Source organism: Ambystoma mexicanum, chromosome 8 (genome assembly GCF_040938575.1).
Source record: "Ambystoma mexicanum isolate Mex_15411 chromosome 8, UKY_AmexF1_1, whole genome shotgun sequence".
Classification (NCBI taxonomy): domain Eukaryota; kingdom Metazoa; phylum Chordata; class Amphibia; order Caudata; family Ambystomatidae; genus Ambystoma; species Ambystoma mexicanum.
In genome coordinates this window covers 683,278,489-683,350,577 of record NC_090929.1, presented here as the reverse complement: position 1 = coordinate 683,350,577, position 72,089 = coordinate 683,278,489, and positions in this window count along the sequence as shown.

The following is a 72,089-nucleotide window of genomic DNA, read 5'->3' as shown; positions in this document are numbered from 1 at the left end:
GAGGCAGATCCAATATACGCACAGATTCGATGTAAACATGGGGGAGCCGAGCAAGTCAAACAGAGCCTCTAAGACCCCTGGTGGCAAGAAGAAGGGCCCTATGGACACATTTACCAATACTGCTAGCCACGCTGTGACAATTGGCACGCAACCGGATGAGGGAGAACAGAGCGAACGGGATGTGTTAGACAGAGAGGATAAACTGGCCGCGCTAGTTCAGAACGGATTCCTGGCTGTGAATACCAAGCTGGATGAGATTGTTGCTACCATAGGCTCCTTGAAGGCCAGAATCGATAAGGAGAGTGCGCGTGTCACTGAGGCCGAAGGCAGGATAAGTGCTAACGAGGATATCATTGGACACCACAGTCGAGATATATCCTATATCAAAGACACGATGAGCAAGCTGCAGAGCAAGTGCAAGGACCTTGAATCCAGGTCCAGAAGAAATAATGTCCGCGTGGTTGGTGTGGCCGAATCTTTCGGTAAGGGTCAAATGGAGAAACATGTGGAAGAACTTTTTAAATCCTTATTTGGACCCGAGGCATTGTCCGAGCACTTCCTTGTTGAGAGAGCACACCGCACCCTAGCACCGGCGCCCAAGCCGGGGGTACCACCGCGAACAATAATTGCTCATCTCCTGAACTACAGGGACAGGGACACAATCCTTTGGTTAGCCAGAGAGACCGGTGCATTGCACTATGAAGGTAACCGTATACATATCTATCCTGACTTCTCCGCCTCTGTCCAGGCGAGCAGACGCTCTTATGAACCTGTCAAGAAGCTCCTCAGAGAACGGCAGATCACGTACGGCTTGATGTTTCCGGCCAAAATGAGAATCCAGCATGCTGGTAGGTTGCACTTTTTTGAGAACACATCCGAAGCCCTAGCATATATTGAGTCCTCTAAACACCTCCCTCCAAGAGGGGAGCAACCTGCCCCGAACAATAGACCTCGACCGGCGGACTAAGATTTACGTACTTTGATGATTTGGCACCCAGTGGTTGCAGGCCCTACCTCATGGGCCCTTTTGATCTGATATTACAGTCAGCCATCTTCTTTGAGTGGTGGCACTAGAGGCCGGGGATGGCGGTCATGTGAGGCAACATGGCTACCCCGGGAGTATTCCACAAGTTTGGGGTCAGACACTGTCAAGTTGGGGGAGACGGTGAGGGTGGTGGGCGGGTCGGGGGGGGGAGTAGAGGATTGTTTTTTTCAAACCCCATGGTTCGTAGTGGGAAGGTTCCCCCACTGCATGGGTCTCTGTTCTGAGAATGTTTGTGGGGGAAATGGTTGTAAGTTACGGTTGAAACAAGTGGTCTGGAATGCACTGACACGGTCCATAATGGCTGATACTACATCTGAGGTGGTTTTGTTACTATCCGTGCATGTTTTTGTAAAGCTCTGCTCACACTCTGAGGGTTAAACTTGTTTCATGGAATGTAAGGGGACTGAATAATCGTTTGAAAGCCAAGAAGGTGGGAAATTACATTGTCAGACACGGTGCCCAAATTGTTATGCTACAGGAAACTCATACTGTTGGAACCAATAACGAGTTCATGATGCCTGGTTGGGGCAAGTCCAGGTTCTGTACCAACTACTCATCCCAGTCCAGGGGGGTTGCTACGCTCATACACCCGAATCTTGGGCTCCAGCCCGATGGCCATAAACTAGACCCTCTGGGTAGGTACGTTCTTGTCTGGGGCTCGATTGCAGGCCAGCGGACATTGTTGGTCAACACTTATGGGCCGAACATTGATGACCCCGCCTTTTACACGGATGTGTACCAATTGATCGCTGCTATCGATATCCCTACTATAGTTTGGGGAGGAGATTTTAATATTGCTATGGACCCGGTACTTGATAGATCCAGTACGATTGTTAGAGCACCAAGCAGGGCTGTTCTCACTATGCAAAGTGTCCTCTCTCAGCTCCTCCTCGAGGATGCTTGGCGAGTTCTCCACCCGACTGCGAGGGGTTACACGTACTATTCATCAGTACATGATTCCGAGTCCAGAATCGATTACTGGTTTGTCTCCCCCTCTTTGATTGCTGGAACACAGTCAAGTGAAATACTGTCCCGCACATTGTCTGACTATGCCCCTATAACACTTGAGGTCACGTTTCACAATTGCCCTAGGAGGTGGAGAATGCCCGAGGGATTGCTGAGGGACCCTGGGGTGGTGGAGGGGTTGCACACTGAGATCGCTGAGTTCCTTGAAATCAACATAGACTCAGTCGATACATTTTCCACGGTGTGGGAATCCTTCAAGGTCTGGGTCAGAGGTACGCTACTGTCCAAATCTGTGGATCTTCTTAAAGGAGTCAGGACTGAACTGACCCTGACTGAAGGTAAACTGAAATTACTGGAGGACACTTATGCTCGCACCCATGACAAGGGCATATTAGCGGACATACAGCAACATCTTCAGGAATTCAGCAAACTAGCCTCTAGGGAAGTAAAGTTCATGGCTGCCCCGATCCGAGCCCGTAGGTATGGCAAGGGCAACAAGGCGGGTAGGACACTATCTAATCTACTCAAACAGGACAGGCACCCTAATCGAATTACCAGCATACAGACGCCCGGAGGCGCGGTTGTATTGAATGAGATTGAGATAAATGCTGAGTTTGCTGGGTTTTATGAACGATTGTATAGAAATAGAGATACTAAATCGGCCACGGAGATAGGGACATACCTTGCAGCACTGACGATGCCGAAACTTCCTGAGGAGACCCGCCTTTCGCTGGACCAACCTCTCACTGCAGATGAGATTGCTGAGGCGATTAAAGATTTAACGTCCAATAAAGCTCCGGGGTTAGACGGCCTGGGTGCAGAGTTCCACAAGGAATTCAGTGCGGAGCTTGTTCCATTGTTATTGCGGGTCTGGGAAGAATCCCTCCAATGTAACATATTACCTCCATCCATGAGAGAGGCGTTAATAACTGTTCTCCCTAAACCTTGTCGCCCTCCTCGGGATATGTCGTCTTAGAGGCCGCTATCTCTTATTAATACAGATGCCAAGATATTTGCCAAGGTACTGGCCAATAGGCTTTTACCGGTGGTCCCTGCACTTGTTCACCCTGACCAGAATGGGTTTATCCCCGCTTGATCTATAGCACTCAACCTGCGTAGGCTCTTTGGCATAATGGCACAAATTGACCCGGGCAGGAACACTGTGGCCGTATCATTAGATGCTGAGAAGGCCTTCGACTCTGTGTCCTGGGCTTACTTACTAGCAGTACTGGAGTCATTTGGGATAGGTCCGAACTTCATTAGGTACGTGAAATTGCTTTACATGAAACCCGGGGCATGGGTTCTGACCAATCAGTCAATCTCGGATATGTTTCTGTTGGGGTGAGGCACTAGGCAGGGCTGCCCATTTTCGCCTATACTATTTGCCTTAACAATAGAACCAATGGCAATAGCGGTCAGGCTTCGACATTCCAATAGAGGCATTAACCTGAAGGGGGCCACCCAGCTAATATCCCTGTACGTGGATGACACGCTCTTATATATCTGTGAACCGGAAAACAACCTAGCGCCCATAATGGCGGAGATACAAGAATTTACTGCGCACTCTGGCTACTCCATAAACAAGGATAAGTCAGAGGTTTTCCCTCTCACACCAGCAACTGGCTGCCCTGTCTCTCTGGACGGGCTGAAGTGGTCCAATGAGTCCATCAGATACTTGGGGATACTTGTTTCTGTTAAGACGGACTTCTGAACTCTGTTCTGGTGGCACAGAAGTTCAGAAGGCCAACCTAATTACTTGGAACAGGGTAACCTCTGGACGAGCCAAACCAATCAAGGTAGCGATTGCGGCGGTCAAGACTAGGTCTCAAGAGGGGTGAGGGTGACTGAAAGCCCGCAATGAGCACACAAAGCAAGATCACTTACAAACTACTCCAAACAGTTGTTATATTAAAAATATATACACATTTATTTCAAGGCCTTTAAAACAATGACCGTAGCGAGAAAATCACAATATAACGATAGTAAACCAACACATACCATATCAACACAATATATATACAAATACAACATGTCTCAAGCGTTATATGCACGAAATGTGTAGTCCACCTAAAAGGGAGGGAAAACAGGCAGTGCAAAATAATGCTTAGACCCAGTTCGCCTTCAGAGGCACCTAACTAGATGGAAGTCCGAGCCCTGCGAAGAGTGGAGCCTTGTGCTCAAAAGTACCTGCACGCGCTGGTGCCAACGGGCAAAAGGAGAAGCTCTTCGAGGGAAATCAGGCAGTTCAGTTTAGTGCACAAAAGAAGAAGAACAAGTTCCGCGACTCAAGCGCAACCTCCACAGTGGGCAGAAGCAGAGCGCGAGTACGGAAAAGGGTGCTGTTTGACACAGCGGGGAAAAGCAATGGGCTCCTGCAGGAGGGCGACCAGATCCTAGCTATGCTACTCACCGGTCCCCGATGCAAGCAGACCCAGGCTTCTCCGCGTCAGTTTCAGCAGCTGGCAGGTTCAGAAGAGCAGGGAACGCCTCGTCGTCGTGTTGAGTAAAAAGACGTCCCAATCGAAGAAACCCGCACAGTTTGTTACCACAGCAGGGCAACGGAGCGGCCGTGTGTATCTGAGCCAAATGTACACTACTCACTTCAGACCTGGGAACGCCAAGTGTACGAAGCGTGTGAGAGTGACAAGGACTCGAAATACTACACAAACTGGCGGCGGTTACAGAGCAAGACTCCTGTGTAAGCTGGTCAGTCAGCTGGATGGCCCAAAGACGCTTCCGAAGGCTTACTGGCAGGAGATGGTGAAGATGCCGAGAATAGCTGTTCCCGCTATTCCAAGGGTCGAAGTATCAGTACAGGCCTTCTGGTTCGATCAAAGGTGAAAAGGGTTTCACAAGGCGACAGCAGTGCAGAGGAGAAGTCCTTCAGCGGGTCACCAGCGATTCCTCGGTCCAGCCTCTTGGTTGTAGGATACTTGGCTCCTGTATTCCTTCGTTCGTGAGAACTCAGGAGATCGACATGGTAGTGGTGTTTCCAGCCCCCTCTTATCCACGGTTCCCTTCGCGCCAAAACGGAGGGGACCCAATGGGAGATCCGCTCGTCAACACTCACACCATTCGTGGACCAATCATGGACCACGGTGGTCCCAGGCATTCACACCACCCTAGACTCTCTGGCACCCAGGATGTGTATTGGGACCAGACATCCCAGCCCACATCCTGGAGGCACACACAAGACATGTAGAAGCCCGCGAAAGCATCCGTGTTTTGCGGGAAAGTACATGCCCAAATAAGGAAGGCCCCGGGTCGGCTCGACCTGGGGAAGGTGAAGGGAGCAAGACGGTCAGCGGACAGGACAAAGGAGCCTCGTGGTCTGGCCATTTTGGGAGCCAGGCCACCATTTTGGGTTAAGCGCGAGAAACGCGCTTAGAACGCCAAAAGGAGCTCAAAACACAAGAAACGATCACTGCCACCATTCCCGTCCCTGAATCACTTGCACCGATCAGATACAATCCTAAACGAGTATCTAGGGCCTGTAGAAGGCTAGAGACCCAAGAGAGCTGTAACTTAGCTTACAGTGCCCTCTTGTGTCATGTTGCACGAAAGCCGCAACATGATAAAAGAAACTACGGGAAACAGCGTTCCCCGGTACTGACTGTCTTAAGGATATGTCAGTTTCCCCGTAAGAAAGGAGTGAAAGCCCAGAGGAGTGCGGCAGAAGGCTGCACTTCTCTGGCAAAGTCAAGAACAAGGTGAAAAACAACAGCAAAAAGTTTAGGGGTTGCCACATGGAAGGAAAATTACCTACAATTACGAAATCTTTCCTAACACTCGCCCCTCCCAGACTATGGACAGGGGGAACTAATCCATCCCTGGATGAGTCTCTTGTTTAGGTCCGTTAAACATTCTGGACAACCCATCAGCATTGCTATGTTGGACACCTGGCCTATGCTGAATAGTGAAGTCGAAGCCTTGTAGACTTATGGACCACCTAAGCAACTTTGGATTCTCCCCCTTCATGTTCATTAGCCACTGTAAGGGCTTATGGTCAGTTTGCACAGTGAAGTGGGTCCCATAGAGGTAGGGCCTCAGCTTCCTTAGGGCCCACACAACAGAGAAACATTCTTTCTCTACCGTGGACCATCTGAGCTCTCTGTCCTTAAGCTGGCGGCTAATAAAACCAATAGGGTGTTCCTTACCCTTCTCATCTACTTGTGATAGTACAGCTCCTATCCCAGTGTCAGAGGCGTCCGCCTGCACGATAAAAGGTCTTTGATAATAAGGGGCCCTGAGGACAGGGGCCTGGCACAAGGAGTCTTTTAAGCCATTGAAGGCCTTCTCACACTCGTCGGTCCAAGTTACCTTCTTGGGTTTCTTCGGAGTTGTGAGGGCAGTCAGAGGGGCAGCTATGGTGCCATAGTCTGCCACAAAATTGCGGTAATACCCCGTGAGTCCTAAGAAGGCTCTCACTTGGGTTTGCGTAGTGGGGGTAGGCCAGTCTTGTACTGCTTTTACTTTACTGGGAAGAGGCTGTATCCTCCCTCCACCTACTTCATGTCCAAGGTAAACCACTGAGCCTTGTCCAATCTGGCATTTACTAGCCTTTATGGTCAGGTGTGCTTTCTGAAGAGCCTGGAGCACAATCCTGAGGTGTTTCACATGGTCTTCCCAGGTGGCACTGAAAACTGCGATATCGTCCAGATATGCAAGACAGAATTTGTCCAACCTATTCAAAACATGATTCACAAGCCTCTGGAAAGTGGCAGGTGCATTCTTCAACCCGAACGGCATTACCCGGAATTGGTAAAGGCCGTCTGGAGTAGAAAATGCTGTCTTCTCCATGGCATGCTCTGCTAACGCTATTTGCCAATAGCCAGCAGTGAGGTCAAACGTGCTGAGGTACTTGGAGGCACCCAAAGTATCCACCAGCTCATCTGTTCGAGGCAAGGGGTGTGCATCTGTCTTGGTGACAGCATTCAGAGCCCTGTAATCCACGCTGAACCTCAATTCAGAAGTGCCTGCCTTTGGAACCAAAACCACAGGGCTGGACCAAGGACTACTAGAGGGTTCAATCACCCCAAGGTCTAATATCTTGTTGACCTCGGTCTTAATATAAGACCATACTTTGTCTGACATCCTGTATCCCCTACTTTTGGTAGGTACACTGTCTCCTTTGTCAATGTTATGTTTGCACCAAGGTGTCAAACCAGGCGACTGTGAAAACAGGGGGGAAAACTGCCTAAGCAAACTTTTCACCTCAGCCTGCTGATCAGAAGTCAGGTGAGGGGCCACTCGGACACCCTCAAAGGAGCTATCTGAAGGACCGCTTTGGAACAGGTCGGGGAGAGGTTCAGACTCCTCTTCCTCAACGTCTGAAGCCAGTAGCAGTGCTGCGATTTCGACTCTTGGGACGAAAGCCTTCAGCCTATTCACGTGAAACACTTTTGGAGCCTGTCCAGGCCTTCCAAGGTCCACTAAATAGTTAACCTCACACATGGGCTCCACCACTGTGTAAGGGCCTGACCATTTGTCCTGTAAAGCTCGAGGCCTTATGGGATTCATGATCAGGACTTGCTGACCAGGTGTAAAGTTGATGAGGGAAGCTTTCTGGTCGTACCAATGTTTCACCAGCGCTTGTCCTGCCTTCAATTTATCACTAGTCAAGCCCATCAGAAGTACCATCCGTTTTCTGAGCCCTAGCACATAATCAACTACGTTGGTAGTAACAGGGGGAGTGGGCATCTCCCATCCCTCTTTGACGATGGCTAAGGGTCCCCGTACGGGATGACCGAACAGAAGTTCGAAGGGGCTGAAGCCAACACCCTCCTGTGGTACCTATCGGTAGGCAAACAGTAAGCATGGTAAAAGAAGATCCCATTTTCTTCTCTGAGGTTCCTCCAGAGCCCCAATCATGCTTTTTAACGTTCTGTTGAAACGTTCCACCAGACCATTGGTCTGGGGGTGGTATGCAGAAGAGAACTTGTAGGTGACCCCACATTCTTTCCACATAGCCTGCATATACTTCGACATAAAGTTGCTGCCACGATCCGACACAACTTCTTTAGGGAAGCCAACCCTAGTAAATATGCCAAGTAAAGCTTTTGCAACTGACTTGGCAGTTACAGTTTTCAATGGGATGGCCTCAGGATATCTGGTTGCATGGTCGACCAGCACCAGGATAAACCTATTGCCCGAGGATGTTTGCGGGTCAAGGGGACCAACGATGTCGATCCCTACCCTTTCAAATGGTACCCCCACAACTGGGAGCGGTACCAACGGAGCTTGGATTGTCGCGCCAACCTTACCAGACAACTGGCAGGAGGCACAACTCCTGCAGTGACTTTCTACTTGCACCCCCATCTTGGGCCAGTAGAAGTGCATGGATAACCTTTGCTTGGTCCTCTTCATACCAAGGTGACCAGCAAGGGGAACTTCATGCGCCAACTGCAGGAGGAAGGGCCTAACAGCAAGGGAAACCACCAACCTCCTATGGTCTCCTTCTGTAGACTCTGTGGGCTCACTATACAGGAGTCCACCTTCCCAATAAATCCTATGCGTCCCAGGAGGTTCACCCTCAAGCTGGGAGCAGGCCTGTCTCCTTAGGCCTTCCAGAGATGGGCACTCACGTTGGCCTTTACTGAATTTGTCCCTATCAGGACCTCCTTCAACTAACAAGTCTTTTAGTTCAGGATGATCGTTGGGGTCAAATACTTCAGGCATCGCCACCTCCTCGTCAGGCCCGGGCGATTGACCAACTTCCTCCACCGCAGTGGTAGGTGAGCTCGGGGGAATATTCTCTTTCCCTCGTCTTGACTTGTCGACTCCTTTCGCCTTGGTTTTCCCCTTCGGCTGGGGCGGCGTATTGGTCTTGGCCAATGCTGCCCGTGCTTGAGACCGTGTGTAGGGTCTTTCGGCAGTGTCTGCTACGAGCCCTAAAGCTCTGAGATCATTACCTAACAAGACCTTTCCCAGGACGTTTCTCTGAATGCTCACTGGAATCCTGACTGCTGTACCATTTAAAGTAAAATTTACAGGTATTACTGGGAACATACGGAGTGGGCCGTCAGCCAACTTAGTGGGCATCAGAGTAGCTCTGGCAACTTCCTCTGAGTCTACCAAGGTAGAATCCACTACAGTGCGACTGCACCCACTATCCCTAAGAGCTGGAGTATCTACTCCATTGATCAGCACACTGTCTTTAAAATAGTGCTTGGTATTATCCGGAATCCTAGCATAAGCCTCTGCGACTTTAGGCTCCCAGGAACCCTGGGAAACTAAAACTACCTCAGCCTCTATCCCGCTGGGAAATGAGTCTGAGGAGAAGGATGCTCCTGTAATCTCTTCTTCCTCGTAGGAGGAGAAGGCCAGATTAGCGGAGTGGACCCCCAAAGGTCTAACCTTACACCGGGGGTCCCCTTCACATGGTCAGTTGCTCCACAAGAAAAAAACAAGATCCATTGGGTCTGTTGACATAGGGAGGCTTATTGTAACCAGAGTTCTGTTTCGGAGGCTGACCTCCACTACCCTGTGAGTTCTCTTGTGTCTTACCCTTATTTTTCTTTTTGTGGCCCTTATGAGAAGAAGATTTATCAGATTCTCCACCCTCCTTATCTTTGGACTTTTTCCTTTCCTCCTGCTTACCAGGATGAGTTTTGTCCTTATGGGACACTCGATGTGACACCCATAAGTCTGCTGCAATGGCCAGCTTCTTAGGATCTATCTCCTTCGAATCGCCAAATGCTGCTTAAGCTCCGGGGAAGAAGATGCAAAAATGTGTTCCAGCATGACAAGATTTATCATGCCTTCGAAGGTAGAAACCTTATAACCTTCGACCCAGCCAGTTAAGTTTTTCAAGGACTCAGTGACATAAGATACCCAAGTACCACCTTCCTTTTTCTTATACTCTCTGAAACGTTTCAAATATTGGGCCGGAGTCTTCCCAAACTTTAAAATGAGAGTTTGCTTTAACATTGCGAAATCAGCTCGCTCAGCCTTCGACATTTCCATAATGGCACTACAGCCAGAATGCGGCAGTCTGCTGAGTAACCAGGCAATCTTATCAGCATTGTCAACTTGTTGAACTTCGCATGCATACTCAAACGCATTCAGTCAGTCCATAATGTCATTCCTTTCCTCATACACACTGAGCAGATCGTTCGGAAACCGTGGATGAGAGGAGGCCCCAGACCCATGTCCAGGACCCTTGGACCCATTTGCAAACTGAAGCTTGGCCAGTTCCAACTGGTAATCCCTGTCTTTTTGTTTTTCTGCCTGTTCGATTTTTAGTTTGGCTATGCTGAATTCAAGCTCCTGCTGCCTAAACCGCAGCTCTTGCTTCTTGAATTCAAGCATAGCCTCCCCATCAGCACTGGCAGAGGAAACATTAGACATCTCCTCCTCCCTGTCCTCGTGGTCGCGATGGATCAGTCCAGCGGCAGAACCGTCGGTTCTACCAGTGAGAGCAGCCCCACCTCCTTCCGCACTGTCCTCAGAAGTTATAGCGTCAAGCTGCGCTTCTTGCCACGCCACGATTCTTTGGATCATTTCCAATTTCGTGCCTTGAGAGGAAACACCTCTCTCCGCACCCATCTTTTTCAATGTTTCTGATTTGGAAGCATTTAAAGTTAACAAGGTATTTGTTTCCATACTGTTAGATAGGACTATGGCCTTTTTAAAGTTATACTACAACAATTCACTACGTGTCCTGGTTGGAATAACCTGAAATGCCTTAGTTCGTGCGCAACACTGGATACCTTCAGTCGTATCCCACCGCTGTACACCAATTTGTTAAGACGGATTTCTGAACTCTGTCCTGGTGGCGCAGAAGTTCAGAAGGCCAACCTAATTACTTGGAACAGGGTAACCTCTGGACGAGCCAGACCAATCAAGGTAGCGATTGCGGCGGTCAAGACTAGTTCTCAAAAGGGGTGAGGGTGACTGAAAGCCCGCAATGAGCACACAAAGCAAGATCACTTACAAACTACTCCAAACAGTTGTTATATTAAAAATATATACACATTTATTTCAAGGCCTTTAAAACAATGACCGTAGCGAGAAAATCACAATATAACGATACTAAACCAACACATACCATATCAACACAATATATATACAAATACAACAAGTCTCAAGCGTTATATGCACGAAATGTGTAGTCCACCTAAAAGGGAGGGAAAACAGGCAGTGCGAAATAATGCTTAGACCCAGTTCGCCTTCAGAGGCACCTAACTAGATGGAGGTCCGAGCCCTGCGAAGAGTGGAGCCTTGTGCCCAAAAGTACCTGCACGCACTGATGCCAACGGGCAAAAGGAGAAGCTCTTCGAGGGAAATTAGGCAGTTCAGTTTAGTGCACAAAAGAAGAAGAACAAGTTCCGCGACTCAAGCGCAGCCTCCACAGTGGGCAGAAGCAGAACGCGAGTACGGAAAAGGGTGCTGTTTGACACAGCGGGGAAAAGCAATGGGCTCCTGCAGGAGGGCGACCAGATCCTAGCTATGCTACTCACCGGTCCCCGATGCAAGCAGACCCAGGCTTCTCTGCGTCAGTTTCAGCAGCTGGCAGGTTCAGAAGAGCAGGGAACGCCTCGTCGTCGTGTTGAGTAAAAAGACGTCCCAATCGAAGAAACCCGCACAGTTTGTTACCACAGCAGGGCAACGGAACGGCCATGTGTATCTGAGCCAAATGTACACTACTCACTTCAGACCTGGGAACGCCAAGTGTACGAAGCGTGTGAGAGTGACAAGGACTCGAAATACTACACAACCTGGCGGTGGTTACAGAGCAAGACTCCTGGGTAAGCTGGTCAGTCAGCTGGATGGCCCAGAGACGCTTCCGAAGGCTTACTGGCAGGAGATGGTGAAGATGCCGAGAATAGCTGTTCCCGCTATTCCAAGGGTCGAAGTACCAGTGCAGGCCTTCTGGTTCGATCAAAGGTGAAAAGGGTTTCACAAGGCGACAGCAGTGCAGAGGAGAAGTCCTTCAGCGGGTCACCAGCGATTCCTCGGTCCAGCCTCTTGGTTGCAGGATACTTGGCTCCTGTATTCCTTCGTTCATGAGAACTCAGGAGATCGACATGGTAGTGGTGTTTCCAGCCCCCTCTTATCCACGGTTCCCTTCGCGCCAAAACGGAGGGGACCCAATGGGAGATCCGCTCATCAACACTCACACCATTCGTGGACCAATCACGGACCACGGTGGTCCCAGGCATTCACACCACCCTAGACTCTCTGGCACCCAGGATGTGTATTGGGACCAGACATCCCAGCCCACATACTGGAGGCACACACAAGACATGTAGAAGCCCGCGAAAGCATCCGTGTTTCACGGGAAAGTACATGCCCAAATAAGGAAGGCCCTGGGTCGGCTCGACCTGGGGAAGGTGAAGGGAGCAAGACGGTCAGCGGACAGGACAAAGGAGCCTCGTGGTCTGGCCATTTTGGGAGCCAGGCCACCATTTTGGGTTAAGCGCGAGAAACGCACTTAGAACGCCAAAAGGAGCTCAAAACACAAGAAACGATCGCTGCCACCATTCCCGTCCCTGAATCACTTGCACCGATCAGATACAATCCTAAACGAGTATCTAGGGCCTGTAGAAGGCTAGAGACCCAAGAGAGCTGTAACTTAGCTTACAGTGCCCTCTTGTGTCATGTTGCACGAAAGCCGCAAAATGATAAAAGAAACTACGGGAAACAGCGTTCCCCGGTACTGACTGTCTTAAGGGCATGTCAGTTTCCCCGTAAGAAAGGAGCGAAAGCCCAGAGGAGTGCGGCAGAAGGCTGCACTTCTCTGGCAAAGTCAAGAACAAGGTGAAAAACAACAGCAAAAAGTTTAGGGGTTGCCACATGGAAGGAAAATTACCTACAATTACGAAATCTTTCCTAACAGTTTCGCACGGGAAAAACAGGCTATAGACTGACAATCATGATGTCATGCTACAGGCCTTGAAGACTAAACCGCCTTCCGATATCACTACACGGCAGGATAGCAGTCCTTAAAATGGTAGTCCTACCAAATTACTGTACCTGTTTGTGAACATACCGATTTGGCTGGGAAGACTCTTTTTCACTAAACTTAGGTAAATGGCTACAGCCTTCCTATGGCATGGGCAGACTCCAAGAATAGGGTAGAGAAAGATAACTGAGCCATACTCTTCGGGTGGCCTAGTGGCTCCTGACTTTGAACTGTATTAGTATGTGTCCCAGGCCCAATTCTCTAAATATTGGTATTCCAGGGATGGGGGCCTCCCGCACGTGGATGTAGAAGAACTCACCACCTCTCCCACGAACATACAGTCTGTGATTTTTGATGCTCATTTTAGAGATACATGCGACTTCAACCCTGTTAGTTGCAGGGTTGGTGCCTGGAGGGCAATATTCAAGAAACTGGGACTGTCGGCCCTGTATAATCCGGAAGTCTCCCTCTGGAACTACCCTGGTATCCCTCCGACACACGATGTCTGCCTACGGTCAGCCTGGGACGCCGGTGACGAGATGCGCCTGGGAGATATGTTTATCGAGGGAATTTTCGCGACCCTTCAGCCGATAACTGGGGTGTTTGGCAGGGGCCCACTTAGGGTTCTGCAATACTATCGCATGAGATCAGCCTTCCAGAAACACTGGGCGTCTTTCCCTGACAAACCCCCTACACACCCCTGCGTGCAGATGATCACGGCCGGGGACCGCTTGAGGGTGTCCAGCCTATATGCCATAGTACAAGCACACTCACCCACGGCTAATTTGAACAGGGATAAATGGGAAAAAGATCTCCAGATCCCCATAGATGATAAGACTTGGGACAGGTATTGTTCTCTTACTAAGAAGGTTTCCCTGAATGCTGGACTACGAGTGATCCAGTTTAAAATTCTTAACAGATTGCATTACACCCCGGCCAAGATAGCCAAGTTTGTTTCAGATACTCCGAGTCAATGCCCCAAATGCAAAGCGGACTACACTGGCTCTTTCCACATGTATTGGAGCTTCCCGGTGGTGGCTGGGTTCTGGAGGGAGGTGGCTGATATACTTGATGAAATCACACAAATCCCCCCGGTGTTGACCCCACAGAAATATTTATTCGGGGATATAGGAAAGTGCTCCGAAAAGATCAGAAGACTGTTTAATGTCACTTGTGCAGTGGCCAAAAAATGTATTCTGCAACAATGGAAAAATCCGGCGCCACCCACTGTGAAGCAGTTCCTCCGGGAGCTGGTTTATGTAAACGAGGCTGAAGAACAGTTTGTCCTCACACGCCCTTCGGTGTGCAGACCTAAGGATATTTGGGGACCCCTCAGAATGTTTCTTTGTGATATCATCTCTGATTATGACAGTGATGTTTAGACTTGCCACCTCGGCAAAATGCATGATATATGTGCTGTTGTTTCTCTATATTACCGTACCATGTTGATTTCAATTTGTACGATGAAGCTGTAACTGTGTTTTGTGTTTTCTTGACCACTAATAAAAAAGAGTTTAAAAAAATAAAAGAAAAGATCCTAGATTCATTAACATGCAAGTGGGTTGGAAATCATGTTTTGGAGTGTATAAAAGGAGCGACTATTCTGATGTACAGTCCCACCCACTTCCCACACCAAACGGGCTGGTATTCGCTGTGGTGAACTGAGGGTCTGATAGCTATCTGACACTCTGTTTCTTTGACAACTGTTCAGTTACTTTGAATAAAGATCTGTGTATCTTTATAACCTGTGTTTGGTGTATTTCCTTTTGAAGGTACTCAGCCTCAATATCTTCTTTTGCTTTCACAGATGGTGCCCGAATAGGGAGCCTCAAGATTGATGCCAGCTTGTTGAAGGTTGACACGGCTATCGGACCGGGATCGGACGGTGACAAAAGGTGCCCCTTTCTGATTGAGAAGCGACACCTCAGCAGCGCAGCACGGCCCGATCCCTGGACGGTGAGCACGCGCTCCGAGTCGGCATCTTGAAAAGGGTCCACATATCGGGGTGGGCAGATTTTCCAAAATCACCAAACACGAGGTAAAATTCATTAGAAAAACTTTGAAATCCGATTGGACCTCCTGAGGCTTGATCAGGTGAGTCGTGACCCGATTCTTAAGTATCCTGATAATTTGTTTTGGAGCATTGCTCTCACGAGTACAATTATTGACCAGGTAACACCAGTATTCTGACATGCCTGGGAAATTGTCTGCCAGCTTTAGGGCATTATTCCGCAGTGACAGAAAATGTTTGGAATTTAGCCATCCGGCACCACAGGATGGGTCGCCGGCTTGTACTATGTATTGTAAGCATGGCAATGGTAGAATAGTGTTTAATGATATTTGGCACAGACAAACTGGACATGCTTCCGAACTTCAGTGGCCAATCAATGGTAGTTTTGAAATTCCTCATATTGAATACTTAGAATCTATATTATTAAAGAAAAAGGCTAGACCTGCAGCATTTGACGTATTACAGAATTGGAAGAAAGAAGCTTTGCAGCAGCTTAAGAGTAGAGAAAAACATGCACGTTGTCATAAGACGAACGCCGAAAAAGCGTTCTTGTATGACCAAGATAAACAGTCTGAGTCGGCTAGGAATATGGATAGGGATTTCTCATTTGGTATCCAGAAAATCTATCCTTCTAAAGACTTTCACGTTTCCGACAAACTTATCGATAAATTGTTAAATGAACGAAGGCCTAGTGCCACTGCGCCACCTCCGTATGTTCCTCTTAATGCTGCTTTTCCACTTCCTGCTGTTATTCCTCCTCCTATCGTTCCTCCTGTCGTTCCTCTTCCTCCAGTCGTTGATCCTCCTTTTGTTGCTGCTCCTCCGCCTGCTCCTCCACCTGCTCCTCTGCTCTTTCCTGTTGTACCAGTGATAACACCTCCGTTGAACATGCCTACTCTCTCTCTTCCAAGTGGTCCTGCACCGCTTGTAGTAGATCAGGGACGGGATCGAGGGTTGACACTCGCAATACTGTACCTCCAGAGAAGAAACGTGAATTGATTGCATGGGCTAAGTATTGTATGGACAAGGATGGTCAAGCTAATGTTTTTGCCACACTTTCTAATATGGACAATTTTCCTGAGAAAAATGTTTTTATTGAGGGATTAGGGATCCATTTGTGTGCAATGTGGGACAGTTTAAACAATACAGATCTCCCACAAGGGTTGAGGGATTTGAACACCTTAGCGTTCTCTAGAGACACCGTGGAGAAGGTACAAGAGCATGTTGAGAGGGTATTTGAGTATAGAAAGGAGTTGGAAAGGTTACAGAATGAGGATGAAGATGGAGATAGTATGTATGTGCAGAAACGGTTCCTTCTTTGTCGCAAATTGATATCTGAGGAAATGCGAATTTGCATGAAGGACGCGATTAGTTGGATCTCAGACTCGTTGATAACGCCAGTTGAAGTATATGACACGTATAGTCAGTATACGCTAGAAATGCAGAGGAAAGTGATACAGGTAATGGTGGAATACCTACAGGATGAGTGTGTAAAAGGAAAGATTAGTTGTCCCACAGTGTTATTAAGTACTTACAAGAGAGCTTTTTCATTTGACACTTCTTCGGCTGCTTTAGCGCTCAATTTGGCTCTGTTGCTTAGTAAGCGTTCGGAGTTGCCTACTTCTCAGTTGCCTATGAGAGAGGTTCATCCGACACTTTTCCCAAAAGTTGAGATCCCTGCTAATGTTGTAGCGGGTACAGCTGCTCAGGAAATACCTGCACATTATGTATCTCAGTTCGTTCACGTCCCGTTCTCAAGACAGGAAGTGAACATCATTAGACAATCTATTCTTGACATTAGGAAAAATCCGACAGGGTTCTATAAAGAAATAGGGTCTGTTTTGCAATCCTCAGTATTCACTTTAAGTGATATTGATCTGTTATTTCCCGTACTCCTGCCCGTAGATTTGTGGAAACAGGTTAGGACTATAGATGACGTACCAGGGTTAGGAGATACATGGGCTAACATAATTAGACTCGATGGAGAAAGGCCAGCTGGCGAAAGACCGCCTCAGGTGATACTAACTTTGCCTGAAAGAATAGTTGCGAAATTGAAAACTATAATTCCTGAAAAGAGAATTATTTGGGATAAGCTTACCCCCTGTGTCCAAGTGAAGTCTGAGGGTGCTACCGAGTTCTTTAAGCGGTTCGAACAGGTATTCTCGGATTTCAGCGGACAAGATTTAGGCACAGAGTCTGGGAAAAGATTATTTGCAGACAAATTTGTGCGTGGATTGTTGTCAGACATCCAGTCGCAAATTATGTCTTCTGAGAGCGCTTGGCAAGCGAAGTCTCAATCAGAAGTACTGCACATCGCTCAGTACTAAGAGAATCGTGTCAATAATGAAAAAGAAAGAGTTGAAAAGAGAAAAGGTGATTTAAAGACAAAAGTATTATTACAGCAAATTGTTAGAGGCCCTAGATGGGGTAATTCACAAACTAGAGGTCAGTATGTTCCACAAGGAAATGTGCCCTTGGGTCCTGTAAATATTAACCAGTGTGCCTATTGTAGGCAAGAGGGTCATTGGCGTGCACAATGCCCGATCCCCCAACAGAGGTCAAATAACACATTTTGGAATATGGGTAGATGATCAATAGGTCGCCTGGGTGTAGGGGGCCCTAGTAGAGGTCAGTTACACAAGATTCACAGCAACCTTTTTCACAGGATAATCAGGCACTAAGTGTGGATACTAGAAACATATTTGACCATCCTTCTGCCGCTTAACTCTCTGAAGAACTTGCTTTCGACGATATTCTGTTTCGTTAGGATTGCCCGAAGCAGGGTTTGGAACCTATGCCTATTCCCGTTAATCAGAAAGGTCCCTACATTGAAATGTTAGTGGGAAATAGGAAACATCAATTCTTTATAGATACAGAGGCACAAAAGTGTTCCATCGATCATTGTCGGGTTCCAAATATTCCACTGTCAAGGCAAACCAATGTTTCTGTTGGGTTTTCTGGCACACCAGTTGTCTGTCCGGTTTCCTCGCCGGGACCTATTTCTTTGGGTCCGTTTACAGACCATTGTCCATTCCTTTTGACTTCGAATTGTGGAGAGAATTTGCTGAGGTTGAATCTGTTGAAGGAGTTAAATGCAGTAATTCTTTGTTCCTCTGATGGAGTGCGTTTGACGATGTCACCCCAGCAACTTTCTGTCTCTCAATTCTTGACTAGACCTTTGCCGCCGGAATTTAGTGATGTTCCGGAGTGTTTATGGGCAGTTGATGACAATGATGTCGGTGTTTTGCAAATTGAGCCTGTTAAGATTGTTTTGAAACATGGAGTGAAGCTGCCGCGCATTCCGCAGTTTAAGATTTCAGTTGATGGGGAGCAAGCTTTGAAATGAGTCATCTCCGATTTTGTACATCGAGGGGTGATTGAGGAAATTGCAGGTAGTTTGTGCAATAGTCCGATTTTTTCCCGTGTACAAAAAAGGTTATTATGCGATTCCTTTTCGTTTCATAATTGATTTACGTGCCATCAATAACATCGTTGCTCCACAATTTCCAATTGCGCCTGATGTGACGACGATATTGACTATGATCCCGGCTTCAGCTACTCACTTTAGTGTTGTAGATCTAAAGAGTGCTTTCTTTAGTATTCCTATACACAAGGACAGTATATATTTGTTCGCATTCAGCTTAGGGGGACGCCCCTTCACATTTACCTGTTCACCACAGGGTTACATGGAAAGTCCTAGCATCTACAGTAGGGCTCTGAAAGAACAACTTGATACCCTTGAATTGCCCTCTACTTGTACACTGCTTCAATATGTTGATGACTTGCTTTTAGCTGCTGACTCAGAGAGCGCTTGTAAGGAGGGCACTGTGTTGTTGCTTATTCACCTGGCTAACCATGGACATAAAGCTTTGCTTAAGAAATTTCAATATTGTTGCCAGGAGGTCGCCTATTTAGGCTATCTCCTGTCAAAAGAGGGAAGAATATTGACACCTGAATGGATAAAACTCATTTCTAGCATGTCTGTCCCAAATATGCAGAAAGAAGTTAGAGCCTTGATAGGAATGGCTTCTTACTGTAGGCAGTGGATCCCCAATTTCTCGTTAATGATTAAGCCGATGTTGGCTCTGACGAAGACGCCATTTCTTTGCCATTGCCGTGGAACATGGAGCACAAGCGTGCATTTGATTTGCTCAAGACTGCATTCTGCTCGGCACCGGTTTTGGGCACACCATAATTATGAAAAGGACTTTGTGTTGTTTGTGAATGAATGTGATGGATGTGCTTTGGCGGTATTAACACCGGAACATGGAGGGAGGAATAGGCCATGTGGTTACTTTTCCTCCGCCCTCGATCCTGTAGCATGCGCTTTGCCAAGATGTTTGCGAGCTGTCACTGCTGCTGCTGCGTCTGTAAAACAGAGTGAGGGAATGGTCCTAGGCCATGCTTTAACCCTGATTGTACCTCACTCTGTAGATGTTCTACTGAACAGAACTCAAACGCAACACCTCACTTCCGCACGGTTGACAAGATATGAGTTGATCTTGTTTGCACCACACATACAAATTAAGAGGTGTTGTGTTCTTAATCCAGCTGAACTCTTACCTTTCCAGGACGGCACTGCTTGCAGTGACGAAGAGTCACATGATTGTCTTTACACTACCGAACAAGAGACAAAGGGTAGAAATGATCTAAAAGATACTCCTTTGAACAATCCACAAGGGGGGCTGTTTTGCAATGGCTCCTGCTTCAAGCTTCCGGATGGTACATCCACAGCTGCTTATGTAATCACTACATTGAGCACAGTTGTGGAAACCAAGAGAATCACGCATAACTCTGCGCAGGCCGCAGAGATTATAGCATTGACCCGAGCTTGCAAACTTTCTGAAGGGATTACCATGAATATATACACTGACAGTCAGTATGCTTTTGGGGTGGTTCACAACTTTGGGAGACTTTGGTCAGAAAGAGGGTTCTTAACTTCACATGGTACAAAGATCCAGCATGGCTCCCTGATAGTACGGCTACTCTCAGCGCTTGCACTCCCTACTCAGTTAGCTATTGTAAAATGCGCAGCGCATCAAAAAATTGTAGATGATATAGGGAAAGGGAATGCTTTTGCTGACCAGATAGCTAAACAGACTGCCCTTGATCTCTCTTTAGACATGTATACTTCAAGGGAAGCCACAAATGCCTGTACTATGGATGAGGGTATCGATTCCTTGAGGGATATCCAAGCCAAGGCCACAAATGGGCTGAGGGCTTGGGGAAACTTGACGATGATGGGTGTTGGGTTGACAGAGTCGAAGGGAAATGGATACTTCCTGACGATTACATTATGATGATGGTTGTTATGGCTCATGGTCCTACACATATATGTGCCCGCAAGATTACAAAAATGTTGGAAAATGTATGGGTGAATGACAAAATCTCTAAGGTAGCTGAACGTTTTGTCCAAAACTGCATGATCGGTTTACAGCATAATGTGGGAAAGGGAACGCCAACTCCTAGGGGAAGTTTTGGTCCACCTGCTGTCCCCTTCGAGGTTATACACTTTGATTTTATTGAAATGGAACGATGTAATAACTTGAAGTATGGGTAGTTGTCTTTTGTGCTTTTAGCAAATGGGTTGAGGCTTTTCCTGTTAAAGATGCTACAGCCATGACTACTGCAAAGACTATGTTAAAAGAATATTTCCCAAGGTTCGGGCTACCAAGAGTCATCTGGTCGGACAATGGTCCACATTTTATTGCTGCTGTAATTCTGCAGATATGCGCGGGATTACAGATCGATAAATGGTTCCATTCGGCCGACACGCTCGGAGTGCCGGACTAGTAGAAAAACACAACGGCATCATCAAAAACAAGTTCGCTAAGACGTGTGCCGGCACCAAACTAAAATGACTGGATGCCTTACCGATCATGTTGTTATCCATGCGTACAACCCCTCAACCTAAGACTGGGCTCTCTCCCTTTGAGGTGGTTATGGGGAGGCCTGATAATATCTGGAACCTTCCGAAAAGACGTTCTCTGTGAAATGTAGAAAATGTACTTCTTTCTGATTATTGTAGCCAGTTGACTAAAAACTTGTATTTGATTTATCACCAGGTGCGAGAGGCTTTACCTGTACGATACGAGGGCCCTGGTCACAGCATACCGCCAGGTGACTGGGTTCTGATAAAAGCATTCAAGCGATCCTCTTGCCTTGCACCTCAGTGGCGGGGCCACTTCCATGTCCTGCTGGTCACGCAGACGGAGGTGAGGGTGGCTGGCTGGAAAAATTGGATCCATGCGACCCACACCAAGAAGATTCTACACCCAGTGCCATACGATACAGAAGAAACAGAACCCCTCATCAGTACTGCAACCAACGATCCCGAAGCAGTAAACAGCATCAAGAGTGCGTCGGAGATTCTCCCTGAGCCCGTGGGGCCTGCGGAAAAAGCCATTTTGCCTCCACACTCTCCAACAGTTTTGTTTCCGGAAGCTGTTGTTCCGGATCTTGCATCCTCTCTTGTTCTTGATAAGTCGCTTCCAACGGTAAGTGACGACACGTTGTTCTCAGATCACTCAGTACCAGGAAGCACGTGGTACGATCTGCGACCTAGGAAATAAAACTACTGCAAGGTTCGGCTGTGCGATCGAGGAAAATCAGCAAGGGCTTGCCTTTTTGGCCCGATCTATTGTCTATACAGGGATTCTGTTGGCTAGGGTTTGTGGAAGGACTAAGAACACACTCGGCCTGGAGGTCGCCAGCTAAAAATATTGGCGTGTTCGTTTGAAGATTACAAGCCTGCCACCGCTACCGCTCGCACAGGACTGATAAGTGAACGTGTGTCCAGCTGCGAAAAAGGACAGTCTGTAACATGGGCCCCGAAAACATACTGCTGTTTTTTGATAATGTTAATTGGTTTTATAATAGTCGTTGTTTTAGGCTTCTGGTATGAAGAAGAAGTACATCCGCTCGAGAATTTGTTACCGACTGAAAATGTACCTACTGTTTCTACTCCTTTTGTGCATCTGCACAATCTATCTCCTAGGGATTCTCAGCATAGACAGAGCTATCACAACAACACGCTATTACTCATCATGAATGCTACACATGCCATCTTTAAAAGGTCCAACTGTTGGGTTTGCTCACATTTACCGCAGCACGGGGATAAGGGGTTAGGTTGGTATATTCATCCTTTACCTTTGACAACTGCATGCTATGCTTCTCTTAGACCACTATTCTTTGGTCGTTGGAACGATAGCATCTCAGGGAACTTTGATGGGACTAATTTGACTCAGTTTGAAAAACGTGTTTTGACTCCCTTGGGATGTTCACTTTTTGCAAATAGGAGTAAGCTCAACGTTGCATCTATAAGGCCTTCTGATAGACTGTCTCGTCCTTTCCAATCTTTGATTTCCTTTAAAATGGCTCCTTTAGGCAATAAGGATGCCACGCCTCCTTCTTACACTGTTAACCATAGCCCCGATTTAGTTTCTTTCTGCATACAGAGGAATGGTACTCAGTCAACGGGTGATTTTAAAAGTTGTGCCAACGTTGCAAATTTGACTGGGGAAGACAGACCTTTGTATGTAGGCGAACCCGTCTACTTTGTTTGCGGTAATGTAGCATTTCCATGGTTACCCAGGGATTGGCAGGGAACTTGTTATTTAGGGATCCTCTTACCCGGGGTATTCATAGCCAGTACTGTAGAAGTTTCAAAGTCTCGTCCATGGCGGGACGAGAATGGTGACACTCCAGCACAAGTTCTGGGAGACGTAGCAAAATCCTTTGTGCCATTTTGGGGACAAATACTGAACTCAGAGGATATCAGGAGACTAGCAAGAGTACTGGAGAGAACCATCAACCGGACCACTGACATACTGTATAATATGACTCTACAACACAAAGCAATAAGGTTAGTAGCACTTCAGAACCGGATGGCATTAGATGTCATCCTGGCTGAACGTGGAGGGTTATGTAAATTAGTAGGGTTTGCTTGCTGCATTTTCGTGCCATATTCCTCCCCAACTATCTTCAAGGCAATGCAGAATCTTCATGTCCTAAGTTCAGAAGTGCATGTTCCTGAGAGAAACTGGGATCTTAGCGCTTGGTTCTGGGACTTCTTACGATCTTGGGGTTGGAAGGTACTTTCGGTCTTGCTGATCATTTTGGGAATTCTGTTGTTCCTTTGTTGCTGTATACAGAGTGTTCCTGGTATATGTTCGATGCTAGGGGGATGTTGCGCACAGGCGATGGGTACGTTAGGACGCAAGGTATACGCCCCGGACAAAAACTCCAATGAATATGTTCTGAAAGAAATTCTGGTAACCGATCTAATGGCGATTGATATCTCTGATGGTGATTCAGGGTGTGAGGACATTGAGACGTGGAATTATTCGTAAAGTGATTAGAAGTAGTTTAGCGCTTGGCATAGGCTAAAAGGGTTTGTCGAACGGGAAATCATATTATACCCTCTAGATCGTTTGTATATATATTGGACTAGGCCAAGTCGCTCTGTAAGGAAATCTGCGTTGCAAGGTCCTGACCTTAGATCTGTGTAAGCCACCATTTTAGGTTCATCCGCCATTTAAAATTCTCTCTCTAAAGTCACCCTGTGTTCTAAGATGGTGGACATTTTGAATGTAACATGGCTGTCTTGATCTCTGTGTACAAGTTAATGTCTAAACTGCCTGCAGGCCAAATGTTAGGGTCATGTACTGAGACCTTGTCCTTTGTTGACCTGTGTATAAAGGATTACCTGTACCAACGAGACTAATCCATGAATGTATATCGTGCACAATACTATTTGAGCATCTTATGTGAACACTTGTTTTACTATATTGTATAAAGTTGTGTGTAAAGGATCAACGCGAAATCCGAAGACACACTGTTGCTATTGTAACTTGTTTGCGAATATGTTAAGGATAACCCCTAAATGTATAGCTGCATAAATTAGGAACGAACTCGGCATGAACCCTATATCCTATATTCATTAACCTGCAAGTGGGTTGGACTTCATGTTTTGGAGTGTATAAAAGGTGCGACTATTCTGATGTACAGTCCCACCCACTTCCCGCACCGAACGGGCTGGTATTCGCTGTGGTGAACTGAGGGCCTGATAGCTATCCAACACTCTGTTTCTTTGAAAACTGTTACTTTGAATAAAGATTTTTGTATCTTTATAACCTGCGTTTGGTGTATTTCCTTTTGAAGATACTCAGCCTCGATATCTTCTTTTGTTTTCACAGGTCTAGCAACTTTGTGTTGTTCAACTGTGTAGTCCTCTTTCATGGCAACACCATCAGATAATCTGAACAAGGATCTACAATAGTACATGCATATTAGCAGCCTTTACTGATTGGCATAGGCCCACTATAATCAATCTGCCAGATTTTAACTGGTAACTTGCCTCTCTGCAAGGCGCCCTGGACAATATGAGGGATGGATCTATGTTGCTGATGTTCACACACTGAACATTGCAAAATAACTGTTTTCACTACCTCTAAAGGGATGTTGTTTCCTCAAGCTTCTGCTCACCATCGAGTAGCTTTTTCTTCAAGGTGCCCGCAATGCTGGTGAGCCCACTTGGTCAGACCCTTCAAATCCTCCTCCTGAGCCTCTGCATCCACAGATGAAATCTTAGTGTGTTCAACTGCAACAGAAATAAACCAACATTCTAATGAGTCAGTAGTACAGTGTGCATCCACATGATACACTATTACTTCACTTTCGGATAACATTTCCAATGTCCTGCCACAGTTCCTTTCCCCACAATTCATTTGAATGTATTTTCCATCCATTCTTTTGCCATGTTGGCAGCCACATAGCTAGCCCATTGGCCACTGACCATCAATCTGTGTACAAAATACATTGACCAGGTAGCTCCTGTTTAAAAGCTTGATCCAGTGCATAGAGTTCTGCAAACTTACTGCATTTCCCTTTCACTGATGTTGTCAAGATCTTTTTTGTCTTGGGATTATATGAAACTGCTTTCCGGTAGCGTTCAATCCCTACATAGTGAGCAGAGCCATCAGTAAACCAAGCATGCTCTGTCTGTTCCACTGTCGGATCTCCATAAGTTACTCCCTATTTCACTGGAGCTTCCTGTACTTCAGTTGTTTCCTGTGGTATGTAATCTAAGGGTGGTATATTTGCCACTTGCTCATGTAATTTTGCCACTCTACCCTTTCTTGATTTGGCTCTGTCTTGAATGTAGCATTTCGATGTGATCATGCTAGCCTCTTGGGCATGACCTATCTTTTGATTTTTAGGAGAGCTCATTACCTACTGTATAATTGGGATCTCAGGTCCAATCAGTACATCATGACCCACTGTTAATTGTTCTGTTTCAATCAGAGCCAGATAACATACCAGTAATTGCTTCTCAAATTTAGTGTACTTATAACCTGCCTCAGGTAATTTGCGACTCAAAAATCCCAAAGGGACTCGTTTATTGTCTTGTTTCTGCCACAGACTCCAGTTAGCATAATGTTCCTGTACAGATACATTCTACTTCTCTTGGCTTCCAAGGCCACAAATCAAGCGCATGTTGCACTGTGTCCTTTGCCAATTCAAAGGCTCTGTGCTGCTCTTCGCCCCATTTGAATTCATATTTCTCTCACATCACTTTGTACAGTGGGGCCAAGATTTGCCCTAAATGTGGTATGTGCTGTCTCCAAAACCCAAACAGCCCTATGAACTGCTGAGCTTGTTTCTTGTTCCTGTGAGTAGCAAATTTAAGAATCATTTTCTTGGCTTTTGGCACTATCTCTCAATGGACATTATACCACTGAATTCCAAAAATAGCAGCGTCTCAGCTGGCCCTTGAATCTTGTAAGGGTTAATTTCCCAGCCTTCCTTTTTCAATCCCTCAATGATTGCTTCCAATTAATTTTGCAAACTGTGCTCATATTTTCCCTGAATGAAAATGTCATCAATGTAGTGTGTGAGTTGGATGTAAGGCTCACATGGTATCTTGCCTAAGCGACTCATTACGAATTAGGTGGAAATTTAGAGGTAAATCCTCCGAAAAATAGTCCTGAAGAATTACTGTTACCACCACTTGGTCAGTCGGAATTTCCACATAATTACAAGTGGTGGTGGAGGTGTAATTCCCCATTTATTTTAGGCCCATTGGATCCAATGGGGCTTTTTTGGCTGAATTTCAGTGGTGGAATTCTGCCGATTGTTTGGTGTTGAGTCGGAAGATTTACCTCCAGGGTTTTGCTGGAGGTAAATTCTCCACTCAAAACCAAAACTCATAATTTGGCAAAGTGGTAAAATTGGCTGTAACTCAGTTATCTCCAATGTTACCACTTACCTCCATACTCGTAATGAGGCCCTTAAGTGTTCTGCCACCAGCTGGTGACTGAGGGGGGGACTATGCAAGTGCCCCATAGGAAATCTTGTAAAGGTGTACGGCCGCCCACCCCAAAAAAATGAGAACTGTTCCTGGTACTCTTTGGAATTTGGCACTGTGAAAAATGCATTTGCCAAAACCAGCACAGCGTACCAGGTTCCCTCAAACCTCTGGATATTCTCAATCAAGGTAACAGTATCTGGCACTGCAGGAGTTAAAGGGGGAGTGTGCCTATTTAACTCACTATAGTCCACAGTCATCCTGTAGTCCCATTCCTCTTTTTAAGAGGCAATATCGGGTTGTTGCAAGCAGAGAGACTGGCCTTACCACACCTGCCTCTGCATATTCTTTGATGGTGTCTGAAATTTCCTTGTGCCACCTCGGAATGCGGTATTGTTTCATTGACACACGCTTCATGGCCAAGGGTACGTGCCCTGGATGCATCTTCAATTTGCATACAATGGGCCTCATTACGACCTCGGCGGTAGCCATGCAGCTATTGGTGGCATGGCTGCTGCCGAAATCGGCTCCGGGTCCAGGTTCCCAGAATGAGAAATTACCGGGCCATTCCGAGTTCGGAGGGCCCGGTAATTCCTCCCTCCAAGGACCTGGACCCGGATCTTGCCCATTCCCATTTCAGCCCCCATAGGGCTGAATGGGGGAGGGAGCAAACAACGGGCCGATTACGAGTTGGCCCGTTGTTTGCTCCCTCTTCCCCTCGCGGGACCCGGTATGCATGCCTGGTTTTACCTGGCGTGCTTACCGTGTCCCGCGAGGGAACCTCATAATGTGGCGGAACGGGTTTAACGGGTCCGCATCCTTTTGCGGCACCCGTTAACCCGTTCTGCCAGGGCCGTAATGAAGCCCAATCACTGTTGTACACATCAATGCATTTACTCCAAATTTATATGTTTTACCTCCCAACCCTAAAGTCAACACTTCCAAAATGTCAAATCCAATAAAGTTGCTAATCTTCTTTTCCACTGCTGTCTGTACTGCCAGTCCAGTAATGGTAAAATGTCTACCTTTAAATCTTGAAGGATTACCATGAATCAATGAGGCCTCCACCCTGGTGTCAGTCAAAGCTCTGACCTCTTGTGTGTTTTCAGGGTTCCGAAATATCTTTCCATCAAAATCAGGTCACCTGTCAATATTTATACAAGCTGACACCACCAGAACTTGGCCATAATCCTATTCAGAGTTTGAGTGAGTTTACCCAGACTCAGCCTTCAACATTGCACTCACTGTTTTTCCCTTCTCAGCATATGTTGGGCGGTACTGGGAAGGAGTTCCCATAGACCTTTTTCCCTGCTCCTCCTCAGGAGGTGCAGAAGGTTAAGTGTCTCCCTTATGCTCAGAAATCATCTGTCTCCTGACTTGCTTATAGTGTTCCTTCCCAGGAAGCCCTCTTTCCTTATAGAGTTCATACATCTCTTTGGTTTCGATCCCATCCATTTCTTCCTGTGGCACACCATCTTTCAATAGTGCCAGAAACATTTCCTTTCTAGACACTCTGACATATCTGCTATCTTGTCTCCTGCCCTATGTTCTCCTCTCATTGTGCCTCTCCCTCTCACAGGCTTTGTCTTCAGTTTTGTCCCATTACCCCAGATCTGACAATTGCTGTATGGCATCCACCACTTCATCAGTGGGGTTGCCAGACATCCCTGCTAGCAAAGTCATGATGGCACTCTTCTATGGTGGAGGGGCAGTTCTGATAAACATATTTCTGTTTGATACCGATGGAACTACATCCATGTGCCTCCTTCATTGCATGTTCCCTAATCTTTTGAATTGTCTCTTTCAAAGTATACCATCTCTTCTCCTCAGAGGGCCAATTAGTGGTAATTCGGTACTTGCTATTACATCCATGAGCTGCAAGGTGTAATAATGATACCTGTGAGGCTTTCCCATTGGCATCAGGCCCCGGTCCAGCTCGCAACACTTCCTGAACATTAGTATAAATTGATAAAGGTATGATGCGTGATGAGTCTGAAGAGTCCACTTACAATACTGCCCCACCCCTATCATATAACCTCAGCATCCAAGCCAATAATAGCTCACATGACGTTTGTCTCAATCTATTGATTATTTCATCCAGTTCTTGCTGAGTGAAATCCTCAAGTGTGGCTAAATCAACTATGTCCCCTACAGGATTATGCAGATGAGGCCCATCTCTGCGCGGGGTCACCGGGTCCCATCCTGTTACATTGCAGGCTCTGTCTAAATTTCAGGGTGAGAAGATGTTCTACTCAAAGAGGAATGCCATATATTTGCATCCCAACAATCCATGTCCCAGTTTTTATCAGCTGTTGAAATGACAGCCGCTATGTTGCATTTATCTATTTTACCACTGCAATTCCTTGTCAGTCCACATTTTTAACTACAACTGTTGCACTAAAGAAGTCTTTATTTCTGTTGCCAATTCTTTTTCTAAGTGTTTTACTTCCTCTTCTAAGTGCATAGATCTTTGATGAATCTTACGATAAGTTTCACGCACAATCCAACCTCTCCTGCCCACACCCTCAGATTCCTTTCCTTTAAGTATCGGAACCTTTTGCAATCAAGCAATCATATCTGCAGGGTCTGCTTCAGATAGGAAATCCTGCTATTTTTCACATAAACCAGAGCTGCCTGCAAAATCCGGTGCTAAAGCACTATACGGGGCAATATTCCAACCATAAAAGAGTAATTCACATGAGTCCCTGTCAGCAGAAAGGGTTTCATCTCTTTTCCTAAATAAGGAATGCATATTATCACAAAACTACGCACTAATTCAATTACAGCGAATAAATCACTGATGCTGCTTTAAGAAGTCAAAATAAACAGTTGCGCACTGCCACGATCAGCGCATACAGCAAAAGCTATCACTTTCAAAACAAAGCCAAGAAAAAAAAATCAAACCTTTTGAAACATCGTAATTCAAAGTACATGGAAATGAAATCTTGCACTCCAAAGCACAAACACCACAGATTACAGTCAGCCAAGCAATTAACAGCTCAAGGCCACTGATTGTGACACCAACTTTTTTTTCCTTCCTGTTTTGTCAGTAATTTAAAGATATCTTTTTTACTTAAGGGATTCCCCTCTGCACTTTGAAAAAGGCTGGAAGGCAATGTGCTTTTTCTTGGAACACAATAATTCATTCACACTTCTTGTAGATTTTGATGTCTCAGGTCTCTTTATTATCGCAATTAAATATTACCACCCCAAAATACAGATCGAAATAAAGCAGAAATACATCACCATTAGTGTTTCTCTAACATGCTTCATCCCTGACAAGTTTTCACTGGAAACCACCAGGGTAGGCGAGGGAGTCACTCACCAACGGGAACAGGCTGAAGGAAACACGTTTGATTTGGTCAGCCCACAAAGAGTTCAAAGTGACTTGCTCTTTGTGTGATGTCTTTCCCTCAAAATGTAATCCAGTATTTTCCAGAGATGTTTTACTGTCAACAGAACCCCACAGCTCCACGGCCGTTGCAGCTAATGTATTCCTCAGAATTTGGAAATAACCTTCAGTTTCTCATAAGAAGTCGACATACCTTGCTCTCGGCTGCTCAAAGAATGCAAAACAAGCTTTGTCTGAACACATAAACCAGCTGCCTTTCCACGGCTCCAGAAAATGCACATTGTGCTCGGAAATGTGCTTCTCTTCAAGCCTGACATCTAATGTTCACTGGTGTTCCAGAATACCTCATATCTTGACTCCATATTGGAATCAAAATCTTATACATTTTTCAATGCATTACAGTATTCTACTAAACCCAAATATGGAGACATTTCAGATTTAGTCTTGGGTGCCTTCATCCTCATTATGGCCTCCACCCCATCTATTTTTGGTTTAATTCCTTCTGTGTCGATAGTTCATGTCCCAGATATCGCACTTCGGCCATTAGGAACTTGCACTTTGCCAAATATATTGCCAACCCAGCCTCACACAGCTTCCTCAAAACCCCCTTCAATCTTACATCATGCTTTGTTTGATCCTTTCCCCACACTAGAATGCCATCTTGGTAACAGTCCACAGTGTCTAATGCATTAAACATTTTATTCATGCCTCTCTGAAAATGCTTGAAGCAGAAATTAGGCCAAAAGGCATTCTTTTACACCTACACAAACCAAAAGGCATTATAAACATCATCAAATACACTGATGACGGGTACAACCAAACCTAATTGCAAGCTGCTCTCAAGTCTACTGTGGAGAACATACCAGTCCCATATCTCTCCATCAGTAACTCATTTATCTTTGGCAAAGGAAATTGATCCGGAATGACACTTTTGTTAAGAGCTCTCAAATCAATCAAATCAATGAAGAGTCTCACACCTCTGCTAGGCTTGCACACCATCACAACAGGACTAATCAATTCTGCCGCCTCCTCAACGATTCCTTCATTTATAAGGCGATTAAGTTCCTCTTCTATTTGGGAAAATTATAGCTACTTGAATAATTCTCACTTTTGCCTTAACCGGTACTGCACCCACCATCAACCTGATACAATATACATCCAATAATCTCTTTGAACACACTACGATACCAATCCTTTATCTCTTGCTCCTGCCACATAGACTCTTTCTCGTTCCACCACCAGCACTTGTGCTGGTTGCTATGCATCCAACCCTATACTTAAGTCTGCCTGCCTGTCCCATGACAGCACATTTCCTCCTTTGGTTGCAACCCTCACTAAACCAATCTCCCCCACTATATCGGGTGCACCTTGACATAAGCATGTGCTGCTATTGTAGTCTCCTGCAATTTACAATACTCAAACGTGCTTTTCCCCGTATTCACTTTCATAAGCGTCTAATCTGCCCCGCTGTCAATCAGCAAATTGACAGCCACTTAATGTATTTCAAACATTCTGTGTGGCTTAAATCTCTTCGCTGTCATGTCCCCTGCATTCAGTACGCACACCTCACCATCTGGCTCATACCCCACACTCTACGAGGATGATGAGTCCTGAAAATACTTCACTGTTCCATATTTTGTCCATTTTTTGCAGCACTGTGCCAAATGTTCCTTTTTTTCGGCACTCTCGACAGACAATGGCCCTCAAGACAACTCTGGCGGTAGCCGTGCGGTTAAAAACAGCACGGCTGCCACCAGAGTTGCATTTTTTTCGGCACCCGTGAATGGGCAAGAACCGGGTCATGCTGAGTTGGGCAGACCCAGTACTTGCCCATTTTCGGGGTGCCGGAATCAAGGGTCTCCTCATCCCCATTCTGCCCATGAGGGCTGAATGGGGATGGGGACGTCGGATGCACCGGCACAACTCTGCATGTGCGGGTGGATCCGACGTGCTCTGCTCGTGGGTGCTGTTACACCCGCCAGGAAAAACCTTGCGGGTGAAACGGTTCTGACGAGCAGAGCCCTTAGTATGGCGGTCCGGGAAGTACGGTACTGGCATGCTTACTGGTACCGTACTTTCCAGACCGCCATGTTCGTAATGAGGGCCAATGTGTTGGGCAAAACATTCTGTGTCATTTGAAAAGTTTTCAGAACTCCAGCAAAGAAAACATCTTCTCTTGCTGGATCTGCCATCATTCCTCTGCTTCCCCTCCAACTGCCTCCTAGGTTGTTGCTTGTTCTCCTCCTTTGGCCTCCCATCCTTATTTTTGGCACTCTGCTGGACCTGATTATTACCCTTTACCAGTAACTTCCCAGAGTCTACACTCAGTTCCTTTATGCATGTTTCAGTCTAGTCGATGATCTTAGCTACCTTGATAGCTACTTCCAAACCAATGTCATCTTCCCTCCACAGCACCTCTTGCAACTTTGGGTTGCTGAAACATATCATCAGCCCGCGCGTGTAAAGGGCACGCAATTCAATTTTGGAATCTGTTTGGCTATTTGCTGTGCACTGTGTGCGAAATGGTGACTCCTGTCCTGAAGCACAGACCAATTGGAAGCATACGTGCAATCAGCAATCCCTCTAGGGACGGAGCTAGACAGCCGTAAGAGGCAAAGGAGATTCGTACAACTTGCTCACAGAGGGCTACGGGGTGGTCAGAGTGTCCGGTGTCTTGCTGCGAGTGCTTAAGGAGGAGCTAATTAGCATATGAGCCAAGATCCTGTGATTGATTCTGTGGAAAGGAATCTTTCTTTTTTCACTTGCTGCTGAAGGACTGTGTGAAGTCTTTCTCCACTTGCTGCCTGCTTGCTGCCTGTTTGCCCCGCCTCTGACTGCTACGCCTCCACTGACGCTCGCCCCAGGACAAAAAGCATGTTGGGAACGAAGCGTAGCGGAGTGTGGTCAGAGTGTCCAGTGTCCAGTGACAGCGGATGGCGGAAGGCGACCCCCTGTGAAGGACCAAAACCAAGGAAAGTATAGTTGTGTAAAAAAACTGTGTGAGACCTGAATCATGGAGATAATGAGAAGACACACAATGAAACCCTAGTACCAGTAGATAGTTCTATGCTGTCATGGGCAGCGGAACCAAACGCGGTAGTCACACTGACAGACCGGCACAAAAAAACACATGACAGCGAAAATGGGGCAACATTGTCAAAGTACCCATTTAATGTTACAGTCAACATAAGAGCAAGCACGGACTCCTTTATTGACAAACATGGAGATTAATTGAGACCACAACAAAGTGTTAAATGTAACCCAGTAACACCACTTTCTCAGCTGCAAGCAATCAATTCAGAACCACACAAACAAGATAGTTCAGCCAGCAAAGTGTGGGCTACCCCTTGACAGTGAAGGGAAATACGTGGGGAGACCAAGAGCCCCTTATCTACCAACCAAAAGGAGCCAATGAGCAACAACCGGACCCAAAAGGGCACATTATTAGCCCCGCTGGAGCCCAATAGAAGCGACTAGAAGAAAAAAATGGAAAAAGTAAATGGGTGTATGAGGAAGAGGGACCACCTGAACAAAACGACACTACAACTAATAAACATTAGGAAATGGACCATACTCAGTTTGAAGAAAGTGGAGCGAAAGAGGCTTTGGACTCATCGACACCGAAAAGAAGGGAGTCTAAGGAAACTGAACAACAATACCCTAGGGATGACATTTCAACAAACCAGGAGAAAGCCAACAGGAATGAATCCGAGTTGACAGACCACCCGAGTGTTAACGACACGATCCAGATGAAGGGTTCCCCTTTACAAAAAATCAACCAACCAAGAATGTGGTTACCAAACAGAAGACAACAGAACAGAAACATGCTAACTGTATCCCCACATGTAAATAACAAAAAAATTGTGGAAAAGAGTATCTGGAAACCCAAGAAACTGACTGACGCCGTAAGACCCTGCCACTTCGTTTTTAGTAGAACGCCACTCCAGGATAAACAATTTCATTTCACCAGCCATCAAAAACAGCCAGGACAAAGAGTGGCTAATAAAGACCATCTTGAAATTCCAGACAAAGTCATACTAGAGACCTCAAGATCTATGGAAGACAAGGTAAACCTAATAACGCAAGCAAAAAATGCTATCAAAAACGAGCAGGAAAAAAAAAATCGACCTCAGGAATAACTTATGACAAGGTTGCTCAGACATCGCCTTGTAGCAATGACACACGAAAATTCTTTAGCGACAAAGCTTCGCAAATGTCTCCTAATAAAAACAAACCCTTAATTAACATGGACATAAAGAACAGGAAAAAAGATGGATACAGAGAACGCCAAACATGGACAGATTTCAATAATGACCCAACAACAAAAGGCCCAAATTTACAAGGATACCCTGAAGAAACATTTCTACTAGTCTCAACAATGGCGGCCATCCTGGAACCCTTCATGAAGCTCTACGAGGACCTAGCTGGTAAATTACAAGACCAAACTACGTTATTAGTATGCTGCACTCGAAGACAATTTTTGAGGAAGGCTTCATTACATCAGTGCAAAACAACCTTGACAATAGCAACTTGAAGGTGGCTCAACTGTTACAGGACATACTTGAGCCGATCATAAAGGAAAGAAAAGAAAGAAAACTGGCAGAAAGGAGGGAATCAATTGTAATGGCCCTTGAACTAAAAAATGACAGCCACTTGGCTAACAACACAAACGGGTGTATTAGAGATCCCAATCAAGATACTGGGGCCTTTGGCGAACTAAATAATACTGGAAAATACCAGCCAGGAATACAACCAACTAAGGAAAAGAGTACAGGGATTAACAATGATGACAAGGAGAAAGCGACAGACGCCCCCCAAAATTCCAAAATGACTATGAGTGAAGCAAGCATCATGGCGGAGGAGACAAAACCACAAACTCATATACAAAAAACATCCATGGGGAACCAGAAAGAAACCTCTGAGGATAAAGAAAAAAATCTCTGTGATATTTTCGCAAAACCAAAACAAAGGGAAACCCAAAAACCCCAGGGAGTAAAACCAAAAAAAGTACCAGACTTCAAGACCAAGGAAGGTAGAGGAAGCATAACAAGGAAAAAAACCAAAGAACCAACCACAACCGCCCAACCAAAAATCTAACAAAAGTCAAGAATTCTTCAAAAAATTAACAGTACCATTACAACGCCCGTTAACCACTAATCAGGGTGTAGAGGCACTCCAGAATGAAGAGAAAAAAAATAGTTGAAATACAAATACCTGAGATTGAGGAATGTTCGGAAGACGAGGAAACAGAGAAAAACCTCTTGGACCTCACTATGCACTCTATACCAGACGAGGAAGAACCGATGGAAGAACTTGAAACTATATATGAGAGTGACCAGGAAATAACATCAGACAATTCAACAGGCATGCGGACTGATGAAAGAGATTCAGAAGATGAAGGAGTGAGGGAAGACTCACAAATGATAGGCAGAAATGCAGGAGAAAAGCGAAGCCTGGAAAAGAAAAACTACGACAGACTCCCAAAGAGCCCAACCCAGAAACTAGGACAAGAAAAAAGAGCTGTGAACTCTAAAGACGTGATGACTGAAAACCACCATAGAAATGGAAGTAGCCAAGTACCGTCACCACTGAGGTTAGGGCCACCAAAAACGAGAAGAACCCGCATAATAATTTACCAAATTTGGAAAATCATAAAGACGAGCAATTAAACCATGTGGAAGCTGGAAAAGACACCAATATAAGGGAGAGGAATAGTGAACAACCCGACGGTTTAATTCTGGAGGGAATGTTGCACTATAATGATGGCCTGATCCTGAATAGATCAAACATGATCAGGCTACTACATCACATCCTTGCTTTGAGACTGATAACAACAAACGACATAGCCATATTGGAATTCATTGAAGAAGATCGAACAGACAAGGTGCTGCTCCACACAGGTTCGAGATCAGTCAAAAAACTGCTTTTGGAAGAAGCCGCTCACCTAAGACCAGTGGGTTTTGACCTAAGTACCAATAACTACGTACTACCAAAAAAAAAAAAAGGAAGACTTGAATTCATGTAACTCAAAACCTAGAGACAGGGAACCAACTAAAGGAAAAAGAAACGAGGAGCACGAAAAGAGCAAGAACAAAAAAGAAAGGAGTCCAAATAACACCCAGTGAAAATCAAAAACACAGACGATGATGACGACAAATGGAACTGGTTAGCTACATTGGTAGCTGCAAAAATGCAACAGAAATAGGGTTTAAAAGGACAGACAGAAGACCCATGGAGGCTCCTAAACTGGAACACAAGAGGCTTCACCCATCTTTACAGACAAGGCGACCTTCAAATGTTAACGGACCAGGTGATGTGCCTTCAGGAAACATGGCTGACTGAAACATTGATGATAGAGGGCTATCAAGTATTAACAAACCCAGCCATAAAGGGTCAAAAGGGAAGACCCCAACCAGGCCTCCTAATTGCCATAAAGAACAACCTGAATTGGGAAGTACTGGATGAGACAAACCCTACCCCTTACGTCCAGGTATTAACGGTTAAAACAGAACAAGTGCCAACATTCGCACAGAGTTCTGATAATTATTAATGTTTTCTGGAACCCGGCAATACCAGTGAACGAGACTTTACCAGAAGAGGTAGGGAGGTGGATAGAAAAATCCAGGGAAAAATGGCCAGACCCGACCTTTATAATAGTTGGCGACTTAAACTGCTCATGCATAAACTTGGGCAACCTGGAGAACGAAGAACTAACCAACAGTACGAACAAACGAAAACGTGGCACAAGATGGACCAACGCCCTAACCTCAAGAGACTGTGTCCTACTAAATGGAGCATTGAAAGGGGACGTCCCCACAAAGCCAACATGGAGAGGTATCTTTTCAACAGCGAACCTCGACTACATATACACTTCCTCAAACCTGTCTCATAGAACTGAAAAATTAGAGGTAATCCACACTGCCGCAAGTGATCATAACATTTTGCAGCTGACATCCAAAAAGCTGAGTAACAACAAAACAAGCAAACATGGTGCAGATCTCTCACTGTACATGAACATGGGAGGAAACCGATTAAGAATTAAGGCTGACAAGTTACCCGACTTGAATTTCTATCTGAGAAACTTAATTAAGAAAAGACAAAGAGAAGAAGAGAATAACTCAATCGACGATTAGCTGCTATTGAAAGTATTTACTACAACTCAAAGGGTAGGAAATAACAAAGGGTCAAGTACACAAAAGCATGTATATGACAAAGCAATTATTAATCAGAAACATTCTCTGAAGAAAACAATAAGAAATCTAATCAAAAACAAGAGCCAAAATTCAGAGGAGGAAATAAAGAAAGCCAAACAAAAATATTGAAATTGTATACGTATCCACAAAAAAACGATGTTAAATCAGGATTCCACATTCATGTTAGGAAAAATCCAGAGCAAAAATAGCCACGAAATTTGGTGAATCATAAACCAAATTAACGCTCCCCAAGACGCCTTGATGTTAAACCCAATAACAGCAATTACATGGTGCAAATTTTACGGACAAATGCAACAGACTGCAAGCATACATATGACATCGGAACCTAAACCTAAAAGGGAAAGACATCCAATTGGACTATTCTACAGCGACAATAGAGGACATGATCAAGCAACTTAAAAACGTGAGGGCTCCCGGACCAGACGGCCTCACAAACGTGATGTTAAAAACTCATCCATGAGAATGGGCGACATTCTTGAACCATCTATTGGAACACGTAATAAAAGGGGGAAAGGTACCGAATTCTTGGAAAAACGCGGTGATTGTCCCCATATACAAGAAGGGTCTTAGGACAAACCCAGAGAACTATAGGCCAATAGCCCTCCTCAACGTCTTGGGGAAACTTTTTTCCTCAGTATTGCTGAAATCATTAACAACTTGGAGCATGGAAACAGGCAGAAGAGATCCGTGGCAATCAGGAATTGTGAAAGGGAGAGGGACCTCCCTTAACATATTTCTAATTAATCTGCTAAAAAATAAATCAAAGAAAACAAAGAGCAAAATATACATAGCATCTGTGGAAATATCAAAGGCCTTTGACATGGTCAACAGGGAAAATCTATGGAGAAAACTGGCAAAATGGCAGTGCCCCCACTAGTGTTGGAGAACATAAAACAACTATACACTAACACCTCTATAAAAAACGACTGGACAAGTCAGGGTTAACATCCAACCAAATAGATACCACTACAGGGCCAAAACAAGGCTGTCCACTAGCTCTTGAACTGTACAACCTATACACTTCTGACATGGATGATACATTCTGTGACATACAGATATTTCCTCTGCAGATTGGAGGAATACCGGTAGGGAGACTCCTATATGCGGATGATATCGCCTCACTTGATCAGACGCCAATAGGACTCCAACGACAATTGGAGGCCTTGGAAAAGTACATTGAGACAAACAGATTAAGAATCAACCCAGAAAAAACCTGAATAATGACTCTGTCAAAAACAAAAATTATTTAAAAAAACGACTTCAGTTGGTTTCTCAAAGGGAACAGACTGCTAGAGGTAAATTCGATCACATACCTAGGAGTATCTGTTAATAACAGTCCAACTGAGGGGCATAGGAAAGACCACCTATACAAAAAGGTTAAAACCTTGAGTGCCCAAGGACGGATCCTCCTAAAACAATGCTGCAGATTTTCATTGGCACCCTTAATAAGCTTCTACAGAATGAAAGTGATTCCAATTCTGGCGTATGGAGCAGAAACCACACCCGACTTATCCGATAAGAACTGGGCACAGTATGAAGGCATGTTTTGGAGAGCAGTATTGCAACTGCCAAAATCACTGCCAATACAAGCAATACGAAGAGAACTTGGCTTGACATCACTGAAAGCGAAAGTGGACTGGAAGACCATCTCACTTTACAGAAAATGCCATGAAAAGCCCTTAACGGGAGGATTCGAGGCACTGAATAATGCCTTGAAAAACAATAAGGATATACAACTACAAAAATGGCAAGCCAAATGTGAATCACTTCTAAAGGAGCTAAATGAAACAAACGAAGACCTGGCAATCAACCCTTCAAAAACAAAAAGAAAACTGTATACAAAAGATTGTATACAGACATTGGAGGAGTTAACCAGTTACAAGAGTTACGAAGACTATTGGTCGACACAGAGAAAACTGAATATGCTTCAAGGATATCTAAAACTCTTCCCAAACTGGTTTTACAGGTCACAACTAATGAGGTTCCATTTAAATATTCTGCCTTCGGGAGAAGTGATCCAAGGAAGATTAAAACAAAACGCCACCCTAAATTGTAGAATCCAACACAGTGGAATCACTAAAACATCTAACCTTAGAATGCAAAGGTCTACTAAACGAAAGAGAATTATGTTTGAGAGAAATAGTAAAAGCACTCCCAATAGAGACTTAGATACATGGAATGTTTTCATGGAAGGGGAGAAAATTACGACTATCTTGGCACTGGTCAGACTTATAATCATGATTTTTAAGAAAACAGAAAATCTCACTGAACATTCCACCTGAGAAAGTGTGCAGTCTTAGGAGTGCTTGGATGTTCAATAATGTGAATATGAAAATGACTGGGTAAAAACATTTTTTAATTATATGTTTGTGTTTTGGCTTAAGGTTTTCAATCTGTTAAACCAATTGTGGCCAAATAAAAAAATAAAAATAAATCATCAACTCGTATCTCAGCTGTTCTACTTTGCGATGTTCAAATCCACACTCAATAGCTAGTGCCCGCTGGGCAGTGATAAAGTCCTCTATGGACTCATTCATCCTTTGTTCCCTGGTAGCAAAGTGGTACCTGGGAGTGGTACCTGGGCAAAATATTTTTTTCCTTCACAATAAAGTGTTTGTCTAATTTGGAGATGCTTATTTCAAATGCATTCAGACATTCACTTTCAGTCACTGTGGATTACAGCAATCTCCTGTACATGGATTGCCCTTCATGTCCCGCCAATGATAAAGTTAAAGAGGTAGTTCGGTCAGAATTGTTATTGACGCAATCGATCAGGCATGTATTTTAGAGCATACATCGATCGTTCCTCCAAACATTTCCAATGCAATTTATCTGAGTTTTTCTCATTTGAACACATGCAAAAATGATGTGTCAGGTACCGCCACCTTTGCTAATCTTATCCATTCAACCATCGTCCCAAGTTCAAGCACCCTTCCGGCACTAATTGAGATCACCCTCCCCTAAAGTTGACATCATTAGATGCTCACTATGAGCTCCACCTATTTTAATGACATTAGTGGGCAGCAAAGGCAAATGTACCATTTAATCAACAAAGTCAAAACGTTATCTAACGCAGAACCAAGAACATAAACACACACATCCAAACAGAAGCAAAACATCTGTTTCTTTTCACAAAAATACAAAAACAGTTTATTTTGAAGAAAACAGCAATGGTCAGGAGCGTAACAAGTACTTTTAATTTTGACATAACGCTGAAAAGAAGTAATTAACTCCAAGAAAACAAGGGTAACTTTTTCCAATTGAGGTTATAGCTAGCAGACATTGCATGGTTCTAATTTTTTGTTTAACTGTGGACAATGATTTTATAATGCTGACTGTGTTCATCGATCGCTTAATCCCAGTCTTTGCATTATTAACAGAAAGTTATTATATTCCATCCTCGATGCATGAGCGATGCACATGGTATTCTATTACAGAGAAGACATGAGTGATTTAAATTTCGAATGCAACACTTTCACATCCACACATTTTCAGAACCTATAGGCTTCCATGTTGCTCCTTATCACTGCAATCGCAAAAGGACAGATTGGTGTCAGCAATCGTCCCAGGTAATGGTTATCACAGATGCATTGTTGAAGAATAATGTCCAATTACAGTTGAAGAACCCGTTGACCGGTAAACTGTACCCATGATAGGCGCACATCAGTATAATATAACTATGTGAAATCAAGAATGCAAAAATATATTTCAGCACCCAATTTATAATTGTTTATTCACAGTACATGTTTATGTCAACAATCAATTTATGTTATGTACAATGTATATTATTTGCATCAAATTGAACATTCATCCATCACAACATTAATCATGCAGCATACAACACACTTGCCATTTCACGTGCATAAATATTATTTAAATCTTTGCTTACATTGTGTCTTGTGTTTCCATTCTCCTTATGTGACTGATGACCAACCGCTTCGAAAGACAGATCTCTGTAATATAAACTTAACTTTCCTACGTAAGCTTTCAATATCGTGAATCTTATAACTTGTTTGTGTATATTCGACACATTTTGGCCTTCATATTGTTAATGTTTGGGATTCAAGGACACATTACAATGCAACCCTTCATCCAGCATTCACACCGTGTCAGAGAGAGTTTCATTTTGGGAACACATGCCACAAAAATTAACAATATTAATGGCAAGCTGTGCAGTGAAAAACAACAAAATATTGAAAGTATCCCACATATGAAAATATTTACTTCCATTTGAACATTCTCAATGCGTCTGGTCCCACAAGATGTATGTATTCTTTCAAAGATGATGCTAGGCGAGGTGCAGACAGGCTTGGATTTCCCTATACTTCACCGGTAAAAAAATGAAAGCCAAATTAATAGTGTGGGCAGTTTTCTGGTCCAAAGTGAGCCACTTCTTTTCTGAAATAAACAGAATTTGAATACAAATGCAGTGAGTTAATATGTAGAGACAACAGGAACAGACCGGGAAGGGAAGGGGGGAAGGAAAGAGGTGATTTCGCACCAAGCTGGGTAGACTGTTGCAGTAAGGGCAACACGTGCAATGAGCAACAATAAAAAGAATACAAAATGTACATCACTAAATTTCCAGCATGCCTAGAATGAGTGCAGTATTGAAAGTCTTACTGGCATCTGTGTATATCTATTCCAGCAATCATATTGATTTCTGCATTGATGCATGCACACCTGGTTGTCCCCACATGTGGGCCTGCACACTAAGATGTAAATGTGCAAAGACCACAGGTGCATATTCATAGTGCACATTTACAAGACATATTCCTTTGCTCGTTATTACAATGTTTTCTAACACTATGGCTCATAAACCTTTGGTCTATTGGTATCTGCAGCCAATTATCATGATTCCTACTTTCCAGTGAAGTTAGACTTCATTTGTTGTATTTATTTATTTGCTATTTGTAAAGTGCATGTACAAAGAATGATGTTTTAAGGCACCATAAGACAAAAAAGGTGAGGGAGCAGGGAAGAAAAAGAAATAACGGTCCTACTAGGCCTTGTGTCATTCACATCATGCAAGAGAAGTAGCCAAAAGTGTAGGGGGAAGACAGTGGGGGGGTGTAGGTTGGGGCAGAAGGGAAAATGCTTAGGTCGGGGGGAGGTGCAGGGCAGGAGGAGGTATACAAGTGCAGGGGGGAGGAGGAATGGAAGCAGAGGGCCAATGGGGCTAGGCAAGTGATAAGGTGAGGCCAGGTGGGCAAGTGCCAGGAGAAGCAAGGATTGAGGCCCGAATGCAAAGTGCAATGACAGGGTGGACCAGGCTTGTCAGGGTATTTAGGCCCAGAAGGGCAAGTGCAGGTTGTGGAGAGGGAAGGAAGACAGGGTGCTGGGGTATACTGGGCAAGGAGGGCCTAGTGCCATATGAAGCTCAGAAGACAGCCAGCCAATGTGAGAGAGGGTACATTACAGAGGGGGTGGTAGAAGGGATGAAGAAGAGAAAATGTGGGTCTTAAGAATCTTCTGGAACTTAATGAGATCAGACAGAAGCCTTAGAGGGGAAGGGAGGGCATTACAGAGGGATGCTCCAGCTGAAGAAAGAGATCTACCCCACACTCTCTGCTTGTAATAGTGTCTGATCTGCAGAGAATTGCATCTAGATGAGGAAGTTCTCTAAGAGGGAGGAATATAGGGAAAGAGGTAGATGTAGTGGAGTCCCTGACCCCAGAAAGCCTTTTGGATGACGCGGTGGGTCTTGAACTTGATCGCTGCAGCCACGTGGAGCCAGTACAGATATGTTTACTCTTCAGAGATGCAGTCCCTGTGCTTGAGGCCAAGGATATGTCTTGCAGTCCTATTTTGGATTAGGTTAAGGGGGTGAAGAGAGGAATTTTCTGCCAAGATTCTTCAACTATTGTGAGTTTATTACAAACAGGGCTTGAAATTAGGATTGGATATCGAGCAGTAACCGTTCACCAGGATCTACCACTAGGGAACAAGGAGTTTATAGCATTACATTAGTTGGCCTGGGGAGGCAAATGTAGCTTCTGTTAATAGTTGTTTTTAAGATCACCAGTCTTTTCTACATTCAATTTGATTTGAGTAACATACTTGAAGTAATCAGAATGACATTTATTATTGTAATGGAAATCAATTATATTGATGGTAATAAATATAAAAATCAAAGAAAAATAGAAATGTTAAGGCCTATCAAGTGACATTACTTCACAAACAGAAATTAAAATTACAAATACATTATTTAACAATTACCTCTCAAGTGACATAATATTCCATTTATTGTATAATGGAAGCCGTTTCCAAACATTGTGCAAAAGCTTGAAAATGGCTTTGTTAAACATTGTGAAGAGAGCCACACATCATTTGAATCTTGAAGGCAATCTTACAACAAGTTCAAGTTTGGCAGGGTAAACCTCTTTTGCATAGTTGCGTGGCATGGACTGGGCACTGGAAACAAAATCTCGATGAATTCCATGCGTTTGCATTGCCAGCACATTATGCAATGCCAGATCTTTCCGAAATTCAAAATCCATCTGCTGCAAGATTGGCTTTGCCACCCACTATTTGCTTCTTTTGGTAAACTCCTTGTTGTAACGAGGCATCCCGAAAATTCCTGTAGTTTTTGCTTGTTCCCTTCCAACATTTTCGTTTTGCGCAAGTACAGTCAGTCTTGTTCTGGCCTCCATACCATCTATGCCAAAATGCAACCTTTTAGGCCTTACTTTAGGCGCATATTATGGGACACCTCCAAATCTCCAGTGTGGCATAACTCGGAGAGTCCTTTCATGTCTCTTGAAAGCAGTTTGGCATACACAATCTTCTCAAGTGGTGTGTGAGGATGGGAGCCTGGAACCAACCACCTTTTCTTACGCTTCTGCTCCTTGCTCAATGGTCCATGTGCACATTCATGGAAATATTTGTTTTCTTTCCAAGAGGGTATGTTAGAACAATGGTGCATCAATGAAAGCCATTTTTGCAAGCAAAATATATACAGATCCATCACAGATTTTTTAGCTTCACCAAAGGTGATTGCTGATAGAGTGTGACCAATACAAAATATTTTCTATAGCCTTTTTTTCTCAGCAGCCTTATTTTTTTCTAAATTGATTCTGCAATGTGCCATAAATCATATTGATGCTTTATGTCTGGGAACTGCTCTGGCATGGTCTTGGCTATTGAAACCTGCCTGTCAGTGGCTATCAAGTCTATTTGCATTCCTCTGGATTGCAGAGTTGAATGGATTTAATTAAACCATATTTTTCCATGGCAACAGAAGATGTACATGTAGATACTTGCACGATGACTGAACTCACAATTTTTGGGGTTTTCATGTCTCAGACGAACAACCTGGGCTGTCACACTGTCCATCACCAGCAAGCCAGAGCCTTTTGCCAGCAAGAGCATTTTCCATTGACATCAGTTTGAGTGTCCATGCCTGGCTAATAGAGGGGAACAAGAAATCCTTCTGATATTTATAGTACTGGGTTTTTGAAAGGAACCTGAGTCCTACAGAGTTAGAAAAACTTGAAATTGTACTGTACGTTTATCCGCTAAACAACAAAGCAAATGATTAAAGTATATTTCCAGCAGGCAATTTTCCAAGTATAGGTTGAGCATGCCATGAAAATGTGTTATGGTGGTGTACACAGCTACCCTTGATCTTCAGGTTGGTGCCTTTGATTTCACAAGTAAAAGTCACCAAAGGCTGCCCACAAACTCTCCAACACAAACCCTCCTACAGAATGTATGATCACATTAAATCATTTTCATAATCTAGATCAGTGAGTTTATGTGGGCTATGTGTTGATTGGTGGGTTGGTGCACATCATCCTATTAGATGGGGAAGCACCTGCGTGGGTCCGCCCACGCATTCGGTAATTAAGAAGAAGAAGAAGAAGAAGATCAGGCAACAGTTGAATACAATGTATTGTATTCCTTTAATAGCCAATCATCCAGAAGTATACTGGTTTGTGATTCGATTGTGGTGGTTAAGTTTTCAACACTTTGAAGAGTGAAGTCCACATTACAAGCACAATCATCAATCAGTAGCGAAGATGCTTTGGTTATTTCTGTGTGTAATATTTCCAATTTGTCCACATCTATTTGGGAAACAGGGAACATTGTCTGTTTCTTAGATAGCAATTTTTTAGAGGGTGTGGGTTGTGTCAGCGGCTCTGCAAGCAGTTCTGAAACATCCTTTGTGTTGTCTGTTTCTAATGTTTCTTCTGGGTGACATTGTGTGCTGTAACAATGATCCAGGATTACTTTCCATGGCTCACTGCTGACATTCAATTCAAATTCCAGCCACTGGACATCTGCATCATGACACTGAATCTTGCAAGGACCATGCTGAGCCTCAAAATGTAGCTGCTCCCAAGTGACAAGGGTGTGGCAAGCAACATCATTAGTTTGTGTGGTTGTCTGAGTATTTATGCTCCTTTTCTTCCTAGGCCTCTAAACAGAGAGAAAATGTATGTGTAAGTTATAGCACACATTAAGAACATATGAATTACAACATGAAAATGTAATATCAATGAAATAACTGATAAAATATGTACCCTTTTTTCAGATTTTTCCTTGAAACAGTCAAATTAGATTTGCTGACCACCATACCAAGCTGAAAAACAGCATTTTGAAATTGTTTATACCTTGAAACATGCTTTTCCACTCAACGAATCATATATACATATATAACAAAATGTTACTATGGAAACCATTAAATATTACATCACAGTAAAAATTGATGATTACTGATATTTTACAATATCTTATGTATACCTCTTGTCCATGTGTCTTTTCAATTTCAACCGCTTCAGTAGTACATTCCTTGTACATAACACATTCAAAGAGCATTGAATACATTGTTAAACAATGTAATGTAAAATCTTTGATCTCACAAAGTACATCTTGAGAAAGTTGATTTAATGATTGTCGACCTTACAATATAAGTTAAACTATATTAAAGGATATGGTTAATCATCTGATAATTTTTCTTTTTTTAGTATTGACATAAAATCGCTCACTGTGCATATGTACCATTTAGGAAAGACATATTTTAAACCTGTACCAATAACCTTCGGAGATGTAGCATGGAGTTGGTGCAAGATCATCCTGTAAAACATAATGATTATATTGTGACCCCTTTAATGCATTGTAATGTTATTTTGTGTCAACAATTCCATTTTTCGCTAAGCAGCTAATGTTTATAAACAAAAACATACACCATTCATATAGTGAAAGGACCTATGTTATTCATTAACAAAGTACATATTTCTGAGGGTTTACTTTCATTGTTGCATGTGTTTCTGCAATAAATACATCAAGTTTGTTGATCTAATGCTTTGAAATTTGCTGACATTATTGCGAATTATCAAAGAAATAAGTTATCTTAAATGTAAAATAGATATTTTTAATCAATAACTATCAGTAAAAATCAATACATGATTACTTCTCATATCTCATGCTCCCGACTGGTTTCAGTAGAAGAATATTACGTTGTTGAAGTTACAGGCTTTGTCTATATAACAGTAATTGTAAAAATAACTATGTAACATCCAAAGAAAATGTAATGTGAAAGATAGTCAATATTGACCAAGAAGCCTACAAGCCAGTGTGTATCAAAAGCTAATATTATACATGACAATCATCAATATGTTTTAAGTTGAACTGGAATAACATTTTGTATAGTCGCATCTGAAGGAATATCCTAAAAACAAACTTGAAAAGTGAATGAGGTTGCTGTTGATTCCAGAATAGTGGTCCATGTAGCATCATAGTCCTTTAATCGATGTATGTATTCAAACCATTGTTCAATAGAAAATGGACATTAATATTATAATTTATACCACATCAAAAACGATAAAGAAATGTCGTTTGCAATTTGCTTGGCCTCACCATTAGGATGTTGGACGTGTCAGTGGTTTCCTCCATGGTGACAATCTGTAATTCCATCAGTGCAGTCTATGTAAAGACAGACATGGTCATTTTAAAATAATTACCTATTTTTAAAGGATGATGTGAGTGTGTGTTTGGAAAGGCTCCCATTGCAGTGAACTGTTTGAGTATCCCTAAAGTAGGGATACACAAAGTAATGTAACGTTACACATTTTTAAAACACAGTACATTGTGTCACAAAGGAAACTTGTGTAATAAAATATCAATGCAAATATTTCCCAAAACCTGAAAACCCTTCATTATCTTACCTGTTCACAGACTATTTCAATATATTGAGTGGTCGTTTATAAGGCAAATTTAGACAGTGGTAACATGCATTTAGAAATTCAGAGTCCATTACTCACCTGGGTCAGCGTGTGCTGAAATTCAGTTGAAACTGCATTGGGCTGTAATTTGTGATGTAGTCAGGGGCGACGCTGTTTAGTGTACTGTGATGGTTCGTATATATCTTCTGGGAAGTGCATGCTGCAGACGCAGAATCGATTGCCCCTCATGTCATCCAAGACATCCATGTCTCTGCTTTCAATTTCGGACGCTGGAATTCCGTAGCACAAGAGCCATTTTCTTATTAAATTTATACCCGTTGGAACAACATGCAGGTCTGTACTCTGACTTTTAGCGTGGCTGTTATTAGTGCAACTGAAAACGATACAAGAAGGCATTGTTGGATTTTCGTTATGATCGGTTAAAGAAATATAAAAAAATATTACTATAAAAAAGTATCACAGTGAGTAAACCAAACATCAGATTCCTTTGAAAATAAACAAAACATGTACATTTATAAAAACATGCCACCTAAAGCAAAGATGAATTTAAAACAATGCACTACAAAAGATTACATTTGGAAACAATACTCCATAATGTTATGTGCTGAATACAGAGATAAAAATGCCTAAAATGGTTCATAATGGTGTAGATTTTATCAATAAAATAAAATGAGAATAGGGTGTACATTGAGTATAAAGCAGTAGAAAGTGGCCTTGCAGAGAACATTGACACTACAGAAAACAATAGTCAAAGTTGACTAACCATTACTTAGAAGAACAGATGAGCTGATTCAGCGAGCAAGGTAAAAAGTGGAGAGTGGCAATATCCGTTGTCAATTTCACAGGTGTTTTCTTGGTAACTTGGTTGAGTGTTTATAAAGGCTTACAGAAATGGGTGTGTATGTTAATGTGTGACTTATTCGTCACACCCATCAGGCCTCTATGACAATGTTTGACCTACTCAATCCCGCTAATGGTTCCCACTTGTGAGCACACGCCTACAAGTGTGAACAGGTCCAAACTATTGCTGGTAGCGGAGGGGGATGCATGTGGATGAGTGGGGCACAATTGACCCATAGCACAGTCAATAGACACAGACATGTGTTGATTGCCGGGACAGGGTCTTCAAAGGAGAGTCTGGAGACACAGGGTCTGGGTTTGCCATGTGGATAAGGGTGCCCATGTGAAAGAACCCTTTGAGGTGTACATGGTATTCAGCACTGTGAGCATTCCCATCCTACCAGCCACCTTGTGAGGGCACGCCCACAAGTGCTAACTGGCATTGATGGCGGAGGTGGATGGATGTGGATGAGGGGAGCGCAATAAGCCCGGAACACAGTCAATAGACACAGACATGTGTTGATTGCAGGGACAGGGTCTTCAAAGGAGAGTCTGGAGACACCAGGTCTGGGCTCGCCATGTGGATAAGGGTGCCCATGCGAAAGAACCCTTTGAGGTGTACATGATATTCGGCACCTTGAGCGTTCCCATTCTCCCAGCCCCCTTGCGAGTGCACGTCCACAGGTGCAAACAGCCATTGATAGCAGAGGGGGGATGGATGTGGATGAGGGGAGCGCGATATGCCAGTAAACATGTTTAAGAACACCAATCGTTTATGATACTATTAGATGTTTGGATGTGTTGTGGACTTACAAAACATTTCTAACATCTGTTCAGATTAATTCATTTTTTTTAATTTACTTTTGTAAAGTGGATGGCAATGACACTACAAATTATACGGCTGCGGTAGAGGTACAAAGGTATAAATCCACGGTATTGTCTGTGGGCACTGGGAATTAATCAGGAATGGCTCGAACCACACAGGGAGGCATTACTCATTGAATGCAAAATCCAAGTCTTCCATAAAACCATCATGTAAAGGCACAATATCCCACATGTCTGTAGCACCTGCCTAAGAGATATAGAAACAGTTTACTTGAATGAACCCAATAATGGCATTTCTTTTTGTTTGCACTAAATTGTAAAATGTAAGGCGTTGTTATGCTTTAAAAAGTACCATTTCATGCAAAGTACTGACAGTACTTGGGATTTCAAGTAGGAATCAATTAGAAATGTGAAAGCACATTCCAGCAAAATCAGTTTGGGAGATAGTTTCAAGTGAAAGAAACTTAATTGTTCAGACAATAAATCTAAAGATGAACGCTTTGGTTTTAGATTAGAATGAGTAATTTATTCAATTTACAGAAACATTCTTTCGTTGGTGATCCATCGAAGTTTTATTGATGCAGGCCAACTAAATATTATGTTACCAGTCTCGGTCATCAAACACACAATATATAGAGAGTAAATATACTCATTACTTGCATTACAAAAGCAAACAGTAGCTCGAAGTTCATGCATACCGACCATCACCATTCGCAACACGGATCTTGTAAGGCAGGTGGCCCTGAAGTCATGCAGCTCGGTAACACATATCAGTGGTGTCTTCATCTGCAAAGTTTTCTCTGTAAACGGCAGCTCTCCATCAGAGTAGGCATAAGCTCACAATGATGGCAGGTAGACCAGATGGAAACCTGTTCCATGCGACTGGGTTCAGGCTCCGGTGATTGATCGTCATGACTTTCATCCGATTCCACATCGTGTCGAGATTTTTCTCTTTCAAGGATTTCCACTTCTGAATATTTGGGCTAATACAGGTAGGGCTGAACTGTTGCCATAGTTCCTGAATAGGGAAGAAGCATAGAATCACCAATGAGGTAAGTAAAAACGTTTTTGTTTGTATACAGTAAAGAAAAGGGGTTTCCCATTAACATTGAATGTTAAAGACAAATAAAGAAACAGCCATGTTACAAAAACACATTGTGAAAAGACAAAATTAATAGGCTAAAAACTTATTTAAATATGGTTTGGTGAAGACGTTTGTCCATAATATAAGCAATGAAAAGCGACTACTGAGCTAATTCATTTTAGCCCCTATCAGTACCGGTTCTCAGTGTGATGTACTTGGCAGAAAGCTGAACAGAGCACCAACAAGTAAGGGAAACTCAAAATGAAATACACTGACACGAAGGAAAAAGAAACTTCAACATTGTGTAATCAGAAAGGGTTTGTTTACACTTGTTGAGGAACGAGACGTCTTGGTATTTCCATGGACACACATCAATAGATTGCGCACAGAGGATGTTGACATGCTTTGGGGTTGTGAAATGGGGCGTGAGCATCTATTGATGTCACCGTTAGGGGTGGGTGATCTGAATTAGTGCTGCAAGGACACTTTAAGCAGATAAGATTAGCACAAACTAGCGGTACCCGACCTGTCATTTTCAGATGAGTTCTAGTGAGAAAACCTCAGGTAAGTTGCATTTGAATTTTTTTTTAGAACGATCGATTTATGCTCTAAAAAATGCCTGATCGATTGGCCCAATAACATTTCTAACCGAACTACCCAAGTCTTTTCAATTAGCAGGGAAATGTGCGCCATAAACACCATGTAAATATCGAAGGAACACCTCTTTCCAGTCTTGCCACTTGATCAGAGGTTCACAAGATTTTGCAAGAAATAAAGGCGGTACTGGAATATTGGCCATCCCCCAACAATGTGCCCTTGAATTCTCACGAGCAGCATGTAGTGTAACGACTAGTCAAGGGTTTATTTCTCACAGTACACCCTTGAACACTCATAAGTAGCACAGGGTGCATCCATTAGTGAACAGTTTCCCACAGCACGGCATTCCTTATAAATGCAGCCCATTCCACAGCACATTCACTGTGTGTCTCTGGTGTGGTCCTTCGCTCCGGACGCCTCGGGTGTCCCCTTGCCAGGTTATGCTCGGGAGGAATAAAACTCCTGTTGCTAGAAAATGTACGATGTCAAAGCGCCATCCAGCAATGTGCGTGTCTGTACTGTCTTCTGCCTCACAGCAGAGTATGTGGCGCCTTCTCGCGCCATATAGCGTTGCAGTCTACCAATGAAGGGGTGCCATTGCTGGCAAGTCTTACGGTGCAGGCAGTGACCGAGCATTGGAACAGAAGAAACCAGCACTTTTCCCGGAGAGACAAACTAACACACCCTCTTGTGAGGCAGGCCACGGGAGGAGGCAAAGCTGGAACGGCTGACACGATCCAGAAGATCAGGGGTGTTGCTAGGTCTGGCAAAGATCTGGGGCTACACTAATGTCAGGACCGTTGGGACTTGGGGCTAACTAGCCTTTTGGTTGTAGCCTCTGAGATTCTATCTGGAGCTACAACCAATAGACCGGGGGCTTTAACCCCCTATGTCCCCCCTAGCAATGCCTCTGCAGAAGATCCTCGTCGCAAGTATTGCATCCTCTGCTTAAAGGATACAAGGAAGTCAAGTGGGTTAAAGAAAATGCAGCCTTTATTTCAGATCTCTCTACAGCAGTCCCAGTTGCCTCACTCCTCTCCACTCTCTCTCTCAACCCTCTCTCTTCAAACCTAAACATTCTCCTTCTACATTATCAGCTGGGGCCAGCTTGGTTCCACGTTCCACAACTGTCATTCAACAACAGCACTCTTCTCACTATATATCAGGATACATGATAACAGCAAAATATATTTAGCACTTACGTTGTTAGGTATAACAACAGGCAGGCAGTGGAGCTCTGCGCCACCATATCAGGCTAACTGAATAGCTGAAGCAGAGAAACAGTCAAGAACAGCATTAGGAATAAAGTAGTGCTGTCCCGCTAAACCAAAAAGAGGACTCTGCCTCCCCCAGGAACTTATATTTAGGGAGTTGAAGTGAAGGCAACCCACAGAAAGTAATGGAGAATGCCTCCAAGTCCCAGCAACTGAAGCATGGATGTCCCCCAACCCCCATGGCACATCTTAATTGGTAGAGGAGAGGATGGAACCTGCAGCACCCAATGATATGATATGATATGATAGATTATTTATAACCTGCTTAATACCCAGAGGTTTCTAAGAGCGGACCCGCGGATCAAACCTGTGGTGCTCCGTGTTAGCTTCCAGTGCGAGCACGTTGCCCCTAAGCTATCCTCCCGAGACATTAAAGAGCAAGGGTGTTGCTGGAGGAATCAGAAGGCCAGAGGCATGCATTACATTCTCCTCTAGTCCAATCCAGCAGTGTTGGTCAGTACAGTTCCGGGTATGCAGGGTTTATCTGCTACACAAGCGGTTTAATAACTGCCTCCGCAGCGTGCGCCATTTTACCTTTGCCCAAGTGGCGAGCAGTGCTGAATGTAGAGTCCTCCAAGTCTGTCCCTTTAGTATGAGTGTGTTTCTGGTTGATATACTTCCCCAAAAATACCCCAACTCTGTCGCTGCCACCTAAAGGGCCACTTCTCTGGACATATTAAACTTCTTTTTGTCTGCACCCTGGGAGTTCCGGGAAAGTCAATCTGCCATGCTGCCCAGTTGACCATTGCCCCTGCTGAGTTTCATTTTAGTCGGCACAAGTGTTTTCTTCTTCTTATCATATAGGGCCCGGAACTGGGAATCAGCGTGTTTCTGACCCCCCTTTATCATCCCTAATCCAACTGCCATCTTTCTTTCCTCTTTTATAGTTACGTGCAATCAAGTGCTAGATATTAGATAGTTTGACCAATTGAGTTTACGTATATGAGCTCGTCACCCAACTGTAAATGCTTAGAACTTCATACAACTCGCCTTGATACAGACCCTTGATGGGTCGACAACATGTGTCAGAACTTTGTATGTTAATAAACCATCACTTCGACCCAACCACAGTGACAAGACTTCTCATTCTTTTGGCTTCATATATGCAACTCAATTGGTAAAAATATCTAATATCCAGCGCACGTGGTTCTTTCCTATTACTAATTGGGACAGAAGAGCACTGTCTCCTAAGAACCCAACAACCAGCAGCAGGATCAACTTCTCAAAAGTGCAATGATCAGCGCAGTGATCTAACTTTTCCATTGCTGTACCCTTTGCCTTTATACTCTTTAATAGTTTGTCAGCCATTCTCCACACTCCCATTTTACCCTCCAATTATTGAAAATAATTCACTAAAAAAGTAAAACCGTCCTTTGGGATGGGCACTGTCCATTCCTGTGCTGAACCCCCCTTTATTCAGGCCATAATTCTATTTTCCTTCCTCCTCCATAATTCCTGACTCCTTCTTTCCTTCTGGTTGCCCATCATGGTGCGTTCTTGGCTATCCTATCCCTTCGGAGGCAGACATGTGTTTTGTGCACAAGCCTGATTATCTTTTATCAGAGCCTTGTCTGGCGGCCCATTCCTGGCGCTCGAGGGGGCCTGTCTTTTTTTACACTTCAGCATGTAGGGACTGAAAAGTCTGACTTCAGTGTTGATACCCCAGACCTTATCCCTAACTATGTTGCCTGGTCAAGGAACTCCATGTTAAGGCTTATATACACATTAGCTATACTTTCCATATAATTTGACAAACTAACACTTTCTTTGCTTCGCTAAGACACTCTCAAGTGTTCTTTCGCTGTCTGTCTCTGCCTCTTTCTCTTTCTGTCTGTGCCTGTCTGTCTCGCTCTCTCTTTTTACTCACTCTCCACTCCATGCTTCCTCCTCTTTCTATGTGGGTGAAGATTGAATTGTCACCTCTAAGTTTGCTTGGGCAACCCCAGCTGTAGTTGACAGTTGCGCAGAGGAAAGAAAACATCTGCAAACGTATCTATTAAAAAAAGGACATTATTGAATTGTACTAACATGGTCAACTGGATCTTTTTAAAATTGTACAATGTTTATTTCGAATGATCATTTCCCGTCTTTACTGTAGTCACACAAAGAAAGTTTCACTTGCCTTAATGAGCCAAGCAGATCATCCAATTCTAGAATAACCACAAAATCATTTTGTGATAGAGGTTTATCAGACTTGCAGTCATAAAACATTTTATTAGTACCCGGCGAGGGCGCAATCAGAATGCAAGAGCCGTTCTGATTGGCCCTCGTCGAGTATTTACCAGGCCGGGAATCCCTCTGTCGGGATTCCATGGCCATTATCCCCGGCGGGGGGCGTGGCAACCCCTCAGCCAATGAGGAGGCTGGAAGCGGGGCCATCCCTGCTCCGAGCCTCCCCACGGCTGAGAGGCTGCCTTCGCCCCCCGCCGGGGACTCAGGTAAGTCTTTTATTTACTTTTTTAACACCACCCCCCACTTACCTTCTTGTTCCTGCATCCCTGGCGGTGGACGAGGGAAGCCTCCAGCCGTGTGGAGACTCAGAGCGGGGCCAGGTACGGCAGAGGACGCAGGTATGTTTTTATTTTATTTTTTCTTCACCCCATCCCACTCCCACCCTCCCAACCCCACTTACCTTCTTTTTGATCCTTTTTTCGGGAGCGGACGCGCTGGGAACAGCTGTGTTCCCAGCGTGTCCGCTCCCGATGGCCGCCATGGAAAGGGAAAACGGGCTACGGCAATTTTCTTGGTTGTTTCTTTTTTTAATTTTTCTGTCCCGAAACGCTGCAGCGTTTCGGGACAGAAAAAAATGCTTTTAGTGCCCCGGTCACGCACATAATGCGGGTCAGGGAACTAATAGCAATATGACCCTCGCGGCGGGGGCATTACCAACTCATGTAATGCCCCGGGGCCTTCGTTAACTATGGGCCCCGGGGCACTACCTGAGTCAGTAATGCCCCTGCCGCTCGGGTCATATTGCTTAAATAATAATAATAACTTCATTTATTTGTTTTTAGCTCAAATAATGAGCTTTTACATAGAAACATATCTTTTCATGTTTCAAACAACAGTTTACAGAGCAGTTTACAGAGCAGGTTTACGAAACAGACTTATACCCAGACAGACTATTTGCCTACCACGGATTACAAGTTTCAGTTTTCAACCATTTACAAATGTTCAGAGTTTTCCAAGATTCTCTTCGAAAACTTTGCCATTGTGCAATGCAAAGTTGTTAATTAAAACCATATTTAAAACACACAATTAAATCACATTGTTAAAAAACACATTTAATCACTATTTTTTTGTCAAGAGACAAAACTAGGCTACAATAGATATCCTTCGGATCTTTTGTACATCCTTTTGTACTTACATTTACAGAGAATCAGTATTCCACTTTCATAGGTGATCCCACGTTTTTTTTTAATCTGACACCACAATCGGTACAATGCTATGTGGACTGACTCATTGTCTGTGTTTAGACAATAGCGCCAAAAGGCATCTGATTTGATTGAATTCTATTGATTCACAAAGTTGCCCAGAGAGCACATATACCAATTACTAATTTCGGCATATTGGGTGAGGATATGCCTGGCTGTCTTAGGCATTTCCATGTTTTTACATTTAAGACAGATTTGTTCGCCTGTGGGGATATCTTGGAATAATCCCTGAATGGTTAGCAGCAGCAGTTGGTTTATACAGAGGTGCAGTCTAAAATCCCGAACCAACGGGCTGGGACTTTTTACTAGGTAAATCTGTAATTTCATCATTTTTCCAGGTGTGTGTAGTTTCTTACCCAATGCCATTTTTCCATCTTTCTTTGGTAGATGTCTTTAATTATTGTGTATTGGGTACCTTTCCCAAAATCTGAGAACCAACCTATCAGATGAAAACAGTCTTTGTTTAGATCTTAAAAATGTTTTCTCCCCCCCAACCCCTGCCTCCATCTGGCCATCTCATGTCCTTGCCCCAGTATGTTCAATAATGGGCATTTTGGGTTACTATGCAGTTTCAAATATAGAAGCCCCTGCGAGTCAATGCCTGGCCCTTTTCGAGACACCAGGACTAGCTCGAGTCGCAAATATGCCATGGACATTGCCGGTTGGAGGCTTAGAATCTTTCTCCAGAAAAGGCCTCCTGGTACATCCAACCAGGCTAGATCCCTCATGCCTAGGGCATCCAGTCCATGTGACAAAACTCTGCTTGTACAATTTAATGATGCCTTCAAGCGGGTAACCTGCAGATTGTCTGGCGAACTTGTTTATTGCATATGTTAGTTGGCTAGCTTTTCTTTTTCTGGCATTGATAATGGTGTTATATTTGCCACTGGCAGCCAAGTCAAGGCCAAGATAGGTGTAGCTACTGACGTATTCCAGGTTTCCCACTTCAAACTCAAGGTTTACCCGATGGACCTTACCACCCGCTACTGCCATCACTTTTGTTTTGTTGATATTTATGGCGAGATCATTCTTCGATACATAAACCAACAGAGCCCTAAACTTTGCTTTAATGCCATTTATGGTCCGGTCCATAAGGAGCAGGTCATCAGCATAAAGTGAACAGGTGACTAGGCTAGTACCGATCTTTATCGGACAGTCAATCACAGTCGTGATTGCTTTTGAGAGACCCGACAGATACAGGTTAAACAGCAGTGGGGCCAAGGTACAGCCCTGTTTGACCCCTGTGTTGATTTTGACCTCTCCAGTTAATGTTCCTAAGTCGTGAAGCCTCGCCTGTACCTTTGTGTTTTAGTGGAGACTAATAATTATGTCCAACAGCCAGTTTGGGCAGCCCGACTTGTGCAGTTGTTCCCACAGCCTCACCCTGTTCACTGAATCAAATGCTGATGAGAAATCAACAAATACAAGGTACAACACTGAGCTTCCCTTTTCTGTGGCTTCCTGGATCAGAGAGTCCAGCAGTCTAATAGTGTGGGTTGTACTTGATCCTGGCCTGAAACCTGTCTGTGTGACATGTAATATAACAGCATCATCTGCACACTTCTGCATTTTGGTCAGAGTCAGTGATGCAAACAACTTCACTACTACATCGAGGAGTGAGAGAAGCGTGTAACTTTCCGGCAGCTCTCTATCCCCTTTCTTGTAGACTAGAAGCATGATCGCACTTTGCCAGGTTTCCAGGACCATTTTTTCTCTATGTATCTTAGATTAGATTAGGGATTTATAGTGCGCACATCCTTTCGGAACATAATAGTAAAATGCATCTAGGCGCAGGTGTTAAGATCCTTTGCTCACATCGAGGTACTGTCGCAGAACCCAATTGATCACCGAAACAGGCATGTTTTTAATTTTTTTCCAAAGAAAATGATAGATGACATATTCCACAATTCTGCTGGAAGGGAATTCCAGAGTTTGGGCCACTGATGGAAAAGCATCGGTCTCCTCGAGAGAGGAATTCAAATGAGGGGACCACCACAAGATTTTTACCGGAGGAACATAGAGTACATACTCGCCGATAGGTCTTAATTCTTGATATCAAATACTTCGGTGCAGTTCCCTGAACGCACCTAGAGATCAGGCATAATAATCAAAATTGATTCTTTGCCGTATTGGAAGCCAGTACAGTTTTCTATGGTACATGGAGATGGAACCTCTTTTTGGGAGATTGTACACTAATCAAACAGCTGCATTCTGAGTTACCTTGAGCCTTTGCAGTTGACAATCCAGAGCTCCAAATAGCAGTGTGCCGCAATAGTCCAACCTTGAGTTTACCATAGTGCCTAAAATCGTAGCACAGTCTGTTTCGGAAACCAGAGGCAGAATAGGTTTCAGGAGTCTAATCTGGAAGCAAACAGATTCGACTACTTCCAAGACATGGGCATTACTGGACAGAGATGCTTGCCAGATACAGCCTAAGTTCTTGATTTTGTAGGAGTAGGATGTGGCAGAGCCAAAGATGGCAGGACAGGAGGTGGAGGCATGGTATTTGCTAAAAAGCTGCTTTGGTCCAAATACTATAACCTCGGTTTTAGTAGGGTTTAACTGGAACTTGCTTTCCACCATCCAGTGTCTTACGGCTTCAGCACAAGCCAGGATACGCTCTGTTGCTTCTGGTGCTGATTCTAGTCTGACATATATTTGCATGTCGTCTGCATATAAGTGGTATTTCAGATTAAACCTAGGGAAGATATCCATCACTTTCCTGAGCTAGATATTAAACACTATTGGTGACAGTGAGGATCCCTGTGGAACTCCACATAGTGTACTGCCATTCTAGCGGTGCCTGAAGATCTGGACTCAGCTGCCAATGCATTCAAACGATCACTCATTTCAACACACTGTGCCTGGAGAAATCATGTAACTCATTTCTATAAATCTGTAGAGTAGCCCTCGAAGCCCTATCAATATTCTTTTGGGACCAGCCTAACCGGTTTTTTACCATGGTTTACATTCACCCCACCACCAACCATTTGCTTTGGGCCACATGTACCCATATTCAGGGTCAAGGCCAGGATCGAGTGGTCACTGTATGGTGTGCTTTTGATCTGTAGAGTCTCCACTTTCTACGCAGACTCATACTTTAGTCCAGGGTCAATGTTTTGTTTTTCATAGACCAGGTATAGTTTCCAGGGCAGTCCCCCACTGTTCGGCCATTTAACATGGTGAGACCTCATTCATGGAAGAACAATAGCCATGTGTTACCCCTGCAATCCCCCTCCACTTGATCACACTTTCTGGGAACACTGACTTGAAACCTCCACACCTGACTGGATCCCTGAAGTGTGCATTTAAATCATCTCCCATAATTACAAGATCATTCCCCTTTGTGGTAAGCCAATCAGAACATATGGAATCGATTGTTTCAAACGTGGGTTCCAAATCAGCTAGACCAGGGGTCACATATATGTAGATGAGGAGCAAGGTTGAACACGTTTTCCCTCCACCTCAATAGTTAAGACATTATCTGAGTCTGCAAGCAGTTGTATGCTCTCCACTTTGAGGTTTTGCCTTACGCTGACGAGTAGGCCACCATACGGGTGGTCCCGGGGCCCTTTTCAACCAACCTCTAGTATACCATGTATCCCTCTAGCTGTATGGGCTTGGTAAGTCATGTGTCCTGCAAAAATTTGATATCATACTCGCACAATATTTTTAGCGAATCATTTTGGCCCAAGAAGTGTTTATGTCCGCAGGTGTTCCAGGATGCCAGCTTCATAGGTCATATTCTCTCCATCAGAGTTTTCATCAAGAATCGTTGGAACCACTCCCAGCCCTGGACGTCCTCTGTTAGAGCTGGCTTCAGCTGAACCCCACATAGCCCTAGCAATGGACCCACTTTTCGCTTTTTAGAGCCTGGGAAAAGAACTGGGTGGCATCTTGCTTCCTGTGAGGTACATGTAGAGTGCAGTCCATCTTGTAGCCCACCCTCTCGATGGATTCCTGGTGTAGTCTGATTAAGGTGGTCACTTCTGATGACACACAGTGTACATGGACACATTTCCCAGCCTCAGATGCCACTGGTTCAACAAAACTGAAGTCAGCCGATGATAGAACTCGGAGTGCTAGTACCTGGTTGCAAATTGAAAGAAGATCCAACCTGTTTGTTCTTTTTTCTGCCAATATCACTGGGCCATGACCCAAGGTGAATATTTTTGCTGCCAGATTCAAGGGTTTTCTTTCTCCCACAGGTTCTCTTGTTTCAGAAAACAGCATAACGACATTATTGCCCTGAGACACTGTGGGTTCTCAGCAGTATACTTCATCCAAGGGTGGTTTTGTCAATGCCAGTTTACTGGTGAGGGCAGTGACTGGAGTGAATATTTGAGCTATATTTACAGCTGGTTCTACACTGTTTTGACTTTCACCCACTAACCAATTTGTTAGTGTTCCAGTTGATCGCCTTAGCCACTTTTGTTTTCAGGCAGCTTTCCTCTTTGTTTTCCATTTAATCCATGCATCTGAAGAGATGATAGTGGAATTTAGGGGTACCAGAGATAGAGTTTAATCAGAACTGGGGATACAGCCTTTTCAGTCACAGGGTTCCACGCTTTTGCACGTTTTGCCACTCTTTGTTCCTTCCTTGTTCTATAGATTGAGGCTTCATTAAAATCGATGTTTCACTCCGCCCTCTGTTTCGCAGTCTTGGCAGAGTTTGGGTGGCAGACGAACAGAGTCAGACTGAACAGCCATTCCGCAGCCTGATAAAAGGTTTACTTGGTCCCACATGTTTGTTCTCGCATCAAGGATGTCTATTATCTTGCCCTGTTTTTGTACTCTTTCGAGAATTACCCCACACAGTTTCAACAATATTTTTACTGCGAAGTGCACCACATCTGTGGATGTTTTGTTAATGTTAGTGTGGCCAGACTCGTCGCAACCACTATGGGTGCACGGGTCTGCATCCTCCTGCAGCGAGATACGGAATAGATTAGGGGATGCCGAGAGCTGCTTCCTCTCTTCTTGCTGTGTCGATGGAGCAGGATGGAGTTGCTGTATCTGGTTTGTCTCTATCAAGGGTTCCGCCAGAGCAGAGGGTTTCTCCTCTCTATATCGTTGGTGTTAACAGTCTCCTCCATACTGAACCCAGTAACAGCCTGCAGCGAGTTACAAAGTGCTAGCAATGAATTGTTATCAATGTCTCCGAAATCAGAGTTCGAAGCATTGAAGATGGCGCCTCCCGCTAGGTTTACTGGGGGTATGATAGGCACCTTCACCTCAATTTTCCGGCTGATAATAATCTGTGATTTTCACCGCCACAACTGTAGGTGAATTTCCTTTGCTTTGCTAACCCCACCTCACGGGGGAGACTTCATTTTCAGTGGCTGAGGTATTTCTCATGAGGGCTGCTGCTCGTGTTACTGTTTTAAAATAAAAATTAAATCAATTAAATAAATAAATACAAATTAAATAAATTAGCATACACCTTTCCCTTTCTAGGATTTCTGGTGCGCGGTTTAGTTTGTGTTTTGCCTTGTATCGCTTTGGAATGTTAGGGCAAACAACTCTCACTTGTACTGTCCAAGGGCCTGATTCATGAAGTGTTTTATAAAGTCGCAATTCCATAGGAAAACGTTCTGTGAGTCAGGCCCTATATGTCCGTTGCCCAATACCTTAGCAGGCACAGTGACAAAACAGCACTGCTGTCTGTACTCCTCAGCGAGTAGGTTTACTACTGTAACATTCCGTAAACTAGGCAGGGGAGAGTTTGAACGGTAGGGATAGTGCAAATGTCTTACAGGGTCAGCCAGCAACCACTCACCAGAATAAGGCACTGCCGATGTTCAGTAGGAGGTGATGTGGCGCAGCCCAAGGGCCGCCCATGGGCCTCGGTCCTTGGTCTGCGGATTGCAGGCTGTACACTTTACACTTTCGCGACTGCTTTCGCAGAAATCTTCCAATTTGTGGAGTCTCAGTTAGAGAGGAGGAGCTCCACAGAGCTAAAAGCCAGCAAAGAAAGACCGGGATAAGGGACAGTCAGAAATTGCAGACTGTACACTTTACTGCACCCTTTTCTGGCCGCTTTGACCGAAGTCTTCCAGTTTGTGGAGTCTCAAGTAGAGAGGAGGATCTCCGTTGAGCTAACAGCCAGCAAAGAAAGACCGGGACGAGGGACCAGCAGTAACTGCAGACTGTACACTTTACTGCACACTTTCACCACTAAAAAACGCTAGTCCAAATTGAGCAACCCCATTTCCATGATTTTCCATGCCAACCAAACATATACATGGCTGAGTGAAAAGGTCGGCAAAAAGTGTAAAAATGGTAAAAAGGAAAGAACAAGAAAGGGGAAGGGGACAAATAGCACCAGTGATTGTTCCAGCCTGCTTTGCAGAACATCAAGGGACATTTTGGGGACGTAGGAATGCCCACAGATCTCCATATTTGACAACTTTGTCTTTCATAAAATGGTTGTGCGCTTGAACCCCGAAGTACATAATGGACACCTGGCTTGGTGCTCATTTCTTTTTTCGTAAAATTTCAACCTAACATTCAAATGGTTTTTAACATTGAAGCATTCATAATGATTCGGGCAGCCATCAGATTTGAATGTGGGGATCAAATGGCTGAAAAATCAATCACCTCAGTGGAGTCCAGCTTCCGACCGAGGGCAGAACTTTAGCTGCTTCTCACGGTAAGGCTGACTGTGCATGTGCGCATGCTCTGTTCCTAATGCACAGATATCCTACGAGAATTAGGTATTTAGGCTAATGTACTGTGAAGGGGCGCTTAATTCTTTATAATATCAGACAAGATAAAGACAAGTAAAAATATCACGACCTCGGCGGTAACGCTAACACTATTAGCGCGGGGGCTTTTAGCGCGACCGCCATAGCCCCCGGCGCTAATAGCGCGGGATCACGAGTTGGGCGGACTTGGAAGTCCCCATTCCCTATTGAGCCCATTCGGGAATGCCCCATTCCCCATTGGGCTCAATGGGGAAAATGTGCGCTCTTACCGCCAGCGGATTTCCCGCCGGGGGTAATAGCGTGAATTTTCGGCAGATTTCCCCCCAGCCCAGAGCCCTGATTCGGCGGACCGTTAAAACCGGCGGCAATAGCGCTACCGCCGGATTTAAGAGTTACCACCGAGGTCGTGATCAGGCCCATTTTCTGGTTTGAGTATCCAAAATAACTACGTGGTGGAATCAATTTCAATAGAACGATTTAGATGGGGAATCGTTTTATTTATTTCACATGTTCTGTCTGCAATATGGAGGAGATATTGGCCTTTGGAATGGGGTGGGCTTTGAATGGTTCTATGTGATATAATCACTGGAAATGACATCAAGGTTACCTCGATATTTCATTTTAAAGGCACTAAACCCCCATCCCAAAATATGTTAGCACTGGTGCAATTATATACAGTCCTCGAAAAGTGGGGAAAGTGTTGGATAGTGCCTTTAAAATAAATATCGAGTTAACCTTGATGCAATTTCCAGTGATTATATCACATATAACCATTCAAAGCCCAAGTTATTTTGGATGCTCACACCAGAAAATGTCTGATATTTTTACTTGTCTTTATCTTGTCTGATATTATAAAGAATTAAGCACCCCTTCAAAGTACATTAGCCTAAATACCTAATTCTCGTAGGATATCTGTGCTCGATGTTATTTCCAGCGATGATGTCACTGGATGCTGCTTTGAAGCAGGGAGAGGCGTGATCTAGAAATGGTTCACAAGTGGGGTATGCTCCTTCTGGTACACCCTGTGTTATCCCGGGAGGATAGCTCAGCGGCAACATGCTCACCTTGGAAACAAGACGCCACGAAGAAAAACAGGTTTGATCCCCGGGTCCGCGCTTAGAAACCTTGCGCTATTAAGCGCGTTATAAATGCGCAACTAAGACATATTCCGCTAACAGCCCCTCGATGCCCACGGGCTGTGTGAGCGCTTTAAAAATGCAAATAAATAAAAAAATAAAAATAAAGGGAAATGTGCTTGTACTGGCAAATGCGTTGTGGACTTTCCCTGATTTGCATCCAGGAAACTGCCCCTCATGGATGCATGAAGAGAACTGATCAATTTAAGATGAAAAGATGAAGGAAGACCCCACCCCCCACGCACCAGGAACAACAACACAGCCAAAATGGACGTTGTGTATCCCTTCCACATCATGTAACATTGCCACTTAAACCCACTTCAGTAATAGGCCCCAGCTACCAGGACTTAAGGTTGCCTAATATCCACTCCACGTCACTTCCCTAGTCTTTCTTCCCTTTTCAAGCTTTTTTTGGGTGCACATGATTTGAGATGCTGTAAACTTCTCATAATTAAATCGGCAATGGCATCTTAGACTTCTGGTGACATTCTCGAGGCAGGGGTGCCCGCGCTGTGACGTCAGCAGAAGCCTTTGACGCCCCGGTAGCCTTATTATGCACCGTTAGGGATAGCGCATTCTACATATAATGCATAAAGCATGATATAATTTCCATGTACACTCCAGGGGTTCTCAGGCTTATAATCGGCCGCTGCTGATGCGAGCGCTGAACCATAGGAAGATGTGATTTAAGCACTTAATCATAATAAGCCTGCAATTGTTCCCTGCTTACATCACAAGAATTCATCACATTATGGAATTCACAGCATTGTGGCGAGGCAGATGAGCAGAGAGTGGGGACAGAGGGTGAGGGAGGTCGTGAAATTGTGGCACCTTATCAACCAAAAACAGGCACCGGGAGAGAGGGGCAGGAGGGAGCGCGCAGCCATGTATTATGCAGGTGGTAACGCACAACCACATTTGCGGCAATGATAAACATTATTGCATGCCTCGAGCCCCTTAATCATCCTCAGGGGAGGTCTCGCGCAATCAGGGGGGTCCTGAGATGTGGTGTGACATTAGCGATGCTATGATTCCCGGGAAAGGGGGCAGGGGGAGGGGGGTGGTTTTTAATAGCTGGAAAAGAACATTTGAATCCTGCGCACAGATGTGCTTCGGGATGTGTAAATAAGTGTGCTCTTGTGGGTAAATAAGTCGTGTGCCCTTTTACTGCTATTTCTGCATACCTCTTGAAAGACCACTGTGGTGTAATGGGCACAGTACACACGCGCGCTAACATAGCATAACTTCTAACCTTGGTATTAAAGAAAAGAGATCAAAAGATCCCATTGAAGTAACATTGCCAGAAATATGGTATGCTTGGCGCAATCCAAATAGTGGGAGGTTAAATACGATTACACAGTAGCGAAGGCGGACACACATACAGTACGGGATTGCAAAACCGTATACTCTTTTCCCAACCAGAGGCCATGATGTGATGGGTGTAAACACTGGCTGTATATCAGAATTTCCCATTTTAGCGACTCCAGTTTTTCTTAATGGGGATTCATCCCCTTTATTGCCTTTTGATCTTACCTCTGTTCATCCTGCCCCCCTTCACACCTTTTTTTTTATTGTTTCCCTTTTTTCCAACTGCTACTTACGTTTCCATGTCAACCGTGTATATCTATGGTTAGTATGAAAAGTTGTCAGAATGGGATTAGGAAATTTAGAGTCATACTTTTAGGTTAGTTTTTGTCATGACCGCACTCTCTAACCACTATGGTATCACTATGTTCTGATGTGTACTAATGCGCACCTGTGTTGATGCCCTTCTTCTGAAGTGTAAGGAAGCGAGAGGAACGCTCTGTGGCCCTGCTTACATATGTCTCTGAATAAAGCTTGTGACGTTCAACCCCAAGCAGGTCACGAAAGCAAGCTTGATTGGCCACCAGAATGTCTGTTTTGGAATTGAGGGGGATCATATGCCAGGCTTTAAGATTAGCTTCCGGGCAGCTGAACCTATTCAAAAAGGGTATCCGGTCATTGCATCGAATCCAAAACATCGACAGACCATACCATTGGAAAAAATGCATCAAAAAAACATATTGAATGCGTTTTTTTAAATGGTAAAGGGTTTAGTTTAGTAAAAATGTGTTTAATGTTTTTAAAAGGGGGGTTTGGGTGAACCCACCCCATTAAAAAAACCAAAAAAAAACAAAAAAACGTTTTTAAATGCATTCAATGTTTTTTTTAGATGTTTTTTTTGTCAATGGTATGGTTGTCGATGGTTTGGCTGTCGATGGAATCACTAGGAACCATCAAAAAGGTGATTATCAGGCTGATGTAATTTGGTTACAGGGAACAGGTGTGCAGTGTTAATGCTCTCCTCTTTACCAGCGATAAAACAATATTGAAGATTGAGAGGGGAGACCAACAGTGTCTATATACAGACAATGGGCCTCTTTACGGGCCTGCCGGTATGCGGTAAAAAAACTGCAAGAAATGCCGGTAGTAGTGGCTCCCGCATTTTTACCATCCCGGTACACTCCGAGTTTGCCGGTAGGGGCAGTGAACTACTGGCAGGCCTGACCTGCCGGGGCGTTCTGGCCCCTACCGGCAAATAATAGTCACAGTCACATTCCATGGAGTCCTTCTGGACTCCATGGAGCTGGAACTTACCATCATTGCCGGCACTCGGATGTATCCCGGTAACACTGGGATATCGGGCACTGGTAACAGTAAGGTGGGTTTGCCGGGAACACACCGGTAGCATAGGCTGGTTATCGGTAAACCCGTAATGAAGCTGAATTTGTGAGCATAAATGGAGACACAGAGTGAAATGTGACCCTGGCTCTCTCACTGATGCTCTAGTAACTCCTTCACTGTGCCCCTTATTCCCAAATCACTGTCATGTCTTGAGTCCTGTCACTGTTACCCTCTTAAACACTCACTTGACATAATTGCCATCTCATCAAACTTTCATCAGCCTTCAAAGCCTGTCCCTCTTCCTTGCCTTTCAGAAACATTTTAGTTTAACCACCTTGGAGTCGCACCAGTTTGAGAGGTATTGCCTCGGCTTGTACAGTCTCACACTAACAGATGCTTAGCGACGCCATCAGTTGTTTAAGACTTGGCTGGCAGTTCACCTTTTTCAGATAAGCAAGATGCCCACTGTTCACTGTCGCTATGTAGTGATCAGCTGACGTTTCTGTTTCTTCTCAGACAAGTAGCTAACGTGCGGAGTACAGGGTGATCCCTACGTAGTGAGCGGCTACCATAAAAAAAAGTACGAAGGGGCTGCAATTCCTTACCCTTACGCCCCAGTGCCAGCTGTGCCGCCATGCCAGCTCATCTCAGAAAAACATGATTGACACCCATCGATAGAAGAGAGGGCTATAGCACTGAACTAATTAATCGGGTCAGGACATGTCATAAAAGAATCATGACCCAGAAATAATTGCTGCTCAAGTGCCTTCTGACCAAGAACGAGTTTACCAGAAATGAAACCTTTAACCCGGAAGTACAACTTTGTCAGTGTGATTAGTCAGTTTAAGAAAAGTCCGGAGTCGATTATTCTGGATTCCCTGTAAGATAACTCAATTCGAATGAAACAGATGTGGCATTCAATCCTTTCACTAGAACCCTGTCTTTGGACTCTTAGGAACACGGCAATTGGCTTGCCAGTGCTAAGTGCACACAGCCTCTATATCCTCAGCTGGTTCGTCCAGGAAACTAATGTTCTTTCCTAAGGCATTACTGAATCGGTGACACCAAACTGCTCGTGTCCTCAAGTGCAGTCCTGAAGAATCGACTCCATCCATAGTTTCAGGAATAGCCGTGCAAAATACACTATTTCAATATAGTGAACATAAAAGATCAGTGGTTGGCCTGAAAACCTGGTGCAGTCGGGTCTCTACTGACTGCTCACCATCCTTGATGAGACAGTCACCACAGCAAGTCAACTAAAAGCCTGAGTGAAGACATGTGAATTGCGCTCAACACTCAAGGACGCTCATTTTTTAATGGCGAAAGGACAGGTGACTTGCAGTGCACACAGGTGCCGCTGAAGTGTTTGCCTATTTTCACGGATTTATTTATTTATTTGATTTTGTTATTTATATAGTGCGCCTAACCCAAAGGCATCTGGGAGCTTTTCTTGCATAGACAGCAACACCCCAAGGTACCCTGTCCAAGTGTGAGAGCTGTGACGAGGCGTGCAAAGCGACATATCCACACCAGGGAAAAGGCAGAAGTATTCTGATTTACATGTTTCCAGTAAACATAAGTTGCTCAGGACTTTTTTCGAGCAAACCTTTGCAATTTGATATTGAAGCCGAGGGGAAATGATTTCCCTTCTCTCTTGTTGGAAAATAATTTACGATAACAGAAGAGCTAATGTTGTCGTTTTTGTTTTATTTGATTTTACTTATAAATATGGACCACCCTGAGACACAAGCGCAGTGCATCGTGCCATTAAAAAAAGTAGTACAAACAAGTAGTGTTTTAGCCTACACTATAGCAAACATGTATAGTCCATACAGATTTTTTTTTATATCAATTTACTTAAATGCAGATAAAGAAAAAGGTCAATCAAATTCAGATTTGAAAGAGAACTGACAGTTTACCAGGAGTCGGCTAATATGTATTAAAGAGTATTTTTAAAATGTCTCTGTGTCCAGGGCCAGAGTGTGGGGTATTTGAAATTCTCATCTCATTCACCAAGTATGTCTGGTCGAGGGTTTTTAGACTTTTTAAGTGAGAGGGCTTATCAGGACATGGATGTTAGACGGATATTCTTAAATACAGATTTTATTTTAAAAAAACATGTTTTTTTACTCTTTTTCGACCAGTACAATTTTAATACGAATAGGAAAGCATCGTGCAGAGCAAAAGGCAGTGCAACTTTCTCAGCTTTTTGTCTGTAGTCAAAACATAACAATTTTTTTTAATGCGGTGTGCAATCCATGAAAACATGCTGAGGGCCTGTTTTACAAGCATGTTTTCAATGGGACTTTCTCATGTTAAATATTTTTGTAAATCAGGCCCTTAATGTGTCATTTTAACATTTCTTTCGCAATCTTTTATTTTTTTTGGGCCCTCCATTCAGTTTACGCTCTACGTTATATTTCACTTTCTGTTCGTGTTGTTTCTCTTTGACTTTTGTTGTTTTCCAGTCAAGGAATCAAGGCCTGTTGGAAACCATAACTGCAACCACATTTTGAGAGTTGGCAGCCGCCATTTAAACATGGAATTCTCGTGCATTTTTACACCGTGTAGATTACAGTTAAACGGTTTCATTTGTTGTTGGAAAGTGTCATTTCCTGGGTCAAGGGGTTTAATACATTTATTGTAAAGATATTGCTGGGATCTCCTATAATGCACCAGTTATCGCACCTAGTTATTTTGAATTATTGCATTGTTTTCATACGTGGCAAGCCCTTCATGTGCATATTTCGGTTTTAGAAATATTACATTATTACGAATTGGACTAACAATGATGGCGCTTCTCAGCAAAATGCTTTATATATATGAGAGTGTGGGAAGGCTATTTTAGGTTAACACATGTACCATTGTAAAATGGTGTCATGTATTTGTATGCTTTTTTTAAACCTGATATCAGACCATTAAAATCAATTGAAAGGGAATGGTGTTTTATTTTTAAACTGTAAACACTTTTTGACACTCAGTTTGCAAAGTGGGCGGCCATATTGTTCTACAAAAGTTGGTAGAAACCTTGTTCTTAGACAGACATAGCTCACTGTGTGTTTCACATTGCATTATGCTACCCGTTCATTAAATAACGTTTGCTAAGTGTTGTGGTAAGAAATATCCCTCCCAACAAGAGAGGGCTGCCTGCTGGACTTATCTTGGAAGCGCTTCTGAAAGTTGGCTTGAAAGTGTGTTTAAACATATCATTGTAATTTAGATCTGTATTTTAAAGCCCGGCAGAAGGGTTGCCCAGACACGCCACCCTGAAGCGGTGCCCGCTCACGCATAGACAACGACGCAGGGTCTTCTATTCTGGAAGGTGGAGGGGGCGGGCGGCTAATCCTCTCCTTGGGGGGCCGGCTCCCCACGAAGGGGGCCCGCAGACCAATGGACTGTAAAGTGGGCTGCCTTGCCTTCAAGAGGCAGATAGGCCCCGTCCACACGACACAAGGGATTTGCTTTGTGTTTCTCAAGAAGGATGGAAAAATGAGCAGCGCAAGTCAGGGGCTCCTATGGGGTCGGTAGGGTGGGAGCAGAAGCGCAGAAGACAAAGGGTGGTATAGGGGGCTCTCAAGTGTTTGCTCAGTCAAGCCTCCCTTGTACACCAGGAGGCCCTCGTCTTTGCAACAATATAGGACCTTCGAGCCGTGTCACACGGAGTTTTGCACTGGTACGAAAATATGGCGCAAATTCACAATGCAGGACGTTCGCTGCTTATGTGACAGGAGCAAACAAGCTTCGCAGTCCAAACCATTGTTTAATATGGTCCTCTGTCATTGCTTGCATACGTAACAAGGGAGCAAATTACGTTTTCTCCACTTAGCACATCTGAAACCTGGGACAACTTTCAAAGCCAATTTAACTTGCTCCGTTTCTTATCACACAGGACAAAGACATATTGTTATGTTATGTTGTGTTACTTTGCATTTATATAGCGCCTTATGTACCATTAGTATGATCTCAAGGTGCTGGTAGGTTGAACGCCCTCGGTAACGGTAGTTCAAGTCAGTAGAGAGAGAGAGAGTCATAAGGTACGTGTGTGCACTGGATATGTGTGCAGCACGTGTGGCACTCGATTGATAGCTGCTTCTTAGCGGTAGGTGTGGTGGTTGGGAGATCAGGAGTATGTGTTCGTTCTACCAGACTGATTGATATGATAGGTTATTGTTCACGCGCTTAATACCCAGAGGTTTCGAAGCACGAACTGGGGATCGAACCTCTGGTGCTCTGCGTCCTCGTGCTTCCAAGGCGAACACGTTGCCCCTGAGCTATCCGCCCAAGCAATATTAAAAAAAATCAATTTGCTCCATTACTTAAGAAATGTTTTTGTTGCAGAAGGAATTGTTGGTTAAACAACGATATTGTTAAACTCATATTGTTCACCATAAGCCCCTTATTTGTCTTGTCTATGTTACAGCCTCCAGGTCCTTAATGTACACACCTTGTTTTGTCTGCTCCCCGCCTCTGACACCATTCTACCACTCTCTCTCTCTCACTCTGCCATCCCTTCATCGCCTGGTCCGTTCCTCAATCAGACTTCCACCTTGCCCCGTCCCTTTGTAAGGCACCCTATAGAGAGACCTCCTATGTTGTCTGAATTGCCTCCCAAATACATCATATCGGTAGAGAGGGACCTTCCAAAGGGTCAATAAATGCAAAAGGAACAGACATGCTGCAAATGCCTCTGCACTGTTTTGCCCAAGACCAGACTGTGCACATGCTTCAAAAAGTGGTGCGCACAGATGCGTGTCATCATGCAAGTGACCGGAGAACGCATGAGATGTCTCACATTTTTGCCTGCCACTCTCTTTTATTTATTTATAAAGGGCTTAATCCCATGGGCGCCAAAGTGAACATCATGCTGATGTGAGTGATCACTTTACATAATCAGGGAGTGGGAGCACTTAGCAAAATGTATTCAAACCCCTGCCCCCTCACCTGTCCCTACTCCCTGGTTTCCCCCTGCACTTGCCCTCCCAGGCACCCTTTAGCACGTGACAAGTCCTGAGCCGCCCCCTCAGCACTTCACCCACTCCAACTCTCCCATCCTACCCCTTCCCCCATCCTCCCCAACGCTCTGCACTTCTTACTGCACTTACACAATCCGGATGTCACAAAGGCTAGTATGGCCGTTATTGGTGTATGCTCCTCTACCCCGACCCCCCTCGTCTTTTGTCTTGTGGCACCTGGAAATACTTTCTGCTGTATAGGCGCTGTATAAAATAAATAAATATGAATCAAGTGCAGTGATTAAGATGAAAGACTCATTGCACAATATTTTGGTGGCATAGGTCAGTAAGCTTTGTATGGCCTGGTGGTGGGCGACCACAATTCCAGTAATGCATCACTTCTGTGGTGCAAAAGATGAGAGGCACAATAACAAACATTTTTCACAACCGAATCTAGTTAACTTTGTCAGTGGTTTTGTATTAGCGCAGCCCATGCAACTCACTCAATATTACATTTGGAAAATCCGCTGCCATTGCCTGACCCTCATAATCATTTTCCGATCAGACAATTATTGTTCACACCATGGACATTGTAGGGAGCCGTGTGCATGTCCCCGGCCTCTGAAATCGCCATGGCTCCCTTAATATCCGCTTAAGAACCTTGCAGCCTGTATTGTTTGTTTTCTTCTTTCTTTCCCCATCTTCAAATGCACAGATAGGGCCCGATTCATGGAATATTTTCCTCGTGCAAAGTGACTTTGCACGGCTGAAAAGTGACTTTGCACTGCCGACACAAACCCTGATTCATGGAACCGTGCAAAGTGTATTTTTGCTGTGCAAAGTCCGGGCAAAGTCAACGCATAGTCATTTTTGTAGTACAAAATGACTGTGCCCGGACTTTGCACTGCAAAAATACACTTTGCATGGTTCCAATAATCAGGGTTTGTGCCGGCAGTGCAAAGTCACTTTGAACCGGGCAAATATTCCATGAATCGGGCCCATAAGGTACAATTTCTGGGCCTGCTATGGTAGGGCAGAACTGGAGCGCAAATCACAGCTGTGGGTTGTTGCGCGGGGAGATATTTCAATTGTATTTTCCTGTGTTCCCGGAGGAGTTACTACATATTCACAGTTAGTAGTGACTAGTTGTGCTCTACTCTTGCATTGCTCTGCTAATTCACGATGATTCAAATTACCCATATTCTTTCTTCCATCATGTGAGGAACAGAGCAAGCGGGCAGTTTATTTGAGAGCCAGTTCAATCATGGAAGCCAGTTTTTGATTTTCATCGCAGAGAGAGAAATCCCTCTCACGAGTAGGTGCAAGTGGATGAGTCAAGTGAGGCCGACTAACCCTTTCCTGGACGTTGTAGGGCCATGATCTGAGGATTTGGGACTAGGCGATTTAGCTGGGATCCCCCCATCCAAGACATTGTTTTAAATAAATAATGAACCAAAATGGCAAACGTTACAGAAAATTTTACATGAAGAAATACCAAAAAACACAACGTTTTTTCGGCAGTTTCGAATAACAAAACATCGAATATTCCAATACCTCAGAGAGCAAGGGCAAGCGGCGAAGTTAGTGAGAAGTTTAAAGAACAAG